Source organism: Pongo pygmaeus, chromosome 7 (genome assembly GCF_028885625.2).
Source record: "Pongo pygmaeus isolate AG05252 chromosome 7, NHGRI_mPonPyg2-v2.0_pri, whole genome shotgun sequence".
Classification (NCBI taxonomy): Eukaryota; Metazoa; Chordata; class Mammalia; order Primates; family Hominidae; genus Pongo; species Pongo pygmaeus.
Window position 1 is genome coordinate 56,121,979 of NC_072380.2, and position 72,089 is coordinate 56,194,067.

Consider the following 72,089-nt stretch of genomic DNA (forward strand, 5'->3'; position numbering starts at 1 on the left):
AGGGCTTATCGTGGGCGAGGGTCTTAGCTAAGACTTTTACCCACGTCTTCCCATTAGATCCTCTCAGCATTTCCTCGAGAAACACGTGGCTTAAGAGACACTAGGTAACCTGCCCCAGGTCGCACAGCTAAAGCGGGCGGGGTCGCTGTTAGAGAGGACCGGCTCCCCGTCCTGGGCTGCCTCCATTACCCATTCATCCTTTCCTTGCCTCTTCCTCTCACTCTGCAGGCTTGTGGCTTGGTGAGTGAGGAAACCAAAACCAGCTGTTGAGATTTGGTCCCAAAATTGTGCTGCCTTCCTGACCCCGCAAGAAAGGTTTTCAGGACATCTTTCCTGGATGCTTGGTGGGCTTGTTACCCAAGGACTGGAGTCAGAACTAGCCGCAGAGCCTTGAATTTCTGGCCTGGAGTAGTGAGTGTTCTGGGTTCAAAGTGAAAAATAAAAATCAGGTACATGAACCACTTTCTACCTCCTTGTCTCGGGTCAACTACCTCATATTTTATAAATCCAAGCAACCTCTTTGTAAGGAACCTAGTAAACCCATTTTCAGTAACTTGGATGATTTGGTATGTCAAGATGAATAATGTTCTTAACGTTCTAAGTAAATATTAGTTCTCGATACCCAATAATAGTGGTTACATGAATGGATGAATGACTGAATAGATCAAAATTGTTAAAGAAATTTTGGTCGGTGGTTTTCAAATACTTCCCAAATTGTTACTTTTATTGCTTGGGTACACAGTTTGTAACCACCCAATGGGTTTACCTTGCCTGCTGTCAAGACACAGCTGATTTATCAAGACAGGGGAATTGCAATAAATAAAGGGTAATTCATGTAGAGCCGGCTGTGCAGAAGACTGGAGTTTTATTATTACACAAATCAGTCTCTGCAAGCATTGGGGATCAAAGTTTTTAAGGACAATTTGGTGGGTGGGGGAGAGCTAGCAAGTCAGGAGACCTGATTGTTTGGGTCAGAGGTGAAATCACAGGGAGTCAAAGCTGTCTTGCACTAAGTCAGTTCCTGGGTGGGGGCCATGGGATCAGATGAGCCAGTTTATCGAGCTGGGTGGTGCCTGCTGATCCATCAAGTGCAGGGTCTGCAACATATCTCAAGCACTGGTCTTAGGCTTTACAATAGTGATGTTATTCCCAGGAGCAATTTGGGGAGGGTCAGAATCATACAGCCTTCAGCTGTGTAAATCCTAAACCATAATTTCTAATCTTTTGACTAAATTTTTAGTCCTACAAAGGCGGTCTAGTCCCCTGGCAAGAAGGTTTGTTTTGGGAAAGGGCTGTTATTGTCTTTGTTCTAAACTATAAACTGTGTTCCTCCTCAAAGTTAGTTCAGCCTATGCCTAGGAATGAATAAGGACAGCTTGGAAGTTAGAAATAAGATGGAATTGGTTAGGTCTGATCTCTTTCACTGTCTCAATTATAATTTTGCAGTAGTGGTTTCAAGTTCCTTCTTGTTTAAATTCATAGCGCAGTCTATATAATTTTCTAAAACAGCAACCTAAGTATTGGCACAATCAAATTACCTTTCATAGGAAACTAGTTAGATCATCTGTAGAGCATCCATCATTCAATGGACTTCTTTTTTTTTTTTTGAGATGGAATTTCACTCTTGTTGCCCAGGCTGGAGTGCAATGGTGCGATCTCGGCTTACTGCAACCTCCACCTCCTGGGTTCAAGGGATTCTCCTGCCTCAGCCTCCAGAGAAGCTGGGATTACAAGCATGCATTACTACTCCTGGCTAATTTTTGTATTTTTAGTAGAGATGGGGTTTCACCATGTTGGTCAGGCTGGTCTCCAACTCCTGACCTGAGGTGATCCACCGGCCTCGACCTCCCAAAGTGCTGGGATTAGAGATGTGAGCCACCGCACACAGCGGTGCGCACTATTGTCCATTTATAAAAAGAATGAAGATCTCCATGAGCAGAGCAGATGTAAAGTGAGTCCTGGGATGTATTGAGGTTGTGGGGGTGGGGGAAGCAAAAGAACAAAAGAATGTATATAATAGACTGCATGTTTAAGAAAAAAATAGAAATAAGAACCTGCACACATATTTTCAGATTTTTACCAAAAAAGTAGAGAATAAGCCATAAATTAATAAAAATAGTTCCTTGTAGAGGATGAGTGTGAATGGACTGGAAGTGTCAGAGGCAATGGAACCACAGCAACTCCATTCAAACCTTATTATATGCTAATTATAATGCATTCACATGCTAAAAGACACTCCCACCAGCCCTATGACAGTTTACAAATACCATGACAACATTTGGAAATTACCCTATATGATCTAAAAGTGGGAGGAGCCCTCAGTTCTAGGAAATCCCCACCCATTTCCCAGAAAACTCATGTGTAATCCACCCCTTGTTTAGCATGTAATCAAGAAATAACCATAAAAGTAGACAACCAGTTGCCCTTAGGGCCACTCTGTCGATGGAATAGCCATTCTTTTGTTTCTTTTTTTTTTTTTTTTGAGATGGAGTCTCTGGAGAGGAGTGGCATGATCTCAGCTCACTGCAACCTCCGCCTCCTAGGTTCAAGCGATTTTTCTGCCTCAGCCTCCTGAGTAGCTGGGACTATAGGTGCACACCACCACGCCCGGCTAATTTTTGTATTTTTAGTAGAGATGGGGTTTCACCATGTTGGCCAGGCTGGTCTCGAACTCTTGACCTTGTGATCTGCCCACCTCGGCCTCCCAAAATGCTGGGATTACAGGTGTGAGCCACCGGCCCCTTTTGTTTCTTTACTTCTCTAATAAACCTGCCTTTACTTTATTCTTTGGAATCGACCCAAATTCTTTCTTGCATGAGATCCAAGAACCCTCTCTTGGGGTCTGGATTGGGACCTCTTTCCAATAACAGAGGGATAGGGATGAGTGAAACTTCTCAGTGTATCTTTTTGACTTTTAATCATAAATGCTGTTAAATTAACTTTAGCCTAAAGCTGCCTCCTTACATATTTTAGTTCAGCTTAAAGTTTTCTCTGTATATAGTGAACTCTAACCTAACTAGATGTGTAAATAGACTGCAGCCCACTCTTGTGCCAATCACTGAGTGTTGGCCAATCAAAGGCAGCCAACTGTTCAAACCCTGTTCAACTGAGGTAAACTTTAAACTGTAACCAAACCAGCTGTCTGTACCTGACTTCCATTTTCTGTCCATCACTTTCCTTTCTCTGTCCATCAATCTAACCACACAGAAGGGCAGGAGTCTCTCTGAACCTATTCTGATTGGAGATGCTGCCCAATTTGCAAATTGTTCTTTGCACAATTAAACTCTTTTCAATTTAATTTGGCTAAGATTTTTCTTTTAACATTGTTCTGCATTTTAAAAAAATAAAATTAAATCAAAGAGAATAAAAAATCAAACCCTGAAATTGAATTCAAACAGAAACAATTAAAATCAATTGTATATTGAATTGATAATGTAACCATAAAGAAAAAGTTAAATAGCATTCGAAGATAGTACTTTTGCTGTATATCCTTACTAGGACATATAACATATTAAGAAGAAATGCAAGAAAATCTTGAACATTACTAGTAGGTTTATTTTTGGTAGGATATTGGTGTTATGCTTCTGAAACCATTTTTTATTGGTTTGTTTGTTTGTTTGTTGAGATGTTGTTTCGCTCTGCCACCCAGGCTGGTGTGCAATGGTGTGACCTTGGCTCACTGCAAACTCCACCTCCCAGTTCAAGCGATTCTCCTGCCTCAGCCTCCCAAATAGCTGGGATTACAGGCGCCCGCCCTCCTGCCCTGGTAATTTTGTGTTTTTAGTGGAGATGGGGCTTAACCATGTTGGCCAGGCTGGTCTGGAACTCCTGACAAGTGATCCACCAACTTCAGCCTCCCAAAGTGCTGGGATTACAGGCATGAGCCATTGTGCCTGGCTGGAAACCACTTGTGTGAAAATCGTAAGATAGAGCAAATGAACAAATATATTGATAATCTCTGGAAGCATGATTTTCATTCTGGTTTATACAAAAATAGGAAATGACAGAAGCTAAGTAATAAACCTGTGGTGTTGCATTTGAACACTCTCTTCACTGAAAGATCCCCAAAACAATAATATCCCAATAATAATGAAGCTAATAAACCTTAAAATCTATTGCCCTTCACTGAGGAACCACTTCTAAAGCCATATACTAATTTTATATTTGTAACTTTACGTTCCTTTTCTTTAAGAAAAAAAAAGTCCCAAAATTATAGTAGCTTCAGGCTCTACAAATCTGAATCTACCCCTTGCTATGAGACACTGAAACTGCCCAATGGGTTCATCTTGCCCATTGCCTAGGCAGAACTAATTATCGATCAAGACAGGGGAATTGCAACAGAGCCAGCTAAATGAGTGACTGGAGATTTTTTGTTTGGTTGGTTTTTTGAGACAGGGTCTTATTCTGTCACCTAGGCTGGAGTGGAGTGGTGCAATCATGGCTCACTGCAGCCTCCACCTCTCAGGCTCAAGCATCCTCCTGCCTCAGCCTCCCACATAGCTGGGATTGCAGGCATGTGCCACCATGTCTGGCTAACTTTTTTTTTTGTAGCAGGGAGAGACAGGGTCTCACTGTGTTGCCCAGGCTGGTGTCAAACTCCTGGGCTCAAGCAATCCTCCTTCCTTAGCCTCCTCCCAAAGTGCTGAAATTATAGGTGTGAGCCACCATGCCCTACTCAAAGTTTTATTATTACACAAATCAGCCTCCCACCAAATTCCAAGCTTAGGGTTTTTCAAGAATAGTTTGGCAGGCAGGGGGCTAGGGAATTGGTGATGCTGATTGGTTGGAAATGCAATTATAGGGGTGTAGAAAATGGTCCTCATGAGCTAAGTCCACTTTGGGTGGGGGCCACAGAGGAGTTGCTGGTCTGGGTGGGGCCATCTGGTCATCCTAAATGCAAATGCCTGAAAAAACATCTCAAAAGGTCAATCTTAGGTTCTACAATAGTGATGTTATTTATGGGAGTAATTGGGGAAGTTGCAAATGTTGTGAGCTCCAGAGCAAATAGCTTTGGGAAGGGTTATTACCATTGAAATTATAAACTAAATTTCTCCCAAAGTTAGCTTGGTTCACACACAGAAATGATCAAGGACAGTTTGGAGATGAAAGGCAAGATGAAGTTGGTTAGGTCAGACCTCTTTCACTGTTATAATTTTCTCACTATTATGATTTTTGCAAAGGTAATTTAAACACTAGCACTCAGATCTTGTTTCCTAAACACCATTCCCCATTCGAAGGAACCAGAGCTACTTGGAGAAGTGACTAGTTTTGTTAGCAGCTGCAAACCTGTACAGGTCTACAGCAACCTCAATTCTTGCCTCCTCAGAAGAAAGAATTTGACCAAGGGGCATAGGGCAGAATGAAACACCAAGGCAAGTTTTAGAGCAGGAATGAAAGTTCACTAACAAGTTTAGAGGGAAAAAAGGAAGTAAAGTACACCTGGAAGATGGCCAAGCCAGCAACTTGAGAGATTGAAGTGCACTGTTTGACCTTTGACTTGGGGTCTTATACGTTGGCATGCTTCTGGGGTCTTGCAATCCTTCTTCCCTGATTCTTCTTTGAGGTGGCTGTCCATAGGCATAGTGGACTGCCAGCACTTGAAAGGGGCTGTATGCCCAGTGTGTTTACCAAAATTGTGCACATGCTCACTTGAGGGGTTTTTCCCTTACCAGTTGAGTGTTCCTAGAGGAAGGTCATATACCAGTTAAACTGTGCCATTTGCCTCTTAGTGTGCATGCTTGAGACCACTCAACCAACTCCTGAGATCCTATTGCGAAGCTGCTGATCACCAACTTTAAGTGTTTCTATCTATTGGGAGACTGCCTTTTCCTGATGCCAGCTGCAACCAATTATTATTTTAGAGAAGCAGGTTAATAACCACCTGACCATCACCTGATGGTTGTCTGACATTCTTGGTTGGGGGGCAGTAGGGGCTCTCCTGCCCTGCTTATGTGTTCCTGACTACCTACATAACAGTTTTAAGTCTAGAGCAGAGAAAGACTAAGATGAGCCTGGAACATATTTCTTATGCCAGAAAGCTAGAAAGCATTCAAACACACACACACACAGACATATTCACACACACACACATACACAGATATGCACCAATAAGGTAGCTTGAAGGAGGAACTGCTGACAAATTTGGGATAATTTGACCCTCAAAAGAAATAATGATAGTAATAGATTATAACTCCCTACCCACCAAATATCCATCAGTGCATAGTGATGCTGAGAGAGAATGAGAGATCTTCTTTATGTCCACTAATAAATACAGATGAAATGATAAAATTTGAAAACCACCATTTTTGCAAGGCCCATATAATCTCTGTATAATATCTGATTCAGGCAAGGATCAGTAATGGGTACTAAAACTTCTGGATGAAAGGTTTTTGGGGAATAGGATATTCACACAGTCTAGGATTAAAAGAGACAAAAGATATGTAGCAACCAAATGCAATGTATGACACTTAGTTAGATTCTAGGTTACATAAAAGCTGTAATAAATGTTTGGGGGACATTTGGAGAAATTTAAATATGGACAGCATCTATGTGATATTATTAATTGATACTAATTCTCTCAGGTGTGATAATGGTACTGAGAATGATTTAAGAGTTCAACACTAAAGCTACAGGGCTGAAATACTTTTTTTTTTTTTTTTTGAGACTGAGTCTTGCTCTGTTGCCCAGGCTGGAATGCAGTGGCACAATCTCGGCTCACTGCAACCTCCGCCTTCCTGGTTCAAGCAATTCTCCTGTCTCAGCCCCCTGAGTAGCCAGGACTACCGGCACACACCACCACACCCCGCTAATTTTTCTATGTTTAGTAGAGACGGGTTTCACCATATTGGTCAGGATGGTCTTGAACACCTGACCTTAGGTGATCCACCTGCTTCGGCCTCCTAAACTGCTGGGGCTGAATATCTTGATGTCTGAAACTGACTTCCAAATGTCTCAGTAAATAATTGATTAATCTAGCTGAAGGATCTTTGGGAACTCATGATAATATTCTTACTTTTTTTCCGTAGGTTTGAATTTTTTTCAAAAAAAAACAGGAAACAAAAATCTTTTACTTCTTCAAATCAATGAATCCATTAACTTACTAAATAATCTTTCATAACTATTTGTGTGGTTTCTCCTTAACAAGGAGTCTCTGTCTCCAGGCTCACAACGATTAAGTGTAACCAAGTAAAAGAAGACTAACACTGGTTGGGCACAACCTGTAATCCCAGCACTTTGAGAGGCTAAGGCAGGAGGATTGCTTGAACCCAGGAGTCCAAGATCAGACTGGGCAACACAGTGAGACCCTGTCTCTGCCAAAAAAAAAAAAAAAAAAATTAGCCAAGTATGGTGGCACCCACCTGTGGTCCCAGCTACTTGGGAGGCTGAGATAGAAGAATCACTTGAGTCTGGGAGGTGGAGGTTGCAGTGAATTCTTGAGCCCAGGAGACGGAGGTTGCAGTGAGCTGTTATCATGCCACTGCACTTCAGCCTGGGTGAGATAGTGAGACCCTGTCTCAAACAGAAAACAAAAACAAAAAGACTAACACTAACCAAATAACCCAGAAATGTGGACCCACGATATGGTCATCATCTCCACCTCATTCTTTTTTTGGTTGGTGGAGATGTGTGTTTTTTTTTCACTTCACTTTTGAACTGTTTAGATCCAATTTAAGCACCCTTAAGGAACAAAATGTGCTGAAGTCCACTCTCCTCTTCAGTGACACTGTGTGTCATAATAAAGCAACACTTGTAAATTACAAATCTAGCCATGAAAATATTTAATTAACACAGTAACATATTAAGGAAATATCAGAGTATAAGTTCATATTGTTTTATTATGGCATGTATACAGACTGTCCCTGAGATGCACATTTTTCCAGGTATTCTTTTTATTTATTTATTTATTTATTTATTTATTTATTTATTTATTTATTTATTTTTTGAGACAGAGTCTTGCTCTGTTGGCCAGGCTGAAGTGCTGGAGTGCACCCTCTTGGCTCACTGCAACCTCCGTCTCCTGGGCTCAAGCAATTTTCCTGCCTCAGCCTCCCGAATAGCTGGAATTACAGGCATGTGCCACCACGCCCTGCTAATTTTTGTATTTTTAGCAGAGATGGGGTTTCTCTATGTTGGCCAGGCTGGTCTGAAACTCCTGACCTCAGGCAATCTGCCTGCATCAGCCTCCCAAAGTGCTGGATTACAGGCGTGAGCCACCGCACCCAGCCCCCAGGTATTATTTTGAAAAACTCTAAATGTGAGCCAAAGTAGCTATTATCATCTGATTTTTACCAAGCACGAAGCTTAGATGAGCAAGGTTCCCCAATCCCCTAGAGAGGCAAGCCAGATGGTCAGGGACGTAGCACCAGTCTGCAGAGTCCCAAGTCCAAGGTGCTCTCCAATTTCTGCCCAGCTTCCTTTATTCATTGAGTCCTGTGATTTGTACAACCAGGAAGTATTACCCACAAGAACGTCTTATCACTTGATATCTTGTGGAGATTGTTGACTTTATGGAGTTGATACTATATGGGGTTTCGATTTCTTTATTTTCTTATTCCTAAGGTTATCCTATGGTTAGGCTTGCATAATGCAATCTCCCAAAGAGGAATTTGAGACTCAAAAGGGTTAAAGGACTTTCTCAGGTGACCAAGTTTTCATGCCAAGATGAGGATTCTCAGACCAAAATTGAAAGGATAACTTCAATAAATCTCTTCTCCAGTCACCTCTCCAATGATAGCTTTCAGAAACTAGAGCCAAACATTCTTTGTCGTCTATTCTCAGAAAAGAACATATTGCTAAAACTCAATTTCTACATTTTTGTTTTGTTTAATTTTATACAGTTTTCTAATCGAAATTTATCTACACCCTATTTTGTAGTGTTTCACATCTTATTTGTGCATATTACAAAAGTAGGTAAAGTGTGAAAGAGAAAAAGGAAGCATCAAGACTATTTGAAAGGAAATACGCTTGTATAAACATCAGATCAGTGTTGAAAAGTCCAGATAATACATGCTAAAGTAATTCAGCTGTTAAAGAATTTCGTAGTTCCTTGGCCTAGAATGAATAAGTCAATGTCATTCTATTGCTGTCAGCTCTTTGAAATGTAACCACAGAGTGATATTAGGGGTGTGACGGCATTCTGTCATCAGCTCTTGTAAGGTTTGTCTATTCCTTTCTGTCCTCTAGAACAGGAAGGTTTGTTCCTCTTTTTTTTTTTTTTTTTTTTTTGAGACAGAGTTTCACTCTGTTGCCCAGGCTGGAGTATAGTGACACAATCTCAGCTCACCACAACCCCTGCCTCCTGGGTTCAAGCAATTCTCCTGCTTCAGCCTCCTGAGTAGCTGGGACTAAAGGCATGGACCACCACACCTAGCTAATTTTTGTATTTTTAGTAGAGACGGGGTTTCACCACATTGGCTTTGAACTCCTGACCTCAGGTGATCCGCCTGCCTTGGCCTCTAAAAGTGCTGTGGTTAAAGGTGTGAGCCACCGTGCCCCTGGCCGAACAGTTTGCTCTATGAAAAGCAGTACCCATATGCCCGTCTCACCACCTAGGAAGGTGTGATTTACCCTCATTCCAAGAAGTTCTGACCTGGATGCCACCATTTCATTACTGAAAGCTTGCTGCACTAGCCCTATGTGCCTAGCAAAACCTTGCACTCTTGCCGAACATATACTATTTTATCCCTTATAGCCTCCATTGCCACCTCCATTCACTCTTCTCCATTATTGCCAACAGCATACTAACATGTTCTGGAATTTCTTCTCATTAGAAGGAAACTTTCTTCCTGAATTTACATTTTCCATTTGCTACCCACCTATGCTCTCTGGAATTCCTTTGGTCCTTCTTTCTATACTCAACTGTATTATGTGTTAGTTAGGGGTCTCCAAAACCATGTATATTTACTGAGGGAGAAAATGAGATTTATTATTAAAAATGGCTCACTTCATTATGAAGCCTGACAAGACCCAAGATCTTCAGAGTGAGTAGGCGAGCTGGAGGCTAGAGACCCAGGAGAGCTGATGGTGTAGTTTCAGTCCAGAGCCCAGCAGGCTCAAGACCCCAGGTAAAGCCATTGTTTCAGTTTGAATCCTAGAGTAGGATAAAGCCAATGCCCTATCCCAAAGACAATCAGGCAGAAGGAAGTTTCCCTTACTTGGAAGAGGGTCAGCTTTTTTTTTCTATTCAGGCTTTCACTGATTACATGAGGCCCAGCTCCTTAGGGAGACAGTCTGCCTTAGTCCATCTGCTGGTTGAAATGTTAATGTCCTCCAAAAACACCCTCATGTAAACATCCAGAATACTGTTCTACCAAATATCCAAGCACCTCATGGTCCAAATTGACACATACAATTAATCATCACACCAACCTTTAAATTTGGGGGTTTGGGGCTTTCTACTATAATCTCTCCTCTCTCTACACTCTCCTCCTAGGCCCTTCCATCAGTTCTTATGGAAGTAATCTACCTAGCTTAGACATCTACTCCAGAACTGTCTAAGTGCTAAGCATATATGTTACTTAAATTTTTGACTAGGTACACTTTAAAAACTAAAAAGGAAAGTGAAATTATACTTAATTATATATATTATTTAACATAATACATCAAAAATATCATTTCAACATTAGTCAATAAAAAAAATTAATGAACTCATGCTTGTAATCCCAGCATTTTGGGAGGCCAAGGCTGGTGGATTGCCTGAGCTCAGGAGTTCGAAACCAGCCTGGGCAACATGGTGAAACCCCGTCTCTATTAAAAATACAAAAAATTAGCTGGCCATGGTGGTGGGTGCCTGTAATCCCAGCAACTCAGGAGGCTGAGGCAGGAGAATCACTTGAACCCAGGAAATGAAGGTTGCAGTGAGCTGAGATCACGCCACTGCACTCCAGCCTGGGTGACAGAGTGAGACTCTGTCTCAAAAAAAAAAATAAAAATTAATGAGTGTTTCAGTTATCAATTTATTGTCTTTCACGTCTAATTTTACCCTGCATTACCAGCTCTGTGATAATGAAGCTTTAAGCATTTCTTTTTTGCAGCAAGCATAATGTTAAGCTTTCTTCAGTGGAAGGTCATTGCCGGAGAAAGGAACTTCTCTTCCTGGTTCCTGAATGCTGTGTTTTTGTTTTATTCTTGTTCCTGCTGGGCTGCTCTCAGTAGCCACATGTGGCCATGTATGGAGACATCCAGGCACTCCGGCCTAGCAGCACACTCAAAGTATGCAGTCTCTCAGCAAGCTGACAATCCTAGTCCCAACCCAGTGACCACCTCACTGCCCCTCCCAAAACAAACCCCACATAATCCAGGCCTCATGCCACCCTATTGGCAAGCAGATGCCCCAACTCCCTCTGCATACCTGCCCACCAGCCTTAGTCTGCCTGCACCCCAAAGAGTGTTTCCCATGGCCTCCTGACATGGACACTGTCCACTCTGGGCTATGCATCTGTCAGCCAGAGTTGTTCCCAATGCTTTGAGTCCCTCTGCACACCTGTAGTCTTGCACACCAGTCTTAGCCCACCTTTACCCTGTTTCTTGCTTGTCTAGTAACTGTGGACCAGCTCAGACCTGGACAACCCAGCAAACTTCTCTGTCATCCACTGGGTTGCAACCGTATCTTCTCCAGTGACCTGAATCCCTTTGGAACGGAGGCTGACACCCAAGTTTGTCCCTCATTAGAAACTTCCTTAGCCTTGGGATATTGTTTAGAGTTATCTTTTACATCTTTATAGTTGCCCCATTATACTTAATAATTCTTTACAGTAAACTTTCCCTGTTCAAATTACTGTGTGATTTGTCTCCTGGTTGGCTCTTAACTGATACTATCATATGTCTTTTATCTTCTTTGTTCTTACAAAGGTTCCAAATCTGTGTATATTTTATTCTGACAGCACATCTCAATTTAGGGTAGCCACATTGCAAGAGCTCAAAAGCCACATGAGGCTAGTGGCTACTATGCTGGCGGCACAGCTCTAGATCTACTGAATTAGATCCAATGACTTCAACTTAAATTGTTCACATGGAATTATGTAGTATTTCCCTGTCCCAACTTCCCTGTCACATTTCTATCTCATCCAATGGTACCACCATCCACCAGATGCACAAACCAGAAACTTCATAGTCACATTAATTTCTGATTTTCTCTTTTTCTCTTCACCTCTAAGTTTTGTCAGTTTTAACTCCTAAGCAATCTTCACACCACAAAAAAACACTCCACTATACTATAAGCCTAAAACAAAATTCAAAATATGTATAATTTTAAAACAATCTGTATGCCCTTTCTTCCTAATCAAATTTTTTCTGCTTCTAAAAATGTATCAGGGTGGGCACGGTGGCTCATGCCTGTAATCCCAGCACTTTGGGAGGCCGAGGTTGGTGGATCACTTGAGCCTGGGCATTTGTGAACAGCCTGGGCAACATGGTGAAACCCTGTCTGTAAAAAAAAAAAAGAAACAAAAATTAGTTGGGTGTGATGGCACAATCCTGTGGCCCCAGCTACTCACTGAGGCGTGAGGATTGTTTGAGCCCAGGAGATGGAGGCTTCAGTAAGCAGTGATCTCACCAGTGCACTCCAGCGTGGGCAACAAAGCGAGCAAGATCCTGTCTCAAAAAAGAAAAAAAAAAAGAGTGGCCAGGCGCGGTGGCTCACATCTGTAATCTCAGCACTTTGGGAGGCCCAGGCAAGTGGATTACCTGAGGTCAGGCATTCGAAACCAGCCTGGCCAACAAGGTGAAACCCCATCTCTATTAAAAATACAAAAATTAGCCTGGCGTGCTGGTACATGCCTGTAGTCCCAGTTACTCGGGAGGCTGAGGCAGGAGAATAGTTTGAACCCAGGAGGCGGAGGTTGCAGTAAGCTGAGATTGCACCACTGCACTCCAGACTGGGTGACAGAGCAAGACTCCGTCTCAAAAAAAAAAAAAAAAAAAAAAAAAACAAGAAAACCCACCAAAAATGTATAAACAATTTGTGTTAATAAGAATATGGCAAAACAGGCATGTTCATACACTATTGGTAGAAATGTAGAGTATATGATCTTTTGGAAAAAAATTGGTAATTTAAATCAAGAATTTTTAGTGTATTCATAACTTTATATCTTATTGATAGACACGCTGCCTGAGAAAATATTAAGAGATTCTGTCAAAGATTATTCAAAAGGATGTTAATTACAGTGTATTTATAACAGAAAAAAGCTCTAGAAACAACAAAAGTGATAATGACAAGAAAAGGGTTGAAACAACTTATGTATATCAAAATGATATAATTTTTGAAAGACATTAAATGCCATATTTCCAAACTACTTATTAAACTGTATATATATAGATATATAGATTATTAAATTGTATCTACACAGAAATTTTAATAAGCAATATAGTATATATGCCTAGAAAAAAAAGATTGTAAAGAAATATATCAAAAAAGCTGGGTGCAGTGGCTCACACCTGTAATCTCAGCACTTTGGGAGGCCAAGGCAGGTGGATCACCCGAGGTCTGGAGTTCGAGACCAACCTGGCCAACATGAAGGAATTCCATCTCTACTAAAAATACAAAGTTAGTAGACATGGTGGTGCATGCCTGTAGTCCCAGCTACACAGGAGGCTGAGGCAGGAGAATCACTTGAACCTGGGAGGTGGAGGTTGCAGTGGGTCAAGATCGCACCACTGCACTCCAGCCTGGGCTACAGAGTGAGACTCTGTCTCAAAAATTAATAATAATAATAATAATTAAAGAAAGAAATAATGGGCCTGGTGCAGTGGCTCATGCCTGTAATCTCAGCACTTTGGGAGGCCAAGGCGTGGGGATCATGAGGTCAGGAGATCGAGACCTTCCTGGCTAACATGGTGAAACCTGTCTCTACTAAAATACAAAAAAATTAGCCGGGTGTGGTGGCAGTCGCCTGTAGTCCCAGCTACTCTGGAGGCTGAGGCAGAGGAATGGCATGAACCCAGGAGGCGGAGCTTGCAGTGAGCCTAGATTGCACCACTGCACTCCAACCTGGGCGACAGAGCAACACTCCATCTCAAAAACAAAAACAAAAAGAAAATAAAAGAAAAGAAATAATGAATTAATGAAAGCAAAGTACTTGCAATGACCTGCAGAACCCTATGTGACCCCCTTCAGCCATGTGCTCTCTGTTCATTAATCATGCATGCTCTCTCCTGCTCTTGGCCTTTCTGCCTGGAGCATCCTCCCCCTAAATATCTGCAAGACACTCTCCTTCACCTCTTTCAAGCATTCTCTCAGTTTTTGACTGTCTGCTTTGGTCTGCGGAAACTCTGAAAATAACACTTTAAACTGAAACACAAAATCATAGTTGAGACTTAGATAGCTGAGAGTTTACATTATCAATTAAACTTGATAATTACAAAGCACTGCATCCTTTCATTTTTTTAAATTTAATAGCACACTGCCTTCTTTGCCTTTGCCAACTTTCTGCGTTTTAAATATGCACCTGCTAAATATTTCACAGTTCCTCTAATTTTTAACCATTACTTGCATTTTAACCAAGTATCATAATGCGTGAAAAAGTACGACGCAAGCCCTTGGAATATTTTTATTGTGTTTGTGACATGTATTTGACCATTCTTAACCCTCGAGTATTTCAACTGCAAGCCCTTCTTTGTGACTATAATTAGTTCAGGTTCAAGATCCCTAGGCATTTGGCCAGGAGATTATTCTAAATCAAATTTGCTTAATTAAATTAATAGTATACTTGTGGAGCACCTATCACATCCAAGAAGCAGTGCTACAGGAAGACAAAAAGTGTTCTAAGTATATCTTGGCCGTGCTAACAGTGATAGTGCTTTACAATAATTTTTAGTGTAGGGCTACAAACCCTTGCCTATTTTTACATTTCAGGAAGTTTTATTTCATTCGGCAAATGCTTCTTTCACTCCTATGTCACAGAAGTATGTATTCATGAATGGAAATCCAAGGTGACTTTTTTTTCTGGGCCCTGAAAAGAGCATGAGAGAAAAGCGTGCATAAAAGTAACATGGTATTTGAATACAGAAACCATACCATGAAAAGCTAAACCCTGTGACTCACCTCTTGCAGCTTCAAAGTAATCTACTGATGCGAGTCACTTTTCCTTCACCGCAAAGCATTAACCATCTCTTTTCATTAACTGGTTCTTACCATCCAGATATTTCCAGGAATATGACCTAGACAGATCATATCTAGGATCCTGTTTATTCTGATGCATTTTCTTATATAGGCTGTGTCACAAATTTTCATTTATAGTCTAGAAATAAATGCTCCTGTCAATAGGGGGTTAAAAAAAAAGATTCTCTATTTCCACAGTCAATCATGAAAATGTTCATCGGATTGGTTCCTCATAAGAAATGTAGACTTCTTTTCCTTCTCTCCTTCCTTCCTTCTCTCCTTCCTTCCTTCCTTCCTTCCTTCCTTCCTTCCTTCCCTCCCTCCCTTCCTTCCTTTTTTTCCTTTCATTATTTTGAGGCAGGGTCTTGCTCTGTCACCCACATTGGAGTGCAGTGACACAATCATGGCTTGCTGCTGCCTTGACCTCCCAAGCTCAGCTTCCTCCCACCTCAGCTTCCTGAGGAGCTGAGACTACAGGTGCACACTACCGTGTCCAACTAATTTTGTATTTTTGGTAGAAACAAGGTGTTGATATGTTGCCCAGGCTGGTCTCAAACTCCTGGGCTCAAGTGATCCTCCTGCCTTGGCCTCCAAAATTGCTGGGAATACAGGCATGAGCCACTCTTCCTGGCCAAGAAATAAAAATTTCATTGGAAAGTAGCTCTAATATTTATTTGACCCATGAAGAAACTACACAGAAATGCAGACTGTATATAATTTTTATTGACTGTTTTTCATGCATTGGCTGCTCAGAGGAGCCATAGTGGCTGCACAGTCATCTAAGGATCTCTATCTGCTCGTTAGGCTTCATCACTTATTTCCTGAACCACTGCTCCCCTGCCTGCAACCATTCCTTCTTCTAAGCTACTTTCATGCAGCTAACAAAATTATTCCCTATAATAAGCAATCTCCTGTGTGTTTTGGGGGTGGTGGGGTGTGGAGAGGCGAACAAGTCCTTCATTGCCTATAGAATAAAATTTCAAACTCTGCTATCTGCTTGTCTGCCTCCCTCCCTCTCTCTATTCCTTTTTCCTTCCTTCCTTCTTCAGTCTAAAAGACATTAGGTCTTATAAGGAGGAGAGAGTAGTGCTGTGATCACTTTCTCCCCATCACCCAAAATAGTGTATACTAAATCTAATCATGAGGAAACAATAGAAAGAGAAACATTCTAAAACATTTCAAAAAATGATTGAACAGTTATTTTCAAAAGCATCAAGCCAGGAAAGCCAAGGAAAGATTGAGGTTCTATTCAGGTAAGAGGTACCTAAAGAGACATGACAACCTGATGCAACACTTTATCCTGAATAGGATTCTTTTGTTATAAAAGATGTTATTGGGATAACTGATGGAATCCGAATGACAATTATGGATTAGATAGCAGTAATGTGTCAGTATCCATTTTTTTGAGTTTTGATGGCTGCATTGTGTTTATGAGGGAGAATATCCTTATTTTTTGGAAATACTAAAGTATTTTAAAATACTAAAGTGAAATGAACCCTTCCTGGTTAAGGCCCTTCATTAGTTTATCTTACAGTCTCATCTTCAATAGCATCTCCACAACCCCATCCTCCACCCATATTAGACCTTTCCCACAATCATAGCATGTCCATCTCTGGGTCTAGGGCTTGCTTATGTTATGCTGTATGTATATGTGTATGTACACAGATATATGTATATATCATTTTATTTTTATTTATTTATTGAGATAGAGTTTTGCTCTTGTTGCCCAGGTTGGAGTGCAATGGCATGATCTCAGCTCACTGCAGCCTCTGTCTCCCGGATTCAAGTAATTCTCCTGCCTCAGCCTCCTGAGTAGCTGGGATTACAGTCATGCGCCACCAAGCCTGGCTAATTTTGTATTTTTAGTAGAGATGGAGTTTCTCCATGTTGGTCAGGCTGGTCTTGAACTCCTGACCTCAGGTGATCCGACCGCCTCGGCCTCGGCCTCCCAAGATACTGGGATTACAGGTGTGAGCCACCATGCCCGGCCATATGTATGTATATATACAAAGCCTTACAGCTCCATTTTTGCCAGTTAAAATGCTTGAGTTTAAGAAACATCATTGTGGGGCATGATGTCATGTAATCTCAGCACTTTGGGAGATCAAGGCAGGAGGATTGCTTGAGCCCAGAAGTTCCAGGCCAGCCTGGGCAACATAGTGAGACCTCATCTCTCAAAAAATAAAATTAGCTGGGCATGGTGGCATGCGCCTATAATCTGAGCTACTCAGGAGGAGGGGTGGGAGGATCGCCTGAGCCCAGGAGGCGGAGGTTGCAGTAAGCCTTTGTGTCTCCAAAAAGAGGATCACCATAACACTTCAATACTTGAGTATAAGTATGCTAGAAACATCATAAAACTTAAAATTTTACATAAAATTAAATCTGACTTCGACTCTCCCTTCTTAATTTGGCATAAAAATGTGATCTCAGTCTCAAGTATATGGAAGTGGGTGGCTTACCCATTCCCCAGAAAATAGGAAACTTTCTCTCATCTTCAATTCATCACAGTGGCTGCTGAGATGCTCAATGCCAAAGTCCAGATTACATTTAAAGGCAGAAAGCTCCATCCCTTCTGTGACATTTATTGGTACAAGGATCTTATGCTATTGTTCCTAGGGCTGTGGTAGGGGGTGCCACAGGGATAGTCGCAAGCACTTGCAGAAAGCCCTTAACTGCCCTTTCCCCGATAATTTCTCCAGTCTTATCATCTCCTCTAGGATTAAGCCATTTCCTCTTTCCACTTTCTAAGATGGATCCAGGTGGAAATATCTTCTACATAACTGGGAGCTTCCATTTTTAGCCCGGAAGAATGAAAATTATTGATAACCATCAGATGAAAGGGAACCCAAAGTCGTGACATTAAGATTTTTCTACCTTCTTGAAATGCCGGGAGGAAATATTCATTTAAGCTGCCTGTGTATTTGAGTATAAAACAGCAATATTCTGAATAACACCACCATGCTGCTCAACTCTAATATAGGGATTGGCAATGTTTTAAAATTTTAAATTGGTGGCTGGGTGCAGTGGCTTACACCTGTAACCCCAGAATCTGGGATGCGAAGGAGGGTGGATCACATGATCTCAGGAATGCAAGGCCAGCCTGGGCAACATGGTGAAACCATGTCTCTGCAAAAAATACAAAAATTAGCCAAGCATGGTGGTGTGCACCTGTAGTCCCAGCTACTTGGGGGGTTGAGGTGGGAGGATCGCTTGAGTCCGGGAGGTGGAGGCTGCAGTGAGAAGTGTTCGCACCATTGCACTCCAGCATAGGCAACAGAATGAGACCCTGTTTAAAAAAAAAAAAAAATTAGGGCTGGGCGCGGTGGCTCACTCCTGTAATCCCAGCACTTTGGGAGGCTGAGGCGGGTGGATCACATGGGATCGGGAGTTCGAGACCAGCCTGACCAACATGGAGAAACCCCATCTCTACTAAAAATACAAAATTAGCTGGGCATGGTGGCGCATGCCTGTAATCCCAGCTACTCAGGAGGCTGAGGCAGGAGAATCGCTTGATCCAGGGAGGCACAGGTTGTGGTGAGCCAAGATTGAGCCACTGCACTCCAGCCTGGGCAACAAGAGCAAAATTCCGTCTCAAAAAAAAAAAAAAATTAAATTGGTCAAGGCCTAGGTAATAAATGTTTTAGGCTTTCCAGGCTATGCGGTTTCTGTCGCAAGTACTCAGCATTATCGTTACAACATGACAGCAGACAGACAAGATGTAAACAAATGAGCATGGCTGTGCTGCAGTGACACTTTGTGGATATAGAAACATGAATTTAATAGAATATGCATGTGTTGCTATGTATCATTCTTATGTTGAGTTTCTCCCCATCTTAAGATGTAACTTCATTCTTAGCTCGTGGGCTATACAAAAATAAGTCATGGGCTGGATCTGGCCTTTGGACTGAAGTCTGCTGATTTCTGCTCTGAGACAATCAAATAAGAGCTTTAACATGAATGTTTCCGGAATTCGGAATTATCTCCACCCATAAATAGCATATTTTGTGCATTTATCATAGTTCTTACCACTTTCTGTCAAGAATCATTGTTCCCTGTGCATTTACAATCCAGACGATTGTGCCCTGAGAGATAGAAATGTGGTATGTGTTTCCTTTGAGCACCTACAGAGCCTAGGTGTCCAAACTATTTTGACTTAATGAAACTGTGTGGTGGAGAGAAGAGACGGAGGTTGACTAAGTAAGAGAAATTATGGAGTATCATCTATACAAGGCTGGCTGTGTTCCCTTAGAGGACTATGAGTTTTGTTATAGATGGCTTGTAATTTATGTGGTGTTCTCATTTTCTTCTTCTCCTTAATTATCTTTGTTTACTTGTTGAATTGCCTCCAAGACAATTATTTGAGGTCCAGGTCTGTATAAATAACTCTGCATTGCTGAGTCTATCACAGGAAAACCAAGGTTTCTGAAAGATTAGTTTTCTATTTATGATTTTATTCATCTTTAAGATGGTTAGAAAAACTGGAAATTTAATTTTTGCATGTATTTTTAAAGATGAAAAATCTTTAAGCTATTTTCTTTATGTATGATTCATTTGGAACATGTGTAAATATGGCTCTTAGAAAATTAACATAATCCTTTATTTTGTTTTAGTTATACTTTATGCTTTCATGTTTTATATTTCACTAACTCTGCACAATAATCCTGTGAAGTAGGTAGGACAGGAGTGGAGTCAAGACTCTTTCAGGTAAAAGTGACTAAAAAATAAAATAAAAACAACCCAAAGTAGTTTAAGCTCAAAGAAGGTAATATTTTAGCTCAGGTACTTGAAAAATGAAGGGATGGATCTTTCTCCCATCTATGGCTGAATCCAAGGACTCAAATGATCGCATCAGCGTCCTCTGGTCTGTTCAATTCTGTCTTCTTGTGTGTGTTGCTCTCATTGTAGGAAGACTTCTTCCAAGTTGCTGGGGAGATGGCCACTAGTAGCTTTGATTGTATATCATCCCAGCACAAAGACACCAAATGCAAGAGACAGCATTTTCCACCAGCTCTAGCTGGAAAATTCTTAGAGGAGGACTGTAGTTATCAGCCCAACCAGGACCACTTGATGGGAGAAGAGTGGTTATCCAGAAAGGGATGCGGAGCAGATAATCAATGTTCTCTGAAGAGGTTATAATGACCATCTACATGCATATGGGAAAGGGAGGCAGAGAAATGAAGTAATTTTTCCAAGGTCAAACTGTTTGTTGGTGGCAGAGGTAAACCAAAAACCGAGGCCTCCTCACTCAGACCTCTGCTCTTGCCTGAATAACCATGTTATTTCGCCACTTCAAAATAAAAGTGAGACCTACCAGTTTTCATAAACACTGTAATGTCATTCTGTTACATCTATTTCTTTGCCTTCTGTATATACATCAATAGCCTCACATTCAAAGAACCAAATAATTATACCCAACTTATTCACCTCAGTATTTGTGAATAACTCTGGCCTATAAAAAAGTCTAACGGTTTTCTGTTTTTGTTTTGCTCTTACACTTTATGGGCATTTTATACCAGCATTTTTAGGTGTTTTTAACAGGTGGATCTTCAGAAAGAATGTAAAAGTTTGAATAAACATACATTGGCAAGCAATTATTCCTCTTCCCTTAGTATATTCTACTCCTTAATTTTTTGTGTGTGATGGGCATAAACATAATTAAGTGATTTATTGCAAAAATTGCTAATCTTTCTGTAAGCAGGCAAGAGCCTGGTTTGTTGGAAAGAGGACTTGACCAAGTGCTAACCAATGTGGATTTGCGAATTATTAAGTTTACAAAAACTTTTTAAAAACTGTTTTAAAAAAATGCTTAGTTTTACAAAACTGTCTGGCTTTGTCAATTTCTAGTTAGTTGTGTGGCTGCCAGCAAATGGCTTAAACTTTGAACCTTAGTAGTATCATCACTTGCAAAAGAGGAGTGGTTTTATCACCCTATTTTGAGCATAGTATAGGCTGAAATCTTTTGTAAGCTACAAAATGGCATATAAATGACAGTTTTACTGACAGAGCAGGAGCACCGTCATCTCGGACAAACACTGCCACTTTTAATTTCCAGCTCCCTTTCTAGCCTCATGAATCTCAAGGAAATCACTTCTCTTCTAATTACAAGCAGATAGAAAGAGCAGTCAGTAAAACACAGATAAGACAGCTCAGGCACAGTGTGAAGTAGGGGGAAAGTCTCTTGGGTAACTACCAAACCTCACCCTCATACAATGGGCCCCAGTGAAACAGTGGGCCTTAATAAGCACATTCCTTTCCCTTCAGGTGTACTAAGATAGGGAAGCTAAAAGCAGACTTTTAGCTGCTGGTATGCCTGCAGCTGCAGAAAGATGTATGGCAATAGACACACAACTCTCCCTCCCAGATAAGCACAGCAAAGAGACACAGAAGCAGTCCAAGCCTCTGTTAAACTCTCCCACCCTGAATCCTTAAAAACTCTTAGTCTGTAAGAGAGTGTGGCTCTGACCTAACTTGGCCAGCCACCAGTCTCAGCTTTATTTAAAATAAACCTGTCCCTGTTGACTATAAAACCACCCTTCGCGCTTCTCTCCTCTATTTAATTCTTACATCTACGTTTGTTTGAAATCCAGTTTTTCCTATGACCTCAACAAAATAAATAGAGGTGAAGGGGTGGGTCGCCCCTCCACACCTGTGGGTGTTTCTCGTTAGGTGGAACGAGAGACTTGGAAAAGAAAAAGACACAGAGACAAAGTATAGAGAAAGAAATAAGGGGACCCAGGGGACCAGCATTCAGCATATGGAGGATCCCTCTGGCTTCTGAGTTCCCTTAGTATTTATTGATTATTTGTCGCTGTTTCTCAGAGAGGGGGATGTGTCATGGTCAAAAGACAATAGTGGGGAGAGGGTCAGCAGACAAACACATGAACAAAGGTCTTTGCATCATAGACAAGGTAAAGAATCAAGTGCTGTGCTTTAGATATGCATACACATAAACATCTCAATGCTTTGCTAAGCAGTATTGCTGCCCGCATGTCTCACCTCTAGCCCTAAGGCGGTTTTTCCCTATCTCAGTAGATGGAACGTACAATCGGGTTTTATACCAAGACATTCCATTGTCCAGGGACAGGCAGGAGACAGATGCCTTCCTCTTGTCTCAACTGCAAGAGGCATGCCTTCCTCTTATACTAATCCTCCTCAGCACAGACCCTTTACGGGTGTCGGGCTGGGGGACGGTCAGGTCTTTCCCTTCCCACGAGGCCATATTTCAGACTATCACATGGGGAGAAACCTTGGACAATACCTGGCTTTCCTAGGCAGAGATCCCTGTGGCCTTCGCAGTTTTTGTGTCCCTGGGTACTTGAGATTAGAGAGTGGTGATGACTCTTAAGGAGCATGCTGCCTTCAAGCATTTGTTTAACAAAGCACATCTTGCACAATCCTTAATCCATTTAACCCTGAGTATGACACAGCACATGTTTCAGAGAGCATGGGTTTGGGGGTAAGGTCACAGATTAACAGCATCTCGAGGCAGAAGAATTTTTCTTAGTACAGAACAAAATGGAGTCTCTTATGTCCACTTCTTTCTACACAGACATATTAACAACCTGATCTCTCTTGCTTTTCCCCACATTTCCCCCTTCATCTGGTGCCCAACGTGGAGGCTTTTCTCTAGGGTGAAGGTACGCTCGAGCGTGGTCATTGAGGACAAGTCGACGAGAGATCCCGAGTATGTCTACAGTCAGCCTTACATCTCTCATTCCACCTAACGAGAAACACCCACAGGTGTGGAGGGGCGACCCACCGCTTCACAGAGGCACATGTGAAAATTTAGCTTTAATAGGGTTTTTCTCTTGGAAGAATTGAGTCAATTTTCTTAAAGCAGAAAAACCTAGATGATGTTATGGGTTGAATGTTTTAAGTTCCTGGTACCTGTTTTATTTGTATGTTTTATACTGTGCCTGGTTTCTTGTGCCTTTGCAGTGCTGTCAAAAATTCTCTTTTTGAAACGTGGAGGCTGCAATGAGAAAAGCATTTCTAACTCGCAGTGCATTACAAATCTTCCTTTCGGAGATTATAGCTCTAGATCTTTTCCAACCTCAAGGTTCCCTCTACCACCAGCCGAACCCAGGAAACCACCCAGAGGTGCACAGCGCCTCCTCCTGGGAGAGTAGCAGAGTTAACCGGGAGTCCGCCGCGGAGCGCTGACCTCCAGTGCCGCGGTCTTCACTGTGCAGTCTCAGAAGCACCTCGGGCAGTTTCTGCACAAGTACCCACGCCAGGAAGTAGAGACTTGGCTGGCTCTATAGCCCCAAACTCGCTTGAGCTGAGGATAAGTCTGCAACACCGCGGAAGACAAGGGATGCTAATGAGACTGAACTTCCGAACCTCGCTCTATGGGTTGGGCTTCGCTTTCTCACTGCACCTTGCTCCTTAGAGTTGGCTCTATGGGCGGGACAATGCCAGGTGGGTGGGAACTCGCCCTATGGGCGGGACTTCCGCCTGTGGACGGGGCTCCATTCAGTGGGTGGAGCTACGGCTCCTGAGCGGAATCCTGACTGGTTCATTCTCCCCGGAACTTCCTAGACGGCGTACGTGCCAGATGGTGTCACCTGGAGCTTAAAAAGCTACACGCAAGTATTAAATTGCTGGTGAGAGTTTAATAAATTAAGTTTTCTGGAGGGCTGGCGTGAAGTTTGCAGGGGTCGGGGTTGGATTGGGCTGGTCTCATACCGCTGTGGCCTGTAGGCACGGTTCCATCGCGCTCTACCTCGGGCAGCCCTACTGGGTAGCAGGCCGGAAACCCCCGTGCTTGTTGGCCTTTCATCTCCTGACGCGGTCCCAGTTTCGGACTGTGTCTTTCATGATCAGTTTCTACGTGGTTTTCAGAGAATTTCCTTCCACTCGCACACCGCCACTGGTGTATTACTTTCTCCAGGAACCTTGCTCAGGTCTACAGCCCTAGTAAACCTCTCCTCCACTTGTAGACTGTCTGTTCCTGGTCCTTGTGTATATATTATAGGTAGTGTCATGTACAATATACCTATCAAGTCTGTGTATGTTTCGTATATATACTGTCATTATTTATGTTCCATATATATTTTTTGTGTATACCAGGTTTGTGACTACCACACCTGGCATATAGCAATTGATTAATATATACTAGATGAATGATTGGATTTTGGTTACTATTGTAATAATTTTATTTTAATTTTTATTTTTATTGAGACTGAGTCTCAGTCTGTCGCCCAGGCTGGTGTGCAGTGGCGCGGTCTCGGCTCACTGAAACCTCCGCCTCCTCGTGTCTCAGCCTCCCGAGTAGCTGGGATTACAGGCGCGCGTCACCACGCCCGGGTAATTTTTATTTTTTTCGTGGAAACGGGGTTTCATCATGTTGGCCAGGGTGGTCTCGAACTCCTGACCTCAAGTGATCCGTCCGCCTCGGCCTCCGAAAGTGCTGGGATTACAGGTATCAGCCACCGCTCCCGGCCTGGAATGATTTTAGATTACTTCATTTGAGGGGTTTTATTATGCATATTTTATTTCTTGCATCTTCTGTAATAACCATGTATTTTCTACTGCATTCTTTTTTAAGTAGGAGGAATACTGTTGGGGTTCAAAAGCATTGCTGTTTCGGTTAAGTAGTTCCTTAATTACTTAAAATGTAGTAAGGCTACATTGAAGGAAGATATAAATTTCAGTCAAGGCTACGACTGAGCAAAGGAAAAAAAGGAAGAATGTTCAAGGTGTCTGTGCAGGAGAACAGTTAGACCAGGCTGGCTAGAGCAGAGTTTATAGAGACGTAACAGGAGATATATGTGGCAGATTTAGGGTACATTCAGCGTGCCAGTAATATGCCAAGCCAAGGCACGTTGCCCCTTATACATTGGGAAAACTGTTGGTTTTTAACAATGGGAAGGTCGATCGCATAGCTTGGTGCCAGATAGCCACTGTGCAGATGGCTTAAGCCAGGGGTTGGCAGACTTTCTGTTAAAGGTCGGACACTAAATATTTCGGACTTTGTGGGTCATAGTTATAGCAGGAAAGCAGCCATATCAGCACATGATTGAATGGACATAACTGTATTCCAATTAAACTTTATTTTTTAATTAATTAATTTTTTTGAGACAGAGTCTTGCTCTGTCATTCAGGCTGGAGTGCACTGGTGCAGTCTTGGCTCACTGCAACCTCCGCCTTCTGGATTCAAGTGATTCTCCTTCCTCAGTCTCCCGAGTAGCTGGGATCACAGGCATGTGCCGCTACGCCCAGCTAATTTTTGTATTTGTAGTAGAAACAGGGTTTCACCATGGTGAGGCTGGTCTCTGCCTTCACCTCCCAAAGTGCTAGGATTATAGGTGTGAGCCACCGCGCCTGCACTTGGCTTCCAATTAAACTTTACTTACAAGGAGAGGTGCTTGGCCTGATTTGCTCCATGGGCATAGTTTGACAAACAGTGGTTTGAACAAATGGACCTAGGGACTTCAACAGGAACCCAGTCCTGAACTAAGCAATATTACACCATGTTTTTGTATAGCTTTTATATTTATACATGAAGTGCAATACAACATAACGTTAGCTCTGATCTAGTCTGCCTGGCTGTAAGTCCTGGCATCTCCTGGTTAATGACAGTGTGACATTGGGCAAATTAACTTCTCTTTGTGTCAGTTTTTTAATTTTAATCTTTAAAATGGGGATAATAGTACTTATTACAAAGGGTTGTTGTAAGGAGTAAATGAGTTAAAGCACATTAGTGTAGTGCTTGTACATACAATAAAAGCTCAATACATGTTAACTTAATATTTTAAAAATTATTCCTCATATACATTATTAAAGACAGATCTGAGAGATGTTTTAAGGTAGAATTTACTGGCCTAATTCATCTCTAGCTACGGAGGAAAGACAATATCCAACATTTCAAGGCAAGGGCCATTGACGTAGAGGTAATATGGAAGTCATAAAAGTAAATTAAGGGAGAGAGGGAGGTAGGAAATGGAGGATTAAGGACTGATTTGGATGGGATGCACAGGAGAGAAAGTGGGGAGAGTAAAAAGGAATAAAAAAGAAGTCAAGAAGGAGGCAGAATCAGTCTCTAAAGTATGATAGGAACCAGAATAGCATAGTAGTATATAGACTAACAGAAGGATGGGTGGTGAGGTACTGCTGAGAATAACAGTTATTGTGTTGATGATATTAGTGAATTCAACCAGCAGATATTAATTGGATGCCTCCTATGGGCCCATTACTGGGGATACAGGGAAGAATTAGCTACTCTGTACTCAAAGAGCAGAAAATCTACTAGGAGTGAAAGACATGGAAATAATATATGCACCAACTTTAAAAATAATCAAGAGTAAGATGGAATTTTTTAGATTTAATTGGTACCTTTAAAAAGTTAAAATTTACTTACGGTTCATAAATGTGGGCAATTTAATTGAATTTATTTTCTTTTCTAGACAATGGCCAAGAACAAATTAAGAGGGCCGAAGTCCAGGAATGTATTTCACATAGCCAGCCAAAAAAACTTTAAGGCTAAAAACAAAGCAAAACCAGTTACCACTAATCTTAAGAAGGTGAGTATTAATTAAGTACTCTGACTTTATTGTTTACAAGCAAAGTGTCATTTTAAGCTACGGAACAACTGTGGGCTCTGACTTTTTAAAAAGGTTCTTCATTTTTCCTAGAAAGGTAAGGATGGTTTCAAGCATTTGTCTAAAAAAATATAAAAAAAAGGAAGAAAAACAACCTCCCTTTCTTGAAAACAAATGTTGAAAAGAAATAAACATTTTAACTACAAATGTGTGAAGCTTCAATTTAATAATTTACTGAAGCATAGAACTCATTTAAAAACCATAGTATGGGAAACAGTTCTTATCTCTAAACTCAAATACAAGAATGTATTAATAGAGGCAAGACATGGGATGTCAGTGAGCACCCATTCTTTTTCTCCTCAGTAATTCTTGTCTCTTTGAAGACATCTGCAATTCAAACAAAAACTTGTAAAATGAAGATAAAAAATATTTATTGAAATGCACAATTTGAAAGGGGTTTCTTTCTTTTCTTTGTCTATATTTCAAAATACCTGAGAAATTTCTTCAAGATTAACTAGATTCTTTTAAGAAAAATTTTTAAGAAAATGTTTTCAAGTTTCAGTAGTAGATGGAGTCAGCTCTCCAGGACTCAGTTTAATTATAATAATCCTTAGAATTCTAACATTTCATCTTTCAACTTTCATGAGCTAGCTGAGTTAAGCTTTTTGGTTGAATAGTTTTATGATTTTATAAATGCTAGGAATGAAATTAAGCAGATGGTGGGGGTTTTGGGGATGACAGTTTATATAGGACAGTCTTCATAGTTGAAACATTGAAACCAAGACTAGAATGATAAAGAGCTAGCAATGCAAAGAGCCAGGAAGTGTTGGGAGTGGTGGGTTCGAGGCAAAGAAAAATAGCCAGTGCAGAGGCCCTGAGCTAGGGAAAAGCTAGGTGTATTTGAGGAAGATTATTTTATTTGGACAGGAGGTACTAGAACTTTTATATATGCCACCAGGTAGAATCTAAGAGAGAGATCTATGGGTAGGCAGCATAAAGTGCAAAGGAGGTAAGGGTTTTGAAGGAGAAATTGTTTGGCGGCAGCAGCAGTGAAGAACAAGAGCACCACCCCTACCTCTGTTACACTCAAAAGAGGAGGACTGCAAGGGAAGCTGTCATCAGGGGTCTTCCATTAAGACAAGAAGGTCCAGGAAGGATTCAGAGATGTACTGTTATGTTAGAAGGGACTAAAAGTATTTGATCCAGGTTTCTTGTATAGATGCGGGATGACAGCACTGTAGCCTAGAAAGATTTTGGTCACTATATGGATACAGGAAAAAAGCAACTCAGTTTCTCTTATTGTCACTCTCATATGGTCACTCAACACTTCTAATACTAGATTTGTGGGGTGGTTTCCCCCACACCTAACAATTCAGCAGATGAATCTTCAGCAGGCAGCAGCTGGGTGTCCTTTAATTGAAATCTGACACTGCTGACCTGGAGATAGCGTCAGATTCCTTGAGTCCTAAGCCTCTCCCCAACTTCCAGTGACAATCACAAGTCCCAGATGTTTTACCTGTGCTTCTCACCAACCAGCTATAAATAAAGGGTCCCATGACCCCCTCCTTGGGTTTGATTAATTTTCTAGAGCAGCTTGCAGAACCCAGGAAAATACTTTTACCAGTTTATTATAAAGGATATTACAAAGGAGACAGATGCGTAGCCAGATGGAAGAGGTGCAGAGAGCAAGGTACATGGGAAGGGGCATGGAGCTTCCCTGCTATCTCTGGGCATGCCACTTTCTAGGAGCCCTCATGTGTTCAGCTATCCAGAAGCTCTTTGAACCCAGTTCTTCTGTAGATTTATGGAGGCTTCATTATGTAGGCATAATTCATTAAATCATTGGCCATTAGTGATGGGCTTAACCTTTTTCCCGACTCCTCTCTCTGGAGCAGAAAGTCCTAATCCTCCAACCCTGGTTTTTATCTGACTAGCCCTCCTCCTGAGGCTATCTAGAGACTCCCAGCTGCCAGCCATCTCATTAGCATTAAAAAGACACTGTTATGCCTCTTAATACAGTGATTTAAAAAGCTGTATGACGGGAAATGAGGACAAAGACCAAATATATGTATATATCTTATTATGAATCACAGTATCACAGTCACATATCTTGGCCTTCTGTAACATAAGTGTGAGGCATATCCACATAAATCCCATTTTTTAAAAATCAAAACTTTTTGTCTGTAATTTCCCAATAAGACTATAAGAATTTTTGAGTGAATTATTCCTAATTTGTTGGTAAGAGTTTTTAGATTTTAGATTTAATGGGTTAAGGTTGAATATATCTTATCTTTAATGGTTATGAGATCATAGATTAATGCTTTTTTTTCTTTTTTAAAAGATAAACATTATGAATGAGGAAAAAGTTAACAGAGTAAATAAAGCTTTTGTAAATGTACAAAAGGAACTTGCACATTTCTCAAAAAGCACTTCACTTGAACCTCTGCAGAAAGAACTGGTAAGCAGAAATCATTTGCTTTTTTTTATGGCTAACAAATTGAGGCTAGTAAATTAAACTCCAAGTTTTCAAAGCCTGTAAGTTGAGTGTCTTTCTTGGTACTGGCTCTCTAGTACTAGGCTCTATAGTATAAATAGCATATTCAGACTCTAAAACATTGTCTGAATATACAGATTTATTGTTCTACTTCCAAAGATATGACTAGAAAAATTAAATTGAATAACAGCTTATATAAGTCATTTGTCTGCTATTGTTGTCTACGTTTTTAAATACAATACTTTCTCCTTTCAGATTCCTCAGCAGCGTCATGAAAGCAAACCTGTTAATGTTGACGAAGCTACAAGATTAATGGCTCTGTTGTAATATAGTGGTGATGCATCTAATTCTTCACAAAGACCAATAAATTAAATGTTTTATACAATTTTATTTTTAAAAATCTTGTTAATGTACAGGCATTGGCACATTTTGAAAACAAACTACATAAACATGTCTTTCCTATAACCTAGGAAAGTGGAATGTCAGAAGTCAACAAAATGTGATAAAGTGCTAAAACAGAAGGCACTTCACAAAATCTGTTCACTGAAACAGTTATATATCCTCGTTTACATCCTTCACTTTACAAGTGGCAGTGAATGTCTGTTTGGATAGAAGGACATACAGAAATACAGGCAGTTTAGTGGCAGTAAAAATATAAGACAAACAAGTAATGAGTCCTTGGCCAACTTGTTTTTGATGACTTGTAGTGTCCTTTAACTTTCCTCTTGTAAGAAGAAAAAACAGAAGGATTCACAATTAGAAGTTGAAATCCAGAATCTAGTTACTTTTGGGAGTGGGGAGGTTTGTGGATATTAAATCATTTATCCCCTAAAGCAATCAGAGCCCTTTGTTTTTATGGTTGAAGTTTTGTGAAGTAAAGAAAGTATTAAGGAAGAACACTTCAGAATCAGTGAACTAAAAGAGGTGTTACATTCATTATTTTAAATACTTAGGTTATTAAGAAGTCTAAAATGTTACACAGTTAGAGGTAGATAACAGTCCCAAGTTTCCATTGAATCTAATAATTTAGTATCTGGACAACAAACAGATCACAAACTCCTTCATTATCATCTAAATTAAAGTTGTAGTCATCTGCCGGGGTAGGAGAAAGCCTTAAGAGAGGAAACACTGCAAACAAAAAACAAATTCAGTGTTAAAGATGGTTTCTACATACAGTAAATGATCTTTAACAAAATACTCTCAAATACATCATTCCAAATTAAAGACTTGTGTAATGTGTATTTTGAAAGATTCTCATTTAGTAACAATTTATACATTGATTATTGATACTAGATTGAGAAATAGAAGTTAAATTTTTCTTTTTTTCTTTTTTTTTTTTTTTTAACATGGAGTCTCCCTGTGTCATCCAGGCTGGAGTGCAGTGGCTTGATCTCGGCTCACTGCAAGCTCCACCTCCCGGGTTCACGCCATTCTCCTGCCTCAGCCTCCCGAGTAGCTGGGACTACAGGCGCCCACCACCATGCCTGGCTCATTTTTTGTATTTTTTAATAGAGATGGGGTTTCACCATGTTAGCCAGGATGGTCTCTATCTCCTGACCTCGTGATGTGCCCACCTTGGCCTCCCAAAATGCTGGGATTACAGGCGTGAGCCACCGCGCCCGGCCTAGAAGTTAAATTGTTTATTGGTTGAACTTATCACTAAGGTAATATAACTAAAAGGCTCTAATGAGGCCAGGTGCAGTGGCTCATGCCTGTAATCCCAACACTTTGGGAGGCAGAGGCAGGTGGATCACCTGAGGCCAGGAGTTTGAGACCAGCCTGGCCAACATGGTGAAACCCCGTCTCTACTAAAAATACAAAAAGTAGCCATGTGTGCTGGCAGGCGCCTGTCATACCAGCTACTCAGGAGACTGAGCCAGGAGAATCACTTGAACCTGGGAGGTGGAGGTTTCAGTGAGCTGAGATCGTGCCACTGCACTCAGCCTAGATGACACTCCAGCCTGGATGACAGAGGGAGACTCTGCCTAAAAAAAAAACAAACACACAACAGAACACTAATGAAAGTGTTCTGTTTGCCACTTTGCAAACAGAAGAATGAATTGGACTTACAAAGTTTGCTGATGTTCTCTGCTTCTACATATATGTTTAGTACATCTCTAGTTACTATAACATTGCTAACTTAATTGCTACCACTTCGTAGGTTTCTACTATATTTGTTAGGAACTAGGACTCTGATCCAAGAACTTACAGAAGGAGAGAAATTATTAAAGTAATTAGCATATTGTAGCTAACTGATATTTAATAATTTTTCAGGTTAGATGACAACGTGGTTAATATTAATACTAATTCAGTGACTTCACATTGGCAGCTTGAAATTGGCCCGGGTAGGGGTATTTACAAAAGCAGGTGTTCAGATCACTTGCTGATTTAGACAAGTTATTTTACTCTTCTTGGACCAGATCCTTCAGGAGTGGAAAGGGCTAACAGTTTATTTTCAATGAAGGTGAGAAGTATCCCCATATGGATTCCTTTCCCTCAAAATGCAAGCAAAGAGAAATAAATTCTGAAGGATGCCTATTACTTACTGTAAGTGTTAAGGGAGAATTTTCATGAATCTTCATAGTAAAGCAGGTGGCAAATATATGTTCATTTCTTTTAAATTATGTTTCACTTATAAATTCCACAAAAGCATTACTGATATATGAGTTAGTAAAATTTTAACCTACTTACCATCAGAAGACATTAACTCATCAATGATATCTCCACTAATAGATCCTGCTGGAAACAGTAATAAAGTTTTGTTACATTTCTGTTAACAGTAAAAGATACTTATATTTAAACACAAGTAGTCACAGCAGCAGCTTGACTGATGTGCACATTTATATAAAGTACTAGTACTTTGTGGACAGGTTGTTTTCATGAGCACCTACTCTATGCCTGGCATTACTTTTAAACTTCCAAACTCAAGAGGAAGACCAAAAGGCTCATTATCTGCCAGGCATGGTGGCTCATGCTTATAATTCTAGCACTTTGGGAGGCTGAGTGAGGCGGACGGATTGCTTGAGCTCAGGAGTTCAGACCAGCCTGGGCAACATAGTGAAATCCATCTTTACAAAAAATACAAAAAAAATTAGCCAGACATTGGTGGCACGTACCTATGGTCCCAACTACTTGGGAGACTGAGGTGGGAAGGATCACTTGAGCCCAGGAGGTTGAGGCTGCACTGAGCTGAGATCACGCCACTGCATTCCAGCCTGGCTGACAAAGTGAGACCCTGTCAAAAAAAAAACAAAAAACAACAACAACAAAAAATCACCTCAGCATCATTCTACCAAAACTGACTCAGTTTTGGTCAGTAGTTTCATAATTCTCCCAGTTATTGAACCTTAAAACTTCAACATCACTTTCCATTCCTCCTGTTAACTTTATCTCCAGATCTCACACATCAAATGTTATTTTGCCTACAGTGTTTCTCAGATCTGTTCATTATTTCTCTTCCCGATCTCACTGTAATCACTGTTTTAGCCTTTTTATTTATTTATTTATTTTGAGACAGGATCTCTGTCTGTCACTCAGGCTGGTGTACATTACATGCTGTCATGGCTCACTGTGGCCTTGACCTCCCAGGCTTGCAATCCTCCCACTTTGGCCTCCCTCCCCAGTAGCTGGGACCACAGGCACACATCACAATGCCTAGCTAATTATTAATTTTTTTTTTTTTAGAGATAGGGTCTCACTGTATTGCCCAGGTTGGTCTCAAATTCCTGGGCTCAAGCAGTGTACCTGCCTCGGCCTCCCAAAGTGTTGGGATTACAGGCATGAGCCCCACCACTCTTGGCCCTTGTTTTAGCCCTAATGTTCTCTCAATTGCATAACTGCAAACGTTTAGTTTCCATTGCCTCTGAATTCTGCTTCCCAGGGCCAAAACCATCTTTCCTAATCATATTACTCCTGTGTGCACCATTATAGCTAATTATGCTATTTTCTTGGTCACAGATCTTCACTGGTTTATTGGATAAACATCCTAACTACTCTGAAATTCAAGGCCCGCTCTAATGTGGCCCAAAATTACTTTCCTTAGTTAGGATTTCCAAATATGAAACCATAAAAACAGAATACTCACTTTTTAAAAACACTTTGTTGAAGCCAATGTGTTAATTGTGTCTAAGCTTACCCATGTAAAACCCACGTAAAGCTTGCCTGCTTTATATTCTAATTAGATTGTAAGCTTTTTAAGGACTACATTTTCTTTCTTTCTTTTTTTTTTTCTAAGACGTAGTCTTACTCTGTCGCCCAGACTGGAGTACAGTGGCGCGATCTCGGCTTACTGCAACCTCCAACTCCTGGGTTCAAGCAATTCTCCTGCCTCAGCTTTCCAAGTAGCTGGGACTACAGGTGTGTGCCACCACGCCCAGCTAATTTTTGTATTTTTTAGTAGAGACAGGGCTTCACTATAGGTTGGCCAGGCTGTTCTTGAACCCCTGACCTCAGGTAATCTGCCTGTGTTGGCTTCCCTAATTGCTGGGATTACAGGTGTGAGCCACTGCGCCCAGCCAGGACTACATTTTCTATTGTGCACCCTAATGGCCTATAGTATAGACATATTTATAGGGGAAGGAAAAGAATAGATGTGGGCAAAAAGAAGCTAAAAAACATTCCATGTCCAGTTAGATCTTGTTAGCATCACTTTTAACCTGTGAACTCCCATTTTAGCAATGAGACACATCGTAGAGGTAAAATAAACAATTTGGATTATATACAATATAGTTTTAAATTATCTGCAATATGATATCTATATTGGCACCATTCATTCATTCTGTAGTCAGTGAGAGATTGCCTACCATGGTCCCTTTATTTGGAATCAGTAAGATACTGCCAAATTAAGAGTTGTGCTCTCTACTCCTGATACCCAGTGTGAAATGTTTTAGCTTTTTAAAATTTCATAAATGAAACAACTGAGGAAAGTAAGATTTCCTACATAATTGGAGTTGAGACCATTTATCACTTCTGTAAAACTAAGCTTCCCAAATAAAAAGTATAACAAAGAATATGGAGAAACAAGAGGCGTAAGTCACTATGGTCTATACTTAAAGATAGTTGGAACATATTTCACTAATTTATCCTAGACTTACTAAGAGAGATAAAATAACCTTACCAAGTAAACTCCAGGTAAAAGCTGACATCTATATATGCCACAAATGGAAAATTCCACACCTGACCTTGTGATAGGTTGCAGTCAAGCCACAGTCAATACTTTGTTTCATGCAAAAATTAAAACTATGGTATAAAATTATCTTCAGGCTATTTGAATAAGCTGTGTATGAAACAAATGAATATTGTGTTTAGACTTGGGTCCTATCCCCAAGATATTATGTATATGCAAATATTCCAAAAATTTGAAAGTGCTTGGGACATTTCTGGTCATAATCACTTTGGATAAGAGATAGCCAACCTGTTTTTATGTTTCTCCCTCTCTAATTTACAAAAGAAAGGCTCTGAACCCACCTGAAGATATATCTGTAGCTGATGTCTGCTGCAGAGCCTGGCTTCTTTCAGAGACATGTTGCTCAGGCAGATTTTGAGCTGCCATGCTGGATTTTTGTGGAGTCACTGGAGTCAAGGACTGGGAGAAAGGCTGTGTGAGGTCATCAGGTGGGGGAACAGGAAAAACCACGGGCTTAGGTGAACTCGACTCTTTATTTATAAGCAGCACATGGATAGGTCCTGAATGAATCTTTAGATTGATCTGGTATTTCTTTTGTCCATTCTGACCCTTTGAAGTTATTGGGTATAAACAAATATACAATTATTAATATTTCTAGCTAACTTAAGACAGTAAAATAAGACAGGCAAAGCTACTAGGGACTTACTAAATTCACATAACACAATAAAGTCATTAAGTCAAAACACAAAAGTAGAGACATAGAGTAGAATGTAATTTTGAGGGCTCTGAACCACTAGTCATCAAAAACTCTCTGGTGTAGATTCTGGCAACTGTCCGATATTACCATGTGTGACTATATAATAGGTCAGGGCAAAGCAATGCTCCTGGTATTCCCCATATACAGGAGCTTTATCCCCTGGGGTTGGCCACCACAGATCTGGTCAGTTCAACATGCTTCACAAATCAAATTCTTTTTTTTCCCATCTGCAAGCACAAAGACAACTAATTTCTCCTACTGAGAAATAAATATAACATTCTTCCAGCTGAAAAAAGTAATCTGTATCCTGAGGCTTCAGACTCCAGTAATACAAATGCCTAAATTTAAACTTTTAGAATAAGGGGGTGGGGGAAGGAGGTAGATAATATAGTAATCTTTTTCTACTCCCGTTTTTGGTTATTGCTTTCAAATTAGTTTGTTTTTAAAAATCTGAATCTGAAAATGAAAATCATGGAACTCATTTATAGTCAATAAATGTCTTTGATTTAATAAGCCGGACAATGTTTTGTAAAAGACCTAATTTAAAGGAATTGATTGTTGATATGTACATTGAACTTTTTCCTCAGTGGCAATTTTTATATCAATTGTAGATGTGTTGTTGTTGTTGTTGTTTTGAGACAGAGGTTCACTCTTGTTGCCCAGGCTGGAGTGCAATGGCGCGATTTTGGCTCACTGCAAACACTGCCTCCCAGCTTGAAACAATTCTCCTGCCTCAGCCTCCCAAGTAGCTGGGTTTACAGGTGTGCACCACCATGCTCGGCTAATTTTGTATTTTTAGTAGAGATGGGGTTTCACCATGTTGGTCAGTCTGGTCTTAAACTCCTGACCTCAAGTGATCCACCTGCCTTGGCCTCCCAAAGTGCTGAGATTACAGGCGTGAGCCACTGCACCCGGCCCAATGTGGTCATTTTAACTGATTTTTATAGATTATTGGCCATATCATTAGTCATTTCTTGACATCTTCTATCTTAAAAAATTCAAATTTAAAATAATTTAATCAAAATGTTAAATCATTTTAAATCATTTGGTTACTTGGGGATAGATATTTTAGGGACAGGACCCAAGTCTAAACACAATATTCATTTGTTTCATACACACCTTATTCACATAGCCTGAAGATAATTTTATACAATAGTTTTAATTTTTGTGTGAAACAAAAATCACTTGATAAAACATTCTGATTACTTTTTAAAAATTGACTTTATTTGAGCTAAATGATATCAATAAATGACTAAGGATATCGCCAATAATCTTTAAAATCATTTATGATTCATTTAGTTCTATAATTTTACCAAGGAATTAAAGACATACAAATTCAGCTATCAACACTTTTAGATAAAAACTTGACTAACTCACAGTGTTTACACAATTAGCTCACATTCAGCTAAAGAAAATATCCTTCTTGAGACAGTAGATTCATTTTTCCCACTTATGTAAATATAAGTTATCCTACATACCATTTCTGGAATGGGTACCTCCAGTTGTGTACCAGAAGGTGCCTGAATGGCCAAAAGTGTATCACCTGGTCAAAAATAAATATAAAGTTACATAAAATACTGTAGATCATGGAATATAGTGGCAAGAATGTGGGCTCTGGAATCAGAATGTTTGGTTCAGTCCCAAACTAGGTGACCTTGAGCTTTGGTTTTCAATTCTATAAAATGGGGGACACACAACCTACTGCATAGATTTATTTTGAGGATTAAATAAGGTAATACATATATCAGTATTATACATGGGTTAGTTGTATGATTCTCATTAACAAATTCAGCTCAAGTTGATTTTGCTTTCACTAAGACTCCTGTAAAGTCTGAGATTCTTAAAACCATTTAGCCTCAAATAACACTGTTCATTGGACTAAGGATAGTGGAGATTAGGTATGAGACAGTGAAATGTTGAGCTTAAATGATTTTATTATTTTTGAAGCCAAATTCTACAACAAATCTCTGTTGAGTTGCAGATTAACAGAAGTCTCAGCAAACTTCCTTAAAAAACTCAGTAAATACAGTGGTAAAATAGAACAATAGGTCCATACGTATTTCCAACATAGTCTTACATAGAAAGTCAGATTCCACTTGATGAGGTACTTGGCAGAATCTTTTTAAATGAGTGGATAATACACATAAATTTAAATATGCACAATTTCATTTTACTTGGGTTGTAATTTTGGGAACACACGTCCCCCCATTTTAGTTATATTAATAACTATAATTATTAACATGATATTGTTATCTTAAGGAGAAAACACAGGGGCAGCAAATTGCATAGGAATAGGTTTCCTGGTTGTAAGATGGATTCACCTAATTCTTTCCTCATGGTTTCTTTGAGTTTCATTTGAGACCAGCATATACTTGCTGCATATAGTTTCATAAACAGTGCTGATGAGAACCATGTTCTAGTTCAAGTTTGGTCACTAACTCTGTGACTGTGTGACAATGAAAGTTGCTTAATCCCGCCCTGATTTAGCTTGCCCTCTGTCCCTGTCCCCTTCCCCTTCCACACACAGTTGATGCCTACCAGTGGAGCTAATGAACTGAATGCTGTGAAAAGCAGCTATTCTCATGAAAACAGAAACAAAAGCAGTCTATGAATACATGGCATGGTGGAGTGAGACACTGTGTCCACAACTTCTGAAAATGACAGGATAAGGGCACAGGGAATTCTAAATCACTCTCCACTGAATCGGTTGATGAGAGGAAGAATGCAAGGAAAAGTCTAATGGTACTTACCATTAAAGAAATTACAGATGTCTTCATGAGTTACATAGGAAAATGTACTGTCATAGGAGTTAAGGAAAAACATTTATATCAAGCCGTAGGCATTTAAATTAAGGTAATACATCTGAAGGTCAAAATAACTAAATGACCATATGCACAGAGGGACTGCCACCCATGGACAGATAAAAAAAGAAATCTACTCTAGAAAGGTAAAGACAATTAAAGGAGTTCCCATCCTTTGCTCTTAGAAGAAGCCATTCTGATTTTTGTGACATTTGAGGACCCTTAGGAGAGAGATGGAAAGCAGTGCACATTCTTCATGGAGGCAAAGGTTTCTGGGGGAAGGGAATGGATGGGGAAAAGGAGGCCAACAGCAACCATATCAGCTTCCACATCAGGAATTTTCTGTGATTGTTGTTTTTTGTTCTTATATTAAATGGTCAGGTATGGCCACAAGAGGACACAGAGGAAAAGAAAGACTCAGAAAAACAAAGTATTATACTCTTAGGTCCTAGTGACGGGAGGCAGGGCAGGCTACTCAGGGCCACATGGTTAAGACAACAAGGTGGTCAGGAGGCAGAAGACAGGAGCAAGGGGAAAGCATTAGCCTAGAGCTTTTACTGGGGTTTCCTTGGGAAAAGAAATGCAGGGTGGCCGGGCATGGTGGCTCAAGCCACCCAGCACTTTGGGAGGCTGAGGCAGGTGGATCACTTGAGGTCAGGAGTTCAAGACCAGCCTGACCATATGCACAGACGGGCTGCCACACATGGACAGATAAAAAAAGAAGTCTAGTCTAGAAATGGTGAAACCCGTCTCTACTAAAATACAAAACTTAGAAGGGCATGGTGGTGAGCTCCTGTAATCACAGCTACTCTGGAGGCTGAGGCAGAAGAATTGCTTAAACCTGGGAGTAAAGGTTGCAGTGAGCCAAGATTGTGCCACTGCACTCCAGCCTGGGCAACAGAGTGACTCCATCTGAGGAAAAAAAAAAAAAATGCAGGGTAGGGAGAACACTATGATTAGCTAGTTTGGATAATTTTGTTTGGTTTTGTTTTGAGACGGAGTTTGCTCTGTCGCCCAAGCTGAAGTGCAGTAGTGTGATCTTGGCTCACTGCAGCTTCTGCCTCCTGGGTTCAAGCAATTCTCCTATGCTCCCTGGTAGCTGGGATTACAGATGCACGTTGCCATGCCCAGCTAGTTTTTGTACTTTTAGTAGGGACAGGGTTTCACCCTGTTAGCCAGGCTGGTCTCAAACTCCTGATCTCAGGTGATCCGCCAAACTTGGCTTCCAAAAGTGCTGGGATTACAGGTGTGAGCCACTGCATTTTGCCTAGTTTGGATAATTTTGGTGGGCTCTAAGCTATGCAAGTAGTCCCCTAGTTGTCTGGTACCTGGACCTGGGATGATTAAGGCAGAGGAATATTGCCACCTGGGGTGTATGGACTGGAGAGAGGAGGTCTGGACCTGGACTGATTAGTTTATATATCAAAGGGATTCTCCTAGCTGAGCCCATGCTGTTTCTTTCTTTTTTTTTTTAATTTTATTATTATTATACTTTAAGTTTTAGGGTACACGTGCACAATGTGCAGGTTTGTTACATATGTATACATGTGCCATGTTGGTGTGCTGCACCCATTAACTCATCATTTAGCATTAGGTATATCTCCTAATGCTATCCCTCTTCCCTCGCCCCACCCCACAACAGTGCCCAGTGTGTGATGTTCCCCTTCCTGTGTCCATGTGTTCTCATTGTTCAATTCCCACCTATGAGTGAGAAAATGTGGTGTTTGGTTTTTTGTCCTTGTGATACTTTGCTGAGAATGATGGTTTGCAGCTTCATCCATGTCCCTACAAAGGACATGAGCCCATGCTGTTTCTAAGAAATGACTAGTCCCAGGATGGGCAGTCTCTCCTCAGCCAGAAAGGTTTGTGGAGATGTCAAAATACCATAAGATACAGAAAACTTTATATATATCACACATAACCATGGTTGGGGCAATGGGAATGGCCAGCATCTTGTAAAGCAGGGCAGCGAAGTCCAAGATAAAATAGATAAATGGCTTTTGAATTTCAGAGCTCCACAGAACACAGCTTGAAAACTCCCATTGTTCTCCAACTGTTAAGGGGCTCTGATCCATTGAAAGGAAATAACAAATGAGATAATGGACTTGTTCACCAAATACAGGAAAACGTGAAAAGTAAATTATATTGTATACATTAGTCAAAATTTCATGAGGTACTACAAGGTAAAATGTGGTTAGTTTTTTTGAGAGTACAGGTAAGTTCCTAAACTAAGAGAATCACAGATATCTAAGAGAAGACAGTGGTAAGAAACACATGGATATGTGTTTTTATATATATATAAAATAATGTTTTTATATATTATATATAAATATATATATTTTGTATATTATATATGATATTATATGTATTATATATAATAACTTTTTGCCCCAATATATATTGGTGATAGGCACACCTGACTTATACCCCTGTTCTCCAGTAGGAACTATTTTGGGGTTCATATTAGGCAGAAAGTATCAAGGATTGATTGTGGACACATGATATCCCATCTTTAAATGAAAAATTTTCAAAACTTTGAGAGCTGCTGAATTTTATACTTCAGAACACTGAACATAATTATTTAAAAATAAATATGTACTTAACAATGGCTTCTAATAGTCACAGATTTCCTAAGCACACTGGCTAGCATACTGCATTCTATCAATAGGTAGACCATAAGTCGACGAATCTCTTTTTCCACCTCAGTGCAACACAGGAATAATGGTAATGGATCTGTACTATATAACTTAAAAAGTTAACATTTAGAAAATATTAGTATATATTATAAGAATATAATAAAATTAAAATGTCATATTTACTTATAAAACTTAACTGTCTAAAAACAAAGTGAATGATCTTCAGACTGAAATAATTTACACATACATATTCCAAAGCTATATGTATATGCATAACTTATTTAAAAGGATACCTATTATTAATGGAACCGTCCATCACATTTTTGATGCTTTGCTGTAGCCACAACTTCTGCTGATCAAGTTCTCTTTCCTTCATTTCTAGATCTTCAATTTCAGCTTTAAGAAATCTTAATCTATCTATGACTTCTTTAGTATTACAGCCAGCACCTACACCTCTTAAAAACATATGAGAATTAATATCCTCAGTATCAGATCTAGGTTAATATCACTTAATTTTTACTGTAATAAAACTGACTTATTTAGTAATATATTCAAGGCAGAAGTCTTTACACTCTTAAAATCAAGCACTAAAATCCTTAAAAATTTTAAACACCATACCTCTTGCTTAGAAAATTTATTGGCAAGAACAACCAAATTACAAAAATTCTCAATCTTCCCTACAGTGTTTTTTTGTCATCTGGAAGGCCAGACTGGTTGGTGACTAGGTACCAAAAGAGTGTGCTCATCAGTCACACCTAGCAGTCTCAGGATGTGACTGAGTTGCTGGTAAAATAAATTACAATTTTTTAATGTTTTGGTGGAATTTTGGCTAAAACAAAACAAGACAAAAACTGTGGTCAAAGGGGACACATTAGAAGAACAGAAGTTGTTACATTCAAACATAAAACCAGGCCACAATTAATGACAACATGCATTTCAATCAATTACTATTTACAAAGTACAAATTCCTATGAAAGTAGTTCTTGCTCTCAAGGACGGGTAAAGAGTTAGGAAGAGATTAACACAAGACAGTATGCAATGTGTGCCAAATGAGTAATAGCTTGAGGGAGAAAGTAAGATTTGAACTTTAAGAGTGAAAACCCAACATCCAAGAGAGCAAGGGAACACCCCACACAGGAGTGACAAAGAGGCCCAGAGAGGTGTGTTCAGGGAAAGCTGAGGGGCCTGACTGAAATAGAGGATTTGGGAGAGAGAAACACCAGGAAGTTCAAATTTTACAGAGCATTGAGAAGAAAAATAAAGGTTTGAGAAGAGGGTGCTGGTTTGTAACTTACTTCCACTGGATACTGTTTTTTGACTTTTTTTCAATCAAGTCAATTCCCTCTAAGACATTGGTGATATCATAAATTCTCCTTTTTTGCCTCACAGGCAAAGTGTCAGCAGCCTGTTTAGGAAAGACAATGAGAACAGTGAAATAAAGGGCAAGTCATATTTTAAAGCCAAAAAGGGTTGATTATTAAGTCCACAGCAAGTCCAATCTCAAATTTGACCCAGTCAGTTGTTTGCGGACAATAGCTGAGCATGTTCAAAGCATCTCCCAAACACTGCAAATACCAAAGAAATTATTCCATTTAAAAGCTAGCAGATGTTGGAACAGAAAAAGAAATTAAGGTCATGACACAAAGCCTGCAAAAATAAAAGAACACAATAAGAATACTTTGTGTCACTTTATGGAGTAATCCTGAGGAGGAGCTACTAATTGCCTATCCATGTCACCTCCTATCTTATTTCTCTGTTCATGAACAGTCTCATCTAAAGACGTGTTACTTATTTTTTAAAATCTTAAAGAATTACATCTCAGCAGTTTATTTTGGTAGTTAAGACACTTGGAAATTCTGAACTATATGCACATTTATAATACCTTGAAATAAATATCTACATTTTTAGATTCATAACGAAAATAGAGGAATGAATCATGCCATCCTAACACAAAGCATAAAATCAGCAAGAAATCAGAATCAATAGCTCAAGATTGCACTAGCAACTATTATACAAAAACTTGATAGTTGCATTCACATTAGATAAGATCAACAAAACAATATATGCTATCATGTTATGAATTCAACAAACAATTCCTCTGATTAGTTCCAATTCACGTTTTTGATGTTTGTTCCCAAAAGAACAAAGAGAACCTCAAAGAAGTTTTCAGAGTGGATTAGACAATAGCATATTTTGAATGTGGAGCCACATTTTAAGATTCATGGTAGTTACAAATATTTGTGTCTCTACTGGCAATTTTCAGCACATTATCTAAAATATCTAAATGAACAGGTTTTAGCTTCGCATAATTGCTAACAGCTCTCCCAGCTTCGCATAATTGCTAACAGCTCTCCCAGAGAGCATTACTACTTTCTTGATTCTGTAAAAACCTAGCTCAGCACAGTGCTTGCAATCTGGAGCTACCTTCCCCCTGGAGAAGGTACCACTGACAACTATACTGACTGTACAGGCATTTGAGATCTTAAGAGAAATGTCAGTTCTCTCAGACACATTTTTTTGTATGTGCCACCAAAACCCCCAGGTTACTACTGTCCCATCATTCAGGTCTTCCTCAGGAAGGGGATTCATGCCTCAGTGGACCAAGAGAATAAGCAGGATGTGGCAGAAGAAGGAAAAGAAGGAGAGTGGGGCTCTTTGTTCCCCAACTCTAACTTGGCACTGTCCCTTCTAGAGAACCAGAAAATTAACAGCAGGACTAGCCATGGTTTGTTTCATTGATATCTTCTTCCCTTGTACTTAGCAATTCCCTTCTTTTTTTATCTACCTTCATAGAATTTTCACTCTTGACTTCGAAGCTGTTTTTATGAAGAGCAATACATGACTGCAAAGTTAACGGTACAAATCTGAAGCTGTTTCATTTCTCACTTTCCTCTCTCTAGAGAAGTAACTCAGAGAACTCCAAGCCATGGCTCTGTGTTATTGGTATCTTTGTACTCACACACAAAAGCATTCACAGCCATAGCAACAGCACACTGGTTTTGGTATCAGAACATGTTTGTATGAACCAGACCACAAGATCTAGCTTAGGTCATTAGGCAAAGTGCCATGAGATTTGAATTTTAGCTCAAAGTTTTAAAAAGGTGTCTTATCATTTATATTTATTACTGCTTACCAATCACAACATTTAACTCCTAGTTTCTAAAACTAAACATTATTTCTCAAATACTTTACTATTTAAGTATGTAAACATATAAATGACCAACATGTACAGATCATATGTAAAAGAATCTCCAGGAGGCTTTTATTTTAGAAAGTCCCATCATTCTTTTTTTTTTTCTCAGACAGAGTCTCCCTGTCTTGCCCAAGCTGGAGTGCAGTAGTGTGATCCTGGCTCACTGCAACCTCCACCACCTTGGTTCAAGTGATTCTCCTGCCTCAGCCTCCCAAGTAGCTGGGACTACAGGTGTGTACCACCACGCCTGGCTAATTTTTGCATTTTTAGTAGAGACGGGTTTTCACCATGTTGGCCAGGCTGGTCTCGAGCTCGTGACCTCAGATGATCCACCAACCTCGACCTCCCAAAGTGCTGAGATTACAGGCGTGAGCCATGGCACCCAGCCAGTCCCATCATTCTTAAGAAGTTCTGAAGCTAAACACACTGAGATCCAATCCCAGGGCTGCCACTTCCTATCTTCAGCTGGCCTCATTGTAAGCTCACTAAGCCTCATTTCCTTTTTCATAAAATGGTATAACATATACTGAAAGGAGTATTGTGGGAATTAAACTGGATGATCTTACCACAATGTCTACTGCATAGTGATTACTTGAATGTTGGCTAGTCAGCCTCATCATCAAATACAGGTTGAAATGGATCATGAGTAAGACTGTGTTTAAGATTGGTTAAAGTTTGTGTGTATACAGACTTACCTTGTTTTATATAGTGTTTGAAAAAGTTGTGTGTGAATTCTTTAAAAACTAATTTGAGGCTTCAATACCTAGCAGAATAATACCATGAATCTCCACCACCACCACCACCACTATCACCACTACCTTCCTCCATTCATTTAACACCAAAATGTTCCAGGCTTGGTTCTGGGTCTTAAAGATATAAATGTGACAGAACAAAGTCCCTGCCCTCAAAGAAGAGAGGGAAGTTAATAATATACATATAATTATGTTTGGAGAGAATGCAGGCAAGAGGAAGGTGCTATATCAAACAGGATTTTCAGGGAAAGAGCTCTCTGACAAGGTGACATTTGAACATTTGAATGGAGTAGGAGACCCCTGTGAATGTTTGGTGGTAGAGCATTCTGGGCAGAGGAAGCAGCAAGCATGAAGGCTCTGAAGTGTGAAGGATGCTTAGCTTCTTCAAGGAGAGGCAGGCAGGCCAGTGCGGCAGAATAATGAGAGGGAAAATGGAAAAAGGAGATAAAGACAGGAAAGGAGACCAACAAGAAGGTGATGGCAATAATCCATGCCGGAGATGGTAGTGGCTTGGATGGAGGGGTAGCTATGAAGATGGTGAAAAATGGTAAGATTCTGGATATATTTTGAAGGTATGGCAAGCAGCAGGTCCCTAGAGAGGAATCAGAAATGACTTCAGTTTTTGATAAGAGCAATTACAGATAAGGTATACTACAGAAGGAACCAGTTTGGGGCAATGGAAATAAAGAAACTGGCCTTGGACCTTCTGACATCCACAAGGAGAAATCAAGACCACTGGGCACGAGAGTGTGTGGCTTAAGGGAGAGATCTAAGCTAGAGATATAAATTCAGTAGTCTTCAGCAAATAGACATTTTATACCACAAGATGGAATCCACTAGTTTGACATAGGAGGTGAGCATATAAGGGAAGGTTAAGAACCAACTCTGGGGAAGCTTAAGGTCCAGGAAATGAGGGAACAACCTGACACTGAAGTCAGAAGAAAATCAGAAAGTGTGGGGTCTTGGAATCCAAGGGAAGAGAGTGTAAGAAAGTGTGACCATATCAAGTACTGCTGTCAGAGCAAGTTAGTGAGAACTGATCAGTGATTTGCCTTTGGAAAGATCATGGGTGACTTTGATCAGAGCTGTTTTGGCAGAGAGGTGGGGCTGAAAGTCTTAATGGAGAAATTTCAAGAAAGAATGGAAAGAAAGCTAGAGCAGACAACTCTTGAAGAGTTCTGCTGCAAAGAGGTAAGGAGAAATGGGGCAATATTTTTAGGGAACTGTGGGGTCTCCAGGAAGTTTTTTTTCCTTTTAAAGATGGGAGCTATTTCAAAATGTGAGTATGCTGATAGGAATAATCTGGTAAAGAACGAAGAGGAATCATTAACAATGCAGAAGAGAGAAGGGATGACTGCTAGAGATGGCCATAAGTAGGCAAGGCAGGATGTGAATTCAATAAGTGAGGATTGTCCTTAGATAATAACAGGGCATATTAATAACTGAAGTCCAGCAGAGTACCTGGGTACAGGCATAGGTACATTAGTAGACCAGGTAGGGAGAAAGATTAGACATTTCCTTCTGGTTGATTTTTATTCTCTCATCAGCATTGGGATGGGGGAGAAAGGAAAGGAGCTATTAATGATTGAGAGGAGAGAAGAAAGTGCAAAATACTTATGTACAAAAGCAAGACAATAGGTAGCATGGAAGGAATGCTGGACAGCACTACTGGCCCCTTTGTAGTTGGTGATCATGAATATAAAGTGAGACCTATCAGCATTATTTTGCATTTTCCTCCAGCCCTGGACAGCTGCCTGGGTACAGACAAGGGGTAGGTGGAGAGCAAAGCAAGTCACCATTCCCAACCCATGCTTGCCACTGTAACTGTTGAATAAGTAGATGCATTTCTTAATCACATTTACTTTAAAAGGCTACATTTACTCTCATAGGATTTTACCTATACAGCCATAAAGGAAGCATCTAACTGTATCACATTAACTGAATTTACAGAAAAAACAAACAAAAATATTCCTCTGAAAGAATTAGATCTCCCCTCCAAATGTTAAATCCTGTTCTAAAAATATGATAACCAAAGGTGAACAAAGCAATGTCTATAGGTGGAACAAAATTAAAGTTTGCAATGCTGCTAAGAGGTGCTCAAGACTAATGAACCAGGAAAGCTGAGATAGGTAGTCCATAAGTGCTAAAAACAGCTTTAATAATCATGAGGCCACATCTCTTCATTTGAACAAACGAGTCCACTAAGACCCGGTGTTAACTGTGGAAAGGGAGAGACATTATGTGGTAGCTTTATTTGAGTTAGGATTAGCTGAGGCTCATTGGCTCAGGGTTGTTCTTCTGATGGACCCTGATGTTGTATTAAAAAGGCTAATATCAAAGCAATAATAGGAAACATCCTGTCTTTCAGGTTCTTCACCTGCAAAGCAGGTACTTTATTTGCTGTCTTTCAAAATCACAGAAGTCAATACATGTGCACTCAATAGTTTAGCTACTGTGATTCAGAAACGAACACTACGATGAAGCAGGCCAGAATCCCAAAATAAAAAATGTACAACAGAAGTACTATATAAAACCAATCAGTTCCACTTGAAAATAAGATGGGAAGGACCCCAACTGATGCTCCAAAATTGCCTATAGAGTATTTTAATGAGAATTAAAATAAAAACTGAAAGAACTTGCTTTCAACTGAGCCACATGGTACTTTATGTTGATCTATTTCATGATGAGGTTTAGACTAAATATTATCTAATTTTAAACACTGTTAAAGATAATTTATATCTTTAGTTGTTAATGCAGAATGTTTTATTTCAATCCACAATTAAGAGGAACCTTTTATAAGCCAGTAACAGGATAATTGTGTAATAGAATCTTACAGAGACATTATCTAATTTAATGCTCATGGCAGCTTTAGTGTTCTCCCTGTTATATTGGAAAGAGATTCACAAAGCTAATGAATGATCAAGGTGGAATTTAGCATTAACTGCATATTCATAAATACATTTGTGGTAAAACACTTTCAAATGGACTTATATAATTTCAAACAACTTTAAATAAATTTGGTGCACAGCCAAAAGTTTCCAAGTTATATAACTGCATTGAAGAAGCAATTCAAATAACAATGGTCTACAGGAAGTTTCATATAAAGTGTATAAAATGGCCTGAAAAAACAGAAAGATCTTAATTTCCATTTATTATTGAAAAATAATAAACAGTAACAAAAAATTGCATACATGTCTAAAGCTCTGGGATTGTGACCAACACTTTATAGAATGAGGTTTAAAAAATGAAACAGTACCTAAAATAGACAAAATATTATAAGAGATAGAAAAATGAGAGATTACTTAAGGTGGGAGCAAACAGGAAATAGTTCCTGGAAGAGGCCACTATGTGTTTTCATGGGCCTGTAGGGGCTACCAAATCAATAAGGAAATTAAATATAGAATAATAAATAACTTACTTTAAAGACACAAAGTGCTCCCTCCAGAAGCCGCATGTTTCAATTCCCAGTCACTACTCTACCACAAGGAAATCTCACCTTAAAAAATCTTCAGGGGTCATCTTGTCACTCCAAACTAACTGCTACTGTATTTGATATTTTTGAAATGCATAAGCTTTAAATTTTTTAAAAAAATTTTAATAAACTTTGTATAAACTTTTAAAAAAGGAAATTCATTTCTATTGTCATTTACCAATAGAAATCATCAAAGATGACTCAAATGAAAAAAAGATATTTGATAAAGTGCCTATTTAACTAGGACAACAATGCTGAACCTCAGAAACCTATAAATTATTAAGATCTAGAGACTGCTTGCCTACATTTTCAATTGCATACTTTGAAAATTTTCTTGGCTGATGCAGTGGCTCATGCCTGTAATCCTAGCACTTTGAGAGGCTGAGGTGTGAGGATTGCTTGAGTCCAGTAGTTTGAGACCAGTCTGGATAAAAGAGAGAGCTCCCCATCTCTACAAAAAAAAAATTTGAAAAATTAGCCAGACAAGTTGGTACGTGCCTGCAGTCCCAGCTATTTGGGAGGCTAAAGTCGAAGAATCACTGGAACCCAGGAGGTTGAGGATGCAGTGGGCCATGACTGCCCCACTGCACTCTAGCCTGGGTGACAGAGAGAGACCCCGTCTCAAAAAGGAAAAAAAAGAAAAAATAAATAATAATTCTTTTAAGTATTAACTTCCTAAAACAGGAGAAAGATTAAGTGTGAATCTGCTATTCTACTACTGAGATTTGCACCTACTTTTTTTTTGTTTTTTGAGACAGAGTCTTGCTCTGTTGTTCAAGCTGGAGTGCAGTGGCATAATCTTGGCTCACTGCAACCTCTGCCTCCTGGGTGCAAGCAATTCTCCTGCCTCAGCCTCCTGAGTAGCTGGGACTACAGGCGCATGCCACCACACCTGGCTAATTTTTGTATTTTTAGTAGAGAGTGGGTTTCACTATGTTGGCCAAGCTGGTCTCGAAATGCTGACCTCATGATCCACCCTCCTCGGCCTCCCAAATTGCTGGGATTACAGACATAAGCCACAGTGTCCGGCCTCCATATTTTAACCTCACCCTGTCAGCAACCCAGCATAAAGCTTAGGAACATGGGCTCTGAGGGAGACCCCACTTATAAGCTGTGTGGCCTTGGGCAAGCTACTTAGCCTCAAATTCCTCATCTGTAAGATAACTATGAAGATATTGTTGCTGTGAGGATTAAATGAGTATAATATTTGAAATAGAAGAGTGTCTGGCATAGCCGGGCGTGGTATTAAATTCTACAAAAATTTTAAAAATTAAAAAGATAATAATAATAATAAATAACAGGGCCAGGCACGGTGGCTCATGCCTGTAATCCCAGCACTTTGGGAGGCCGAGGAGGGTGGATCATGAGGTCAGGAGTTGAAGACCAACCTGGCCAAGATGGTGAAACCCTGTCTCTACTAAAACTACAAAAATTAGCCATGCGTGGTGGCAGGCACTTGTAATCCCAGCTACTCAGGAGGCTGAGGCAGGAGAATCACTTGAGCCTGGGTGGCAGAGGTTGCAGTGAGCCAAGATCACACCACTGCACTCCAGCCTGTGTGACAGCGTGAGATTCTGTCTCAAGGAAAAAAAAAAAAGAAAAGAAAAACAAACAAAAAAGCAACAAAGAGATAAACCTAAGCTAATCAGAAAACTAAGTTATACACAAGATTTCATTGCCTAAAGGATAACAAATGGTGTCAGGAACCTAGATTTATCATATTCAAGAAAAATTTACTAGACAGAATCTACTAGAATGTACATGGGTTTTAAAATAATCTAAAAAATCCTGAATTATAGTGAATATGAACTATGACTTGAGTTTACCCCAACTTTCATGTTAGCTGTCTTTGTAACTGCCCAATAGCCCATTCTCAAAACTGATTAAAACTCCCAAAATTACTGAGCACACACACACACAAACATACATGCATATACAGCAAAATGTCAAAAATTTCCTTCATGGGAACTTATAAATGTTACACATATGGAAGAAATAAAAATGATTTGACTATCTCAATAATTAAAACATATAAAAGAAAACATAAAACCACAAAATAAAAGACGGACAAAAGATACAACTCATAAAACCCAAAAAAGTTAACATTCTTGAAAAAGTTTTCAAACTTTTAATGAGTTAATAAAGGAATAACAAATGAATACACATTAAAACGATAAAAATGTGTCTATATGAAGGCTTATACATGAATTCGCAGCAGTATTCATAACAACCAAAACTATACATTTAGTAGAGTAAATGTATTCATAAGCAAAGTGTGGTACATCCATAAAACAAAATACCACTCGGGGAGTGGAAGGAATGAACCATTGGTACATGCAACAATATGAATGAATCTCAAAAACATGCCAAGTGAAAGAAGCTAAGCACAGAGTACAACTTCACTGACATGAAACTCTAGAAAAGAGTATTCTAATTCACAGGAAAGAAAGCAGAGCAATGGTTGCTTGGGATTGAGGATGACGTTGAGGGCTGACTGGGAGGAGGCAAAAGGGAACTGTTTGGGGTGATGGGAATGTTCCACAACTGGTTGAGGTGATGATCATTCAGGTACAAGTATTTATCAAAACTAATTTAACTGTTTGCTTAAAATAGGAGCATTTTATTGATTGATTGATTGATTGATTGATTGAGATGGAGTATCTCTCTGTCACCCAGGCTGGAGTGCAGTGGCGTGATCTCCACTCACTGCAACCTTCACCTCCTGGGTCCAAGCAATTCTCCTGCCTAAGCCTCCCGAGTAGCTGGATTACAGGCACCCACCACCAGGAACAGCTAATTTTTTTATTTTTAGTAGAGATGAGGTTTCACCATGTTGGCCAGGCTGGTCTCGAACTCCTGACCTCAAGTGATCTGCCCGCTTGGCCTCCCAAAGTGCTGGGAGTACAGGCATGAGCCACTGCACCTGGCCAGGAACATTTTAATGTATGTCAAGTATATATATAAAGTTGACTGAAAAAAAATACTATTCATTACTTTTCAAATTTGCAAAATACAAAAAAAATTAGAATACCCAACATTTATTTTATGTATGTATGTATGTATACAAGTATGTATCCATCTCTCTATGTATCTGTCAGTTATCCAACAAACACTTCAATGTAGCATTTACTATGTGCCAGATGCTGTTTAAGTGCTTTAAAAGTAAAAACTCATTTTGATAACTTCTTTAAACATAACCATCTGAGGTAGGTAATATTATTGTCCCATTTTTGCAAAAGAGGAAACCAAGGCTGAGTAACTTGCCCAAGGGCACTAAATATTATAAAGTCAGGACGTAAACTCAGAGATGCCATGCTACTTCTGATGCTGTGAGATGGTTGGTCACAATCATATGCTGCTATTGGACTGAAAACTAATTTCATCTTTTTGTAATTTGACAACATTAAGTAAAGGACTTAAAAACGATTATTATACTCTGCTCCAGTAATTCTTTAGTATAAACTGTCTAAAAGCCCAAAATGTTTTCTGGAACATTAATTACCTCTGTTACTAAAACCAGTGGACACTATTAAGTCCTGTTGCATCCTCTGTAGCACTGGACACTGGTTGGCTACTCCCTCTTCCCTTAAACATCATTCTCTAGTCTTGGTGTTACCATACCCTCAGGCTTTTCTCTTGTCTTATTTTCCCTTTCTTCTGCCGTCTGCTACTGAACTACTAGTGTTTCAGAGTTCCATTCTTGTTCCTCTTTCTGCTAAAAACCATTTTCCTTACATAAACTTCATAAATCAACCATATCCAAGTCAAACAGGAAGCCCTCAACTTTATCTTGGGTTCCAAACTTATAATTCTGACAGGCTGCCAGAGACCTACCCTAGGATGTCCCACAGGCATCTTATTCATGTCCAGAATTGAATTTACCATTCATCTCAATTCTTTCTCCCTTTTGATAACTTCTAAGTGAAAATCACCACTATCTACTCCATTTACCAAGCCAGCAATATGGCAGTCATTGCTAATTTTTCCTATTCCCATAGACTCAGCACCAGGTTCTGTCACTTCCACAATGTGAAGTCACCAGAATCTCTCCATTTCTTATTGTCCCTGCCTCTAACCTAGTTTAGGCCTGTAAATCTGCTTGCAATCCAATATTCTGTTCATACAACAGTCATCTGATTTATAGCCTCTCAAATGTACCCACATGTTTCTCTGCCTCTTGGCTCTGACATACACTGTCTTGCTGACTAGGAATGTCCTCTCACTTAACTCAAAACTAATAGCTATTTGTTGAAAGCTTATAATGGACTGGCTGGGTCAGCACTGGTAACACAGAAGACAGTCCCTGGCCTAGAGTGAAACATGGGCAAACAAAGGAACAAATAATTCCATATTGTGATAAAGGATAGTAAGGCAAAAACCCAGGTTGCTGAGAAGCACAATAAGCAGGAACCTACTTCAGTCACTTTAGATTAAGGAAAGAGTCAGGACAAGCATCTGTATGCACTGCATTCCCTTAGTTTCCGTTGCTAACTGTCGCAAATGACCAGAAATGTAGTTGCTTAAGACAAATCAAATTTTTTAAATAAAATTGGTAATTAAAAATTTTATATATTTATTGTTTACAAAATGTTGTTTTGAAATATGTATACATTGTGGAATAGCTAAATCAAGCCAGTTAACATGCATTATCTCACATACTGGTCATTTTTTTTTTGTGATGAGAACACTCAAATTCTGTTTTCTTAGCAATTTTCAAGAAGGCAAATACGTTGTTATTAACTATAGTCACCACGATGCATATTAGATCTCTCAAATTTATTCTTGTCTAACTGAAATTTTGTATCCTTTGACCAACATCTCCCCAAGCTCCTGGTAACCACCATCCCACTCTTAGATTCTATGAATTTGACTATTTTAGATTCTATGTATGAGATCATGTGTCTTTCTGTGCCTGGCTTATTTGCTTAGCAAAATATCTTCCAGGTTCATCTATGGTGTCAAAAACTGACAGGATTTCCTTTTTTTTATGATTGAATAGTAGCACAAATTTATTATCTCATAGTTCTATAGATCAGAAGTCCAAAATGGATCTCACTGAGCTAAAATCAAAATATTGATAAGGCTGTGCTCCTTCTAGATGCTCCAAGGAAGAATCAATTTCTTTGCAGTTCCAGGTTCCAGAGGCTATCACACTTCTTGGCTCATGACCCCTTCTTCCAACAGCAGAAAGGTCATTTTCAAGCTTTCACCTCCTTGGTTCTCACTCTCTTCTTCCTTCTTCCACTTTGAAGAACTTTTTGATTACAACAGGCACAGCAAGATATTCCAGGAAAAATCTCCACATCTTGGCTGGGCATGGTGGCTCATGCCTGTAATCCCAGCATTTAAGGAGGCCGAGGTGGGCAGATCACTTGAGATCAGGAGTTTGAGACCAGCCCGACCAATACGGTGAAACCTTGTCTCTACTAAAAATACAAAAATTACCTGGGCATGGTGGTGGGCACCTTTAGTCCCAGCTACTAGGGAGGCTGAAACAGGAGAATTGCTTGAACCCAGGAGGCAGAGGTTGCAGTGAGCCAAGATCATACCACTGCACTTCAACCTGGGTGACAGAGAGAGATGCCGTCTCAAAAAAAAAAAAAAAAAAAAAAGAGAAAAATCTCCCCATCTTAAAATCAGCAGATTAGCAACTTTGACCTTAGTTCCCCTTTCCTATGTAACTGAACATATTCACAGGTCCTAGGAATCAGGACATGAACATCTTTGAGGGACCACTGTTCTGCCTACAAAAACATCTAAAAGAAGGAAAAAAAAACTGAGACCAGTCGGTTTGGAGAAGTGGCCAGTTGTGTGTTTGTGTATGCGTGGTGCAGTGGTGGTGGTGGTGTGTGTGCGTGTGTGTTCACACACGTGCAGAAGTCCATTTCAGGCAGCAGGAAACGCCTGTTCAGCAGCCCTGAGGTGGGAGGAGAGGTCATGTGAGAGTGCTGAAGGAGAGTCAGTGAGACTGGAGTCATCTAAGAGGGAGTGTGTAGACGAGGTGGCAGAGGAAGGAGGGCCAGACTAGGCAGGGTCTTGTGGGTGTCCGAACGTTGTTCTAAGTAGAGGTGTAATATAACCATAAATTCTTAAATTTTATATATATTGATGACATCTGACTTTTGAGTCCCGGAGTTCCTAGGTCAGCTCCCAGCTACTCCCTGAAGCCTTTTATGGCTTTTGTATCACCAATCCTCAAAGCTCAGGTAGGTGCTCCCAAACACTCCTCACAGTGTTAAAAGTGTGGAAGTGCCCATTTCTCTGACTTTTTCTGATAACTATAATCTGGAAGCTACTAAAATAAAGAACAATGGGGCACACATTTGTGAACAAATTATTTGTTGTGTGAAATAGGAAAAAAACATAAAAACTTATATACCTACTAATAAGAATGGTTAATTCTGGGTAATATGATAGATCAAAATTATGAAGACATTATAAATCATGTTTACAATTTGGAAAAATAGGTTGGGTGCAGTGGCTAACGCCTATAATCACAGCAATTTCAGAGCCTGAGGTGGGCGGATCACTTGGGGCCATGACTTCAAAACCAGCCTGGCCAACACGACGAAACCCCATCTCTACCAAAATACAAAAATTACCCAGGCGTGGTAGTTCATGCCTATAATTCCAGCTACTTGGGTGGCTGAGGCAGGAGACTCGATTGAGCCTGGGTGGTGGAGGTTGCAGTAAGCCAAGATCTCACCACTGCATTCCAGCCTGGGTGACAGAGACTCTGCCTCAATAATAATAATAATATTAATAAGTAGGAATAATAAGCATTTGATCTCAGCTATAAAAAGTTGCAAGAAATGGGAAATACTAAAAATTGTTGACAGTGGTTCTCTGTGAGTGGTTGCATACTGGGCAAGTTTTACTCTAGACTATGTTAACCTTTTCCCCTAATCTTTCTACTATTTGTATGTTACTTCAGTAATTGTATTTTAGGTTGGAAAAGGAACATCAGAAAGTATATCCTCACTTTCACAAAAATATTAAGATGTAAGAGGAAACTTATGGACTCATAATTGAGGACAGTCAGTCTTTACTGGTGAAATTAAAACAATGATTTATTTAGGAGGTGATGGAGCAAGATGGCAGAGTAGGACCCTTCAGCAATTTTCCTCAGCAGAAACGTCAATTTGAACAAGTATCCATACTATAACGTACCTTAACAAGAGCTAAATAAGCCATATGAGAGATCACACTGTCTGGTTGCAGCACAATAATAAGAAAAGTCACATCGAAGAGGGTAAGAAGGGCAGTTTTATATTACTCCATCATCCCTCCCTCAACCCTAGGAAGCACAGCAAGGAGAGACACACCATTCCTTTAGCTCCAATGCTAGGATTGCCAAAGTAAAACCCAACACTGGTGAGACCACCACAACCCCATGTTCCAGGCTAGTACCCATGGGCTGAAGCTCTAGATCCAGCCTGGTGCCAAGCAGGACAACATAACCCCAGGCTTCAGGCTTTCAAGGCAAACTCAATCTCTGGGCTGCACCAATGCCAGGCTGATGTCAGCAGTTCAGGGCTCTGGACAACTCAGAACACCAGGGATATCTCAGTGAGCTTTTGCTTCAGAATGCACCACTCTTGTGATGGCCACATCTGCCCCAAGCTTCTGGCCTGCCTCAGTACTCAAAGTGCTGAAAGAAACCCTGCCAGCCAAGAATACCAAACCCCACAAAGCTGTCCTTCAGAAATGAAGAAGAGATAAAGCCTGTTCCAGAAAAACAGAAGATGAGGGAGTTCATGACTACCAGAACTGTTTTACAAGAAATGGTAAAGGGAAGCCTTCAAGCTCAAAACAAACAAACAAACAAAAAAGGATGCTAAGGAAAAACACAAAACAATCTGAAAGTCTAAAACTTGCTTAAAAGTAAGTACACTGACTAAAGATATAAGCAATTCATGCGGCATCATCACAGAATTAAAGTATTCTGGATTTCTTGTAAAAGTTAAAAGACAAAACTATTAAAAATCATAATAGCTGCAATAATTTTAAGCAATAGACGACATAAAAAGATAAAATTTGTGACATCAAATATTCAAAATGTGAGGAGGGGACTGGAATAAAAGCGTAGAGGCTTTTTTGTTGTTAGGTTTCTGTTTGTTTGTTTGTTTTTGGATCAAAGTTGTTATCAGCTTAAAATACCGCACTGTAAGATTTTTTTTGTAAGCCTCATGGTAACAACAAAGCAAAAACCTATAGCAGATACATAAAAAGGCAAGGAATCAAAACATACCACTAGACAACATAATTTAGCAACAAAAGAAGATAGAAAGGAAGAAAGGAAGAAAATATCTCCAAACAACTAGAAAACAAAAAAATGACAGTATTAACTACCTTTCCTGGAGAACCTGCCGCAGCCCCTGGCGCCTGTGCAATCCCTCTGCCCCTCCCAGACCTCTGTCCTTCCACCACTAGCCTCCCACAGGCCAGGAGGACTTCCCTGGCCTCTGACAACAAGGCAAGCCCCCAGTCCCACCAGCCTCCTGATAGTCTTCGTTCCTGGGCCTATTCCCTTCTGAGGGTTTTCTGAACCTCCCCTCCCCCACCCGATTTTTCCCCGCCCCCCGGGAAGGCGCAGAATAAATGTTTGCATGAATTTAAAAATTAAAAATAAAAAAAAGTTAAAAGCAACTGAAAGGCCTTTACTTCTGAATATGTGCTTACCTGGCTTTCTCTAGAGGTACCACAGTGAGACGGGTGAAGCTCTTAGGCTCTGGAGTTAGACATCTGGGCACAAATTCAAATTCCACCACTTACTAGCTTTGTCATATTGGACGCATAAGTTTTTTGCGCTTCTACTTCTTGATGTTTAAAGTGTCATCAAAAGACAATTAGACTCCCACACAAAAATAATGGGAGATTTTAACACCCCACCGTCAACATGAAACAGATCAACGAGACAGAAAGTAGAAAAGGATATCCAGGAACTGAACTTAGCTCTGCACCAAGCAGACCGAATAGACATCTACATTAACTCTCCACCCCAAATCAACAGAATATACATTCTTCTCAGCACCACATCACACTTATTCCAAAATTGACCACATACTTGGAAGCAAAGCATTCCTCAGCAAATGCAAAAGAACAGAAATTACAACAAACGGTCTCTCAGACCACAGTGCAGTCAAACTGGACCTCAGGATGAAGAAACTCACTCAAAACCGCTCAACTACACGGAAACGGAGCAATCTGCTCCTGAATGACTACTGGGTACATAGAGAAATGAAGACAGAATAAAGATGTTCTTTGAAACCAATGAGAACAAAGACACAACATACCAGAATCTCTGGGATACATTGAAAGCAGTGTGTAGAGGGAAACATAGCATTAAATGCCCACAAGAGAAAGCAGGAAAGATCTAAAATGGACACCCTAACGTCACAATTAAAAGAACCAAGGATGCAAGAGCAAACACAATGTCTGAATCAGTCAGTCAACTTCCAACAGGGCTCCAAGAGAGAATGAACCACCATGCCTCTCTAAATTCACCTTTCTATTTGGAATCGTCAATGAGAGATGAGACACTAAGCAGCTAGTTTTGGTGGAATGGCTGATTTTGTAAATGTTTTCGGTGTGTGAGTGTGTTTGTGCATGTGTATATAACTAAATTAAACTGATAATTTGGATGCTTACATTTCCATTCATTTAATTTGTGTATGTGGGCCCACGCACACGTATATACACACACACTAACACTTCCAGAACACTGACTTAGTGAAGAACTGGATTTTCACTGTGTCAGACAAATTTCAGAAAGCGCTGAAGTAGGGCATTTCTGATTGATTTTACCATTCCTGGAATTTTATTTTCCTTTATAACTTAGAGTCCTTTACTGGAGATTTAATAAGTAAAAGTCTTTTTTAGTGTATGTTATTTCATTTTATTTTTATAATTTATTTAAATTTTCATTTTAAATTGACAAATAAAAATGATATATATTTATGGTGTACAACATGAAGTTCCATATATGTATACATTGTGGAATGACAAAAAATCAAGCTAAATAACAAACCCTTTTCCTCACATTCTGATTTTATGGTGATGAGAATTTGTTTAAAATCTACACTTATAGCACTTTTCAAGTATACAATACATAGTAATTCACTGTAGTTGCCATGCTGTTCAAGAGATCTCTGAAATTTTGTATCATTAGACTAACATCTCCCAATCCGTCCCCGGCCCCTGCCTCGGGTAACCAGCGTTCTGCTCTCTAAGACTCTGTGTTCCTCTTTTTTAGATTGCACATAGAAGTGAGATCGTACAGTATTTGTCTTTCTCTGGTTGCTTTTTAAAACTTTATGATGGATTTATTTATTTTTTGGGACAGGGTCTGAGTCTGTCACCCATGCTGGAGCCCAGTGACACAAACAAAACTCACCACGGCCTCCACCTCTCGGGGTCAAGAGATCCTCCAACTTCAGCCTCCTGAGTAGCTAGGACTACAGGCATCCAACACCACACCTGGATAATTTTTGTATTTTTTGTAGAGATGGTTGATCTCCAGCTCCTGCGTTCAACTCTTCCACCTGCCTTGACCTCCCAAAGCCCTGAGATTACAGGCCTGAGCCACTGTGTCTGGCCTTTGCTTTATTGCACACAGTATAACATCCTCTAGGCTCATTCATGTTGCAAATGTTAAGATTTCTTTCTGTTTGAAGGCTGAATAGGATTCTATTGGATATATGTACATATATATATATATATATATATATATATATAATTTTTTTTTTTTTTTTTTGAGCCAGCGTTTCGCTCGTGTCACCCAGGCTGGAGTGCACGGGCATGATTTCAGTTCACTACAACCTCTGCCTCCCTGGCTGAAGTGATTCTCCTGCCTCAGCTGAGATTAAAGGCATGGACCACCATGTCAGGCTAATTTTGTGTTTCTAGTAGAGATGGGGTTTCACCATGTTGGCCAGGCTGGTCTTGAACTCCAACAATTGTACTTCAGCTATTTATTTTATACATACATTTATGTGTGAGAAACAGTATTTTCAAGAGTGAAAGATTTAAATACTACTTAATTGTACATCAGCAAGAGGCTGGCTAACTAAATCAGAGTACGTTCATCCTTACAGAAGAATACTATGCAGCTAAAACAAAACCAAATGGAGGAAATTCTTCAAAATCTTAACTTTGAATGATGTTCAAGACTTATTGTAAAATAAGTTTATAGTAAGGTGTAAGGTACCTTATGGCAAAATTCTATCAGAAATTTACGTGTGGATTTAAAGTCATCCCAGTCCTAGAGTATTGTGCTCTTTAGAGATGCCGTACCTGTTTTTCCCTTTGTAATATCAAAGCAGTAATATCTTCTCTGGAGTCTTGTTGGGTGAATTTAATGGAAGAAAGTTAAGTAGGAACCAGAACCATTGCTGATTTCCCTCCATAGCCCTGCCACCCACTAAAGAAAGTTTGATGAGATTACTTAATGTTTTCCCATTAAGTTGTATTTCCAAATATCATTATTTCCATTTGAAAGTAATTGGTATGGAGCTTCGTGAGTGTGTGCTTCGTTTATTATGCATGACGTTCAGCTCCTTGTTATTTGCCCCCTAGTTATCATAGTAAAACTCTACTCCTCTACTCCGAGGAGGCCTTACCATCCATAACGTCACTTTCCAGCCCAGCGCTCTTCATGCTCGTTCATTTAAAGCATTTAACATTGTGTAAATGAATCTTGGAAGGCAAAAGCTACTGAATTTAGCGAGTTTGTGGAGGCGTTCCCACAAGTCAGCCAGGTGGAATTTCACAAAACCGATGACTGCACAACTCCTATAAGGCAGCAATATGCTGCAAACACAGAAGGCCACTCTTCTCACCCCTGGTCCCTTTGCTGTTCTGGATAATGAGGTCAATAGTCACCTAGGCAACTGCAAAACTAACTGAAACGGAGAAAGGCCTTCCGGCTGGTGACTAGCCGAGGTCCACCTGGCCCCCATAAGCTGCTGAACAAGAAGGGCTGCCAGAAATTTCCCACTAGGGAATTTGGTGGAGATGAAGACCTGCTAACTGGACAACGGTTCCTCCCAGGATACCCCCAAGCTGAAGAAGCGGGCTCTGAGCCACCCCCTTTCACCCTCCTTTTCCCCACCCTGGCCTGGTGAAGGTGCGCGTCAGGATGTGAACTACTGAGTCCTAAAGAAATAAGTCCTTCCACTTTGACCCCACGGAGGATTGCCTGTGAGGATCTTCAACGAGTCTACCAGTGTCTAGACACGGGAGAAGGTCTGTCTGGCACAGCAGCTCCCTCAAGGAAGACAAGAGTGAGGAGAAAGGAAACTCAAGTCTGACCATTCCGTCCTGGGAGAGAAGAGCAGGATCTCATCTCTCATCTTTCCAAGCAAGGCAAGGAGACTTTCTCTCATCTTTCCAAGCAACGCAAGAAGACTTTTATAATTAGGAAACAAAAAGAAGTTGGAATGAACGAAAGCAGCCGTAAGATGAATTCCTAAGGACTGCCCATTGAAACTGTCAAAATGGTCCTTGTTTGCTGAGAGGAATGAGCAGAGCATTGATGGTGTCAAAAGGGACTCGAGTGAGACTTTCCCAGCAAGTTTCTACCAAAGCTTTGTCTAACTTTCTCAAACCACTCTCCTAATAAGCAGATGTTTGGCTCTACAGAAAGTAAACAAGCAAAGTGCCTTGAGCGTCCCAAAACACTGATGCCATGATGTTGCCTTTTAACTGGCCTCCTTTTCTTTGGCTGGACCATGGCCACCTCTTGGTAGAAATCGCTTTGATGACGCTTTGTCTTCAGGATCCTATTGACAAAGCCATGTTCCAACTTCCGGTTACAATTTGTCAAAGAGACGCCTCAAGTTCGTGATCCCTCCTGTTGAAAATTTCAAATGATTGCTCTGATCGTAACTGCAGCTGATCTGGGCACAATGGTTTTCACAGCCACTGCAGGATTCATCTTCCACATCTTCTCAACTCTCCTTGAAACAAGCTATACATTCGTAAAGAGTTGATTTCTTTGGGCTAGTGTCCTTATGAGCTTTACTTAAAACATCAATGATTTCTTCATTCGTACACCGAAGCTTCACCGTAAATTGGATGTTTACGCTTGCTGCAATTTTAGCAGAATACCTGTTGCTCTGACAGGAGGCCTTTTCAGTGGATGTCTCATCCTTCTTAACGCCTCCAGCTAGATCCAGTTCAGAAAGGTTGTAAGAAGTTAGTACAAGTTTATTTTAGTGAAAACAAATGGAAATCCATGCATAGGTTTCTCAACATGTACATTTTCTACGAACTTTTGGAAGACCCCCTGTACTGAACATTGCCCAAATACTGGGAGAGAAGCGGATGCTGTCCACTTCCTATCCTCAGTTTGCCCACAGTGGAGGAGTGCACAGAGCAGGGAAAGGCAACCCCAGAGAGAGGCATGCCCTCCAGCGTGCAGGAGACTGCTTGCCCAGTCCTGGCTCCATGGGTTGCTGCGTGGCCCCAGCAAGTTGACCAACTTCCTTGAACCTTAAGTTAATCCTAGGTAGAAAAATTAAAGTCACCATCATAGGATTGCTGTGCAGGGACAGTCAATTAACTTAAGAAAAAGAACCTAGCTCCAAGGTTGGCAACCGGGAACTCCAGTTGATTCCATTGGCGGACCCCCTGAGGAATTCCCAAGCTGAAGTCTCGTGGAAGATGAGGTTCAGTGTGACTAGACTGAAGCACCAGTGCAATGAAGGGGAAGTCCCACCCACTCTGCCCTGTGCCTATATAAAGGTGACGCGTGGCGGCGGCGCCACTCATTGAAACCGCCAGTTGGGAGAGGAGCAGAGCCAGGACGGTGCTCCCGAAGGCAGCAAGATGTTGCGAGCCACAGCTCCCTGCTGGTTCCCACCTGCATACCCAGAAGCCAAGAAGGTGGCCGAGGAGGCGGCCCTCGAGGCTCCAGAATTCTCACTGCCCTCTCATCAGCCTGCCCAGAGCTTCGGGCTCTGCGTGCCCCAGATGCACAACCAGGCCTCAGCACTCGTGGACATCCGGGCGGAGCCCCAGAATAGGGGTCCGGCGGTGCCCCCAGCGTGGCCCAAGATGGTGACGGAGGCGTGGTACTTCCCCGCGCAGAGGGGATCGGCCTGCTGCTTGCCAGCCGCCCCAAGGCTGACAGAGAGGCCCTGTGGAGTCCGCATCTCAGCCCCCAGGGAGAGGAAGAGGATCGCCCACTTTCCCAGCCCCTGCTTGGTCGCAGGTCGCACCGATGCCAAGAGAACCCGGGTGGCCGGCAGCAGCCAACGCTCCAATGGCTCCAGGGTCGGCACACAGCCACGGAAGACTGGTCGCAACAGGTCGGGGAGGGCATGCAAGACCTCCACCACACTCAGCTCTAAGCGAATCGTCCGTCGTCCATCCTTACCGAATTGGAAGAAACCCATTATCGTCCGAAGGCCTCGCTGCCACGTCCCCACCGTCATCCGCCGAGGCTATCTCCAACTGTTCACCAAAGAGTGTCTCAAGTTCTGCGCCTCCCAGCAGGAGGCCGAGGAGAAGGCGCTGAACGAGGAGAAGGTGGCCTACGACTGCAGCCCCAACAAGAACATGTACCTGAATGTGGTCCTGAACACCCTCAAGAGACTGAAGGGCCTGACCCCCAGCTCCATGCCGGGCCTCAGCAGGGCCGCCCTGTACAGCCGCCTCCAGGAGTTCCTGCTCACCCAGGACCAGCTCAAGGAGAACGGCTACCCCTTCCCGCACCCCGAGCGGCCCGGAGGCGCCGTCCTCTTCACTGGCCAGGGGAAGGGGCCCGGCGACTCCTCCTGCAGGGTCTGCTGCCGTTGTGGCACCGACTACCTGGTGTCCTCCTCGGGCCGCTGTCTACGCGACCAGTTGTGTTATTATCACTGGGGGCGGGTCCGCTCCAGCCAAGTGGCTGCAGGCCGGGTTAGCCAGTACACCTGCTGTGCAGCTGCTCCTGGCTCAGTGGGCTGCCAGGTGGCAAAGCGGCAGGTGCGGGACGGCCGCAAGGAGAGCCTCCATGGCTTCGTGAAGACCTTCAAGAAAGAGTTTTCCACAGACGCTTATCCAGGAATCTACGCCTTGGACTGTGAGATGTGCTACACCACGCATGGCCTGGAGCTGACCCGCGTCACCGTGGTGGACGCCGACATGCAAGTGGTGTACGACACCTTCGTCAAGCCCGACAACGAGATCGTGGACTACAACACCAGGTTTTCCGGAGTGACCGAGGCCGACGTCGCCAAGACGAGCGTCACGTTGCCGGAAGTCCAAGCCATCCTGCTGAGCTTTTTCAGCGCCCAAACCATCCTCATCGGGCACAGCCTGGAGAGCGATCTGCTGGCCCTCAAGCTGATCCACAGCACCGTGGTGGACACGGCCGCGCTCTTCCCGCACTACCTGGGTTTCCCCTACAAGCGCTCCCTCAGGAATCTCGCGGACGACTACCTTGGACAGATCATCCAGGACAGCCAGAACGGCCACAACTCCAGCGAGGACGCAAACGCCTGCCTGCAGCTGGCGATGTGGAAGGTTCGACAGCGCGCCCAGATCCAGCCACGCCACCGATCCGCCTCTCCTGCCACCCTGGCCTGTCCTGAGCCCCAGGCCTCTTCCCAAACTGCCATCGATCCCGAGAGCTAGCCCTGTCCACCTCGCCGCAAAGCGAAAGAAACTGGAGCAGCCGGCGGCAGGAGAGGGCAAAAAGCCAAGACTAACCCCGACCCCGGACTCCCAGTCCCCCGGAGTCCCTACCGCGGGCCGTCGTCCCTGTCCCCATCCCTCTGCCCCTCCCAGACCTCTGTCCTACCACCAATGGGCTCCCCGAGCCCACAGCCGCCACTCCCAGTCCCCGAAGACCCTGCCGCCGCCCCTGGCGCCTGTGCCCATCCCTCTGCCCCTCCCAGACCTCTGGCCTTCCACCACTAGCCTCCCCCAGCCCACCTGGACTTCCCCGGCCTCTGACAACAAGGCCAGCCCCCAGGCCCACCAGCCTCCTGATCGTCTTCGTTCTTGGTCCTCTTCCCCTTCTGTGGGGCTGTCTGAACCTCCCTTCTGCCACCCGATCTTTCCCCCGCCCCCGGGGCAGGCGCAGAATAAACGTCTGTATGAATTTAAAAATTAAAAATAAAAAAAAAGTTAAAAACAACTGAAAGTCCTTTGCTTCTGAATGTGCGCTTACCTGGTTTTCTCTAGAGACACCACTGTGAGGTGGCTCAAGCGCTTAGGCTCTGGAGTTAGATATCTGGGTTCCCATTCAAATTCCACCACTTACTAGCTTTGTCATATTGGACGCATAACTTTTTTGCACTTCTACTTCTTCATCTTTCAAGTGTCATCAGAAGATAATTAGACACCCACACAATAGCAATGGGAGATTTTAACACCCCACCGTCAACATGAAACAGATCAACGAGACAGAAAGTTGAAAAGGATATCCAGGAACTGAACTTAGCTCTGCACCCAGCAGACCGAATAGACATCTACATTAACTCTCCACCCCAAATCAACAGAATATACATTCTTCTCAGCACCACATCACACTTATTCCAAAACTGACCACACAGTTGGAAGAAAAGCACTCCTCTGCAAATGCAAAAGAACAGAAATTACAACCAACTGTCTCTCAGACCACAGGGCAGTCAAACGGGACCTCAGGATGAAGAAACTCACTCAAAACCGCTCAACTACACGGAAACGTAGCAATGTGCTCCTGAATGACTAGTGGGTACATAGCAAAATGAAGACAGAATAAAGATGTTCTCTGAAACCAGTGAGAACAAAGACACAACATACCAGAATCTCTGGGATACATTGAAAGCAGTGTGTAGAGGGAAACATAGCATTAAATGCCCACAAGAGAAAGCAGGAAAGATCTAAAATGGACACCCTCACGTCCCAATTCAAAGAACCAGGGAAGCAAGAGCAAACACAATGTCTGAATCAGTCAGTCAACTTCCAACAGGGCTCCAAGAGAGAATGAACCACCATGCCTCTTTAAATCCACGTTTCTATTTGGAATCTTCAATGAGAGACGAGACACTAAGCAGCTAGATTTGGTGGAATGGCTGATTTTGTAAATGTTTTCGGTGTGTGAGTGTGTGTGTGTGTGTGTGTATAGATAAATAAATTAAACTGATCATTTGGATGCTTACATTTCCATTCATTTAATTTGTGTATGTGAGCCCACGCACATGTATATACACACACACTAAGACTTCCAGAACACTGACTTAGTGAAGAACTGGATTTCCAGTGTGTCTGACAAATTTCAGAAAGCGCTGAAGAAGGGCATTTCTGATTGATTTCACCGTTCCTGGAATTTTATTTTCCTTTATAACTTAGAGTTCTCCTCTGGAGATTTCATAGATAAATGTCTTTTGCAGTGTACGTTATTTCATTTGATTTTTAGAATTTATTTAAATTGTCATTTTAAATTGACAAATAAAAATGATATATATTTATGGTGTACAACATGATGTTTCATATATGTATACATTGTGGAATGACACAAAAATCAAGCTAATTAACACTTTCGTTTCCTCACATACTGATTTTATGGTGATGAGAACATGTTTCCAATCTACTCTTATAGCACATTTCAAGTATACAGTACATAGTTACCCACTGTAGTTGCCGTGCTGTTCAACATATCTCTAGGAATATTCGTATCTGAAATTTTGTATCATTAGACTCACATGTCCCAATCCCTCCCCGGCCCATGCCTCGGGTAAGCAGCGTTCTGCTCTCTACGACTCTGAGTTCCTCTTTTTTACATTGCACATAGAAGTGAGATCGTGCAGTATTTGTATTTCTGTGTTTGCTTTTTAAAACTTTATGATGTATTGATGTATTTTTTCAGACAGTGTCGGAGTCTGTCACCAAGGCTGGAGTACAGTGACACAAACACGGCTCACCACGGCCTCCACCTCCCGGGGTCAAGAGATCCTCCCACTTCAGCCTCCTGAGTAGCTAGGACTACAGGCGTCCAACACCACACCTGGCTAATTTTTGTATTTTTTGTAGAGATGGTTGATCTCCAACTCCTGGGCTCAACTCTTCCTCCTCCCTTCTCCTCCCAAAGTCCTGGGATTAAAGGCCTGAGCCACTGTGTCTGGCCTTTGCTTTATTTCACTCAGTAGAACATCCTCTAGGCTCATTCACGTTGCAAATAAGATTTCTTTCTTTTTGAATGGTGAATAGGATTCTATTGGACATACGTACCTATATATATATAGATATAGATATATTTATTATTATTTTTTTGGGGGGGATATCGTTTCACTCGTGTTGCCCAGGCTGGAGTGCAGTGGCATGATTTCAGCTCACTACAACCTCTGCCTCCCAGGCTGAAGTGATTCTCCTGCCTCAGCTGAGATTAAAGGCATGTCCCATCATGTGCGTCCAATTTTGTGTTTCTAGGAGAGATGGGTTTTCACCATGTTGGCCAGGCTGGTCTCGAACTCCAACAATTCTACTTCAACTATTTATTGGATACAAATATTTATGTGTGAGAAACAAGATTTTCAAGAGTGAAAGATTTAAAAACGACTTAATTGTACATCAGTAAGAGGCTGGCTAACTAAATCAGAGTACGTTCATCCTTACAGAAGAATACTATGCAGCTAGAACAAAACCAAATGGAGGAAACTCTTCCAAATGGTAACTTGGAATGATGTTCAAGACTTATTGTAAAATAAGTTTACAGTAAGGTGTAAGGTACCTTATGGCAAAATTCTCTCAGAAATGTGTGTGTGTGGATTTCAAGTCATCCCAGTCCTAGAACATTGTGCTCTTTAGAGATGCCATACCTGTCTTTCCCTTTGTAATATCAAAGCAGTAATATCTTCTCTGGAGGCTTGTTGGGTGAATTGAATGGAAGAAAGTTAAGGAGGTACCAGAACCATTGCTGTTTCCCCTCCGTAGCCCTGCCACCCACTAAAGAAAGTTGGATGAGATTACTTAATGATTTCCCATTAAGTTGTATTTCCAAATATCATGATTACCATTTGAATGTAGTTGGTATGGAGCTTCGTGAGTGTGTGCTTCGTTTATTATGCATCACGTTCAGCTCCTTGTTATTTGCCTCCTAGTTATCATAGTAAAACTCTACTCCTCTACTCCGAGGAGCCCCTACCATCCGTATCGTCACTTTCCGGCCCAGCACTCTTCATGCTCGTTCGTTTAAAGCATTCTACATTGTGTAAATGAATCTTGGAAGGCAAAAGCTACTGAATTTAGCGAGTTTGTGGAGGCGTTCCCACCGGTCAGCCAGGTGGAGTTCCACACACCCGATGACTGCACAACTCCTATAAGGCAGCAATATGCTGCAAACCCAGACGGCCACTCTTCTCACCCCTCGTCCCTTTGCTGTTCTGGATAATGAGGTCAATAGTCACCTAGGCAACAGCAAAACAAACTGAAATGGAGAAAGGCCTTCCGGCTGGTGACTAGCCGAGGTCCACCTGGCCCCAATAAGCTGCTGAACAAGAAGGGCTGCCAGAAATTTCCCCCTAGGGAATTTGGTGGAGACGAAGACCTGCTCACTGGACAACGGTTCCTCCCAGGATACCCCCAAGCTGAAGAAGCGGGCTCTGAGCCACCCCCTTTCACCCTCCTTTTCCCCACCCTGGCCTGGTGAAGGTGCGCGTCAGGATGTGGACTACTGAGCCCTAAAGAAATAAGTCCTTCCACTTTGACCCCACGGAGGATTGCCTGTGCGGATCTTCAATGAGTCTACCAGTGTCTAGACACGGGAGCAGTTCTGTCTGGCACAGCAGCTCCCTCAAGGAAGACAAGAGTGAGGAGAAAGGAAACTCAAGTCTGACCATTCTGTCCTGGGAGACAAGAGGAAGATCTCATCTCTCATCTTTCCAAGCAAGGCAACGAGACTTTCTCTCATCTTTCCAAGCAAGGCAAGGAGACTTTTTCTCATGAGGAAACAAAAAGAAGTTGGAAGGAACGAAACCAGCCTGGAAGGTGAATTCCTAAGGATTGCCCATTGAAACTGACAAAATGGCCCTTGTTTGACGAGAGGAATGAGCAGAGCATTGATGTGGTCAAAAAGGACTCGAGTGAGACTTTCCCAGCATGTTTCTACCAAAGCTTTGTCTAAGTTTCGCAAAACACTCTCCTAATAAGCAGATGTTTGGCTCTTCAGAAAGTCAACATGCAAAATGCCTTGAGCGTCCCATAACACTGATGCCATGATGTTGCCTTTGGTCTGCCCTCCTTTTCCTTTGACTGGACCACTGCCATCTCTTGGTAGCCATCGCTTTGATGACGCTTTGTCTTCAGGATCATATTGGCAAAGCCATGTTCCAAATTCCGGTTACAATTTGTCAAACAGGTGCCCCAGGATCGTGATCCCTCCTGTTGAAAATTTCCACTGATAGCTCTCGTCGTCACTGCAGCTGATCTGGGCACAATGGTTTTCACAGCCACTGCAGGATTCATCTTCCACATCTTCTCATCTCTTCTTGAAACAAGCCATACCTCCGTAAAGAGTTGATTTCTTTGGGCTAGTGTCCTTAGAAGCTTTTCTTCAAACATCAATGATTTCTTCATTCTTCCACCCAAGCTTCACCGTCAATTGGATGTTTGCTCTTGCTGCAATTTTAGCGGAATTCAAGTTGCACTGATAGGAGGCCTTTTCAGTGGATGTCTCATCCTTCTTAGTGCCTCCAATGAGATCCAGTTCAGAAAGGTTGTAAGAAGTTAGTACATGTTTATTTTAGTGAAAACGAATTGAAATCCATGCATAGATTTCTCACCATGTACATTTTCTATGAACTTTCGGAAGACCCCCTGTACTGAATATTGCCCAAATCCTGGGAGAGAAGTGGATGCGGTCCACTTCCTGTCTTCAGTTTGCCCACAGTGGAGGAGTGCACAGAGCAGGGAAAGGCAGCCCCAGAGAGAGGCATGCCCTCCAGCATGCGGCAGACTGCTGGCCCAGTCCTGGCTCCATGGGTTGCTGTGTGGGCCCAGCAAGCTGACCAACCTCCCTGAACCTTAATTTAATCCTAGGTAGCCCAATTCCACTCGCTATTATAGGACTGCTGTGCAGGGACAGTCAATTAACTTAAGAAAAGGAACCTAGCTCCAAGGTTGGCAACCGGGAATTCCAGTTGATTCCATGGGCGGACCCCCTGAGGAATTCCCAAGCTGAAGTCTCGTGGAAGATGAGGTTCAGTGTGACTAGACTGAAGCACCAATCCAATGAAGGGGAAGTCCCACCCACTCTGCCCTGTGCCTGTATAAAGGTGAGGCGGGGCGGCCGCGCCACTCATTGAAGCCGCCAGTTGGGAGAGGAGCAGAGCCAGGCCGGTGCTCCCGAAGGCAGCAAGATGTTGCGAGCCACAGCTCCCTGCTGGTTCCCACCTGCATACCCAGAAGCTAAGAAGGTGGCCGAGGAGGCGGCCCACGAGGCAAGCCGCCATTTGGGAGAGGAGCAGAGCCAGGTCGGTGTTCCCGAAGGCAGCAAGATGTTGCGAGCCACAGCTCCCTGCTGGTTCCCACCTGCATGCCCAGAAGCCAAGAAGGTGGCCGAGGAGGCGGCCCTCGAGGCAAGCCGCCAGTTGGGAGAGGAGCAGAGCCAGGCCGGTGCTCCCGAAGGCAGCAAGATGTTGCGAGCCACAGCTCCCTGCTGGTTCCCACCTGCATACCCAGAAGCTAAGAAGGTGGCCGAGGAGGCGCCCCACGAGGCAAGCCGCCATTTGGGAGTGGAGCAGAGCCAGGTCGGTGTTCCCGAAGGCAGCAAGATGTTGCGAGCCACAGCTCCCTGCTGGTTCCCTCCTGCATACCCAGAAGCCAAGAAGGTGGCCGAGGAGGCGGCCCTCGAGGCTCCAGAATTCCCACTGCCCTCTCATGAGCCTGCTCAGAGTTTCGGGCTCTGCGTGCCCCAGATGCACAACCAGGCCTCAGCACTCGTGGACATCCGGGCGGAGCCCCAGAATAGGGGTCCGGCGGTGCCCCCAGCGTGGCCCAAGATGGCGACGGAGGCGTGGTACTTCCCCGCGCAGAGGGGGTCGGCCTGCTGCTTGCCGGCCGCCCCAAGGCTGACAGAGAGGCCCTGTGGAGTCCGCATCTCAGCCCCCAGGGAGAGGAAGAGGATCGCCCACTTTCCCAGCCCCTGCTTGGTCGCAGGTCGCACCGATGCCAAGAGAACCCGGGTGGCCGGCAGCAGCCAACGCTCCAATGGCTCCAGGGTCGGCACACAGCCACGGAAGACTGGTCGCAACAGACGGGGGAGGGCATGCAAGACCTCCACCACACTCAGCTCTAAGCGAATCGTCCGTCGTCCATCCTTACCGACTTGGAAGAAACCCATTATCCTCCGAAGGTCTCGCTGCCAAGTCCCCACCGTCATCCGCCGAGGCTATCTCCAACTGTTCACCAAAGAGTGTCTCAAGTTCTGCGCCTCCCAGCAGGAGGCCGAGGAGAAGGCGCTGAACGAGGAGAAGGTGGCCTACGACTGCAGCCCCAACAAGAACATGTACCTGAATGTGGTCCTGAACACCCTCAAGAGACTGAAGGGCCTGACCCCCAGCTCCATGCCGGGCCTCAGCAGGGCCGCCCTGTACAGCCGCCTCCAGGAGTTCCTGCTCACCCAGGACCAGCTCAAGGAGAACGGCTACCCCTTCCCGCACCCCGAGCGGCCCGGAGGCGCCGTCCTCTTCACTGGCCAGGGGAAGGGGCCCGGCGACTCCTCCTGCAGGGTCTGCTGCCGTTGTGGCACCGACTACCTGGTGTCCTCCTCGGGCCGCTGTCTACGCGACCAGTTGTGTTATTATCACTGGGGGCGGGTCCGCTCCAGCCAAGTGGCTGGAGGCCGGGTTAGCCAGTACACCTGCTGTGCAGCTGCTCCTGGCTCAGTGGGCTGCCAGGTGGCAAAGCAGCACGTGCGGGACGGCCGCAAGTAGAGCCTCCATGGCTTCGTGAAGACCTTCAAGAAAGAGTTTTCCACAGACGCTTATCCAGGAATCTACGCCATGGACTGTGAGATGTGCTACACCACGCATGGCCTGGAGCTGACCCGCGTCACCGTGGTGGACGCCGACATGCAAGTGGTGTACGACACCTTCGTCAAGCCCGACAACGAGATCGTGGACTACAACACCAGGTTTTCCGGAGTGACCGAGGCCGACGTCGCCAAGACGAGCGTCACGTTGCCCGAAGTCCAAGCCATCCTGCTGAGCTTTTTCAGCGCCCAAACCATCCTCATCGGGCACAGCCTGGAGAGCGATCTGCTGGCCCTCAAGCTGATCCACAGCACCGTGGTGGACACGGCCGTGCTCTTCCCGCACTACCTGGGTTTCCCCTACAAGCGTTCCCTCAGGAATCTCGCGGCCGACTACCTGGGACAGATCATCCAGGACAGCCAGGACGGCCACAACTCCAGCGAGGACGCAAACGCCTGCCTGCAGCTGGCGATGTGGAAGGTTCGACAGCGCGCCCAGATCCAGCCACGCCACCGGTCCGCCTCTCCCGCCGCCCTGGCCTGTCCTGAGCCCCAGGCCTCTTCCCAAACTGACATCGATCCCGAGAGCTAGCCCTGTCCACCTCGCCGCAAAGCGAAAGAAACTGGAGCAGCCGGCGGCAGGAGAGGGCCAAAAGCCAAGACTAACCCCGACCCCGGACTCCCAGTCCCCCGGAGTCCCTGCCGCGGGCCGTCATCCCTGTCCCCATCCCTCTGCCCCTCCCAGACCTCTGTCCTTCCACCAATGGGCTCCCCGAGGCCCCAGCCGCCACTCCCAGTCCCCGGAGACCCTGCCGCCGCCCCTGGCGCCTATGCCCATCCCTCTGCCCCTCCCAGACCTCTGGCCTTCCACCACTAGCCTCCCCCAGCCCACCTGGACTTCCCCGGCCTCTGACAACAAGGCCAGCCCCCAGGCCCACCAGCCTCCTGATCGTCTTCGTTCTTGGGCCTCTTCCCCTTCTGTGGGGCTGTCTGAACCTCCCCTCCCCCACCCGATTTTTCCCCCGCCCCCGGGGCAGGCGCAGAATAAATGTCTGTATGAAGTTAAAAATTAAAAATAAAAAAAAAGCTAAAAACCACTGAAAGTCCTTTGCTTTTGAATGTGCGCTTACCTGGTTTTCTCTAGAGGCACCACTGTGAGGTGGCTCAAGCCCTTAGGCTCTGGAGTTAGACATCTGGGTTCCCATTCCAATTCCACCACTTACTAGCTTTGTCATATTGGACGCATAACTTTTTTGCGCTTCTACTTCTTGATCTTTCAA

General features: G+C 42.1%; 2 protein-coding genes across 4 annotated transcripts; one reads left to right on the forward strand and one right to left on the reverse strand.

Annotated features, from left to right (window-relative positions):
* The first annotated feature begins 23,580 nt into the window (after positions 1-23,580).
* LOC129042551 (ribosomal biogenesis factor) lies at positions 23,581-29,975 on the forward strand. 3 transcript variants are annotated; one of them, XM_054498745.2, is made up of 4 exons: positions 23,581-23,703; positions 26,506-26,622; positions 28,982-29,098; positions 29,390-29,968. In XM_054498745.2, exons 2-4 carry the CDS (start codon positions 26,509-26,511, stop codon positions 29,459-29,461), a joined length of 303 nt encoding a protein of 100 aa, XP_054354720.1. In that variant the 5' UTR covers positions 23,581-23,703; positions 26,506-26,508; the 3' UTR covers positions 29,462-29,968. The 3 variants fall into 3 exon arrangements, with proteins under 3 accessions (XP_054354720.1, XP_063524817.1, XP_063524816.1); XM_063668747.1 differs by lacking the exon at positions 23,581-23,703 and adding an exon at positions 24,255-24,406 and having other exon boundaries at positions 29,390-29,975; XM_063668746.1 differs by lacking the exon at positions 23,581-23,703 and adding an exon at positions 26,120-26,402 and having other exon boundaries at positions 29,390-29,975.
* Positions 29,976-30,132: 157 nt separating this feature from the next.
* Positions 30,133-36,545, reverse strand: LOC134740005 (transcription factor E2F5-like). Its single transcript, XM_063668745.1, has 4 exons — positions 36,495-36,545; positions 34,601-34,868; positions 31,826-31,873; positions 30,133-30,262 (listed from the first exon to the last, which is right to left on the reverse strand). Exons 1-4 carry the CDS (start codon positions 36,495-36,497, stop codon positions 30,153-30,155), a joined length of 429 nt encoding a protein of 142 aa, XP_063524815.1. The 5' UTR covers positions 36,498-36,545; the 3' UTR covers positions 30,133-30,152.
* Positions 36,546-72,089: the final 35,544 nt, after the last annotated feature.

Bases quoted from the DNA above. Each gene is read 5' to 3' on its own strand.
- LOC134740005 (XM_063668745.1), bottom strand. The intron at 31,874-34,600 runs GTGGGTTCAGAG...TACTGTTTCCAG, and splicing joins AGCTACAGATATATCTTCAG to CAGGATCTATTAGTGGAGAT. The intron at 30,263-31,825 runs GTAAGTAGGTTA...TTTTGTTTGCAG, and splicing joins TGAGTTAATGTCTTCTGATG to TGTTTCCTCTCTTAAGGCTT.
- LOC129042551 (XM_054498745.2), top strand. From the start codon at position 26,509: ATGGCCAAGAACAAATTAAGAGGGCCGAAGTCCAGGAATGTATTTCAC. The intron at 26,623-28,981 runs GTGAGTATTAAT...CTTTTTTAAAAG, and splicing joins TTACCACTAATCTTAAGAAG to ATAAACATTATGAATGAGGA. The intron at 29,099-29,389 runs GTAAGCAGAAAT...TTCTCCTTTCAG, and splicing joins AACCTCTGCAGAAAGAACTG to ATTCCTCAGCAGCGTCATGA.